Raw genomic sequence first — 72,089 nt, 5'->3', positions numbered from 1 at the left:
TGTACTATAGGCTCCCTGTAGCTGGCCCCAGTCAGTTGTCTGGCTGCAGAGTTTTGCATCAGTTGAAGTTTCTGTACCGTCTTCAAAGGCAGCCCCCCCATAGAGCACATTACAGTAATCCAAACGGGATGCAACTAAAGCATGTGTCACTGTAGCCAGATCTGACATCTCAAGGAACGGGCACAGCTGGCACAACAGCTTTAGCTGTGCAAATGCCCTCCTGGCCACCACCGAGACCTGGATATCCAAGCTTAGGGATGAATCTAGGAGTACACCCAAGATGTGGACCTGGGTTTTCAGGGGGAGTGTAACCCCATCCAGCACAGGTAGTATCCCTATTCCCTCATCTACCTTCTGTCTATTGCTGAAGAAAGTCTCCTATGAATTTACTCTTGTTCATTGTTTATATCAAGAGCAGCCAGGGTGGAATGGCATCTTCTCCTAGCAAGGTTCAATATCCTTAGCAATATATATCTTCACTAATTTTGTTTCCATAGGCGAGAATGAAAGATATTTAAATTTTCTAGCTATTGTTGACCACACACTAGAATTCCATAAATCAGCAAAAGCTATTTTAATTCATTAGATTTACAAGAGCAAAGTAATTTGTAACATTCTCCATGTGTAGGGAAAAAATGGAAAAAGAGGGCTTTACACCACCTTGATTCCCTCGAGGTAAATCACACTGATTTACAGTGGTGCCTCGCTAGACAGTTACCCCGCATGACAGTATTTTCACTAGACATTGGCTTTTTTGATCGCTATAGCGATTCACAAAACAGTGATTCCTACGGGGAGAAGTTCGCTGGACAATGTTTGGTCCCTGCTTCGCAAACCAATTTTCGCTAGACAATGATTTTGACAGCTCCCTCCGCGCTCGCAAAACATTTGTTTGCGGAACCTAAGCTTCGCAAGACAGTGATTTAACAGCTGATTGGCGGTTCGCAAAGAGGCTTTTCTATGGCCGATCTTCGCTAGACAACAATGATTCTTCCCCATTGGAACACATTAAACAGGTTTCAATGCATTCCAATGGGGAAATGCTTTTTGCTAGATGATTTCGCTAAACATTCGCTAAACGATTTCAGTGGAACAGATTATCATTGTCTAGCAAGGCACCACTGTAGTTAGAAATAAAGAGGGCTTTATTTCTTGAATTCCGATGAATCAGTCCCAGTCATGCTGAAGGACAGGACTGTTGAATATAATACATGCTGCTAGGAAAGTGGGAAGGCAAAAGGAGAAGGGGACGACAGAGGACGAGATGGCTGGATAGTGTCATCGAAGCAACCAACATGAATTTGACACAACTCCGGGAGGCAGTGGAAGATAGGAGGGCCTGGCGTGCTCCAGCCCATGGGGTCACGAAGAGTCGGACATGACTAAATGACTAAACGATGACGACGCTGGGTGAGGTTCTTAAGCCCTTCTGAAATACCGTCAGAAACTAAGACGATAAGGAGGACAGCTGGCCTTATCTTGAGAAGAGCATGCTCTTTAGTGGTCAGATACACAAAATGACTTAGTGAAGGAAGCCCACACAATTTGCAGTTCAAAGGGACCCAAGCGTCTTCAAGACATGAAGTACAGAGAACAGGAAGACCAGATTCAGTTCAGGGCTGAGTGGAACACGCCTGTTGAAATCAAATTCCATTCGTACTTGTCTGTCACGGATGTCTTTTTCATTTTCTTAGGCACCTTCGGAACTGGACGCATGCAGAGGTGTTTAAGGAAAGGAGGAGTGTGCATTCCAGGACGATACTGTTTATTTCCTTATACTCATGGGATTGGCACATGTCATGCTACAAGTTACTGTTGCCGTATATGATGAAAAATTGCTCATTGAGGAAATTCACAAAGAGGCATTGCATAATAAAATGACATTTTTGTGTGGGCCTGCACAACTAAGTGCTATAAAAGAGATAGCATACTGTATTTATTTACATCTTCTGACTAGAGATGGGACTTTTGGGTTACTCAGAATGAGGAAAAACACGAAAGAAGACCTTCCATTTCTGGACTCTTTTGTTACTTTCTGATCGAGAGCCTCCAGAATTCTGACACAGAGGTTACCGAAGCCTACAGATTTCTTTCGCATCTTGGACCACCCTCCCTGTTTTTTGCCTTTTGTTTTATTGATTTTGAAGGGATTTTCTACATTTCCTTCATGGTGCCCTGGGCTGCCTTCTGCCTGCCCTTTACCTGTTGGGGTACTGCCTGTGCCGCTGGAGGAAACTATGGAAGTGGTAGGAGGGACAGGTATTACCTCAATCTCCCATAGTTTTGAGGTTTTGGGTTGGGGAGATTGATCATATTGCCTTCACTGAGGATGTGTGCTTTATTTTAAATAAGATCATGATTTCTCTCACACATCTGTACTGTTTTCTTCTGACAGATTGACACAAATGATGAAGATGGCAATGTGATGATAAATGAAAGCTTTCCTCACTTTCGGGGTTGATGGTTTTCTGTTGGCTTGTCCCTGCTTTCTTGGACAAGATGTAGAGATGGGGGATATTCATATTCGTCTATGTCCCATCTACCTTGCATTTAAGATGCCAATCAGGTGGACCTACGCCAAACAGAGAAGCACTGTCCCGAAAGCAGTGGCTGTCAAAGTCAAAACAAAAGAAGTCAGCACTGCCCCTCAACTCCACTTTACATAGTATGGTATATCATCATGTCATTCAGGCCTGACATATTGACATTTTTAAAAAACACACACTATGGCCAAAATCCCATTGAGATTTGCTTATTGCTTCATAAGAGTAGTCAGTTGACTAGATGGGTGGGGTATAAATGCAACCAACCAACCAACCAACCAACCAACCAACCAACCAACCAACCAACCAACCAACCAACCAACCAACCAACCAACCAACCAACCAACCAACCAACCAACCAACCAACCAACCAACCAATAAGGGGGCATGAGCCGCACATGCACACACAAAACACAGAAACTGTTGTGCCAACATATATCCTTGCCAGCAAAGCCTCTTTCCATGGGAAAGGCATTCTCTTCAGTTTTTACACCTTCATAGCCAAGACTTCTCCTTTTGATTTTTACAGCTTAGAAGCAGAGAACATAACTCCTCTCCATGGACAAGAGTGTCCTTAAAAGATAAGATGAGGAAATGATTGTTTATCCTTATTTACAACTTATTACGTAGTTGCTTTGTAATGGCGCCACCTAGAAGCCTATAAATAGAACTGCAAACAAGCAGTAAACAAAGCTTTTCCTCTTTTCTGCTTGTGTGGCCAGTTAGTGCAGAGAGACCTGGGCAAACCTTAATTCTCCAGTGCAACATCACAGTGAGTGATCCCAAGTGAATTCACATTTCCCTCATTGTGTTGTCACACCCTCACTCATGTGAGATCAGATAGATAATGAGAATAGCTGCCACACTAGATTTAACTGTGAAAATGCATTCCAGATCACACAGAAGACCTAGACACTCAGGTTCAGGGATGAATTCAGAAGCATTGCAAAGCTGTGAACATGAGTGTCACTCAATCGGATAGGTAGAATACTTATACCAGATCTGCTTTTTGACTGGCCAGGAGGACCTCTGTCCTGTGTGGATACAACTTCATTTGGTTGCTCTCATCCAGTCCATTAGTGACAGCAGGTTAAATAGACCCGAATGCCATCCACATACTGATGGCACTGAGCCTCAAAACTCTGGACCAACCTTTCCAGTGGTTCCATGTGTATGTTAAATAGCAGAAGAGACAGATGAGAATCCTGGGTGATCCTGCAGGCCAACAGCCAGGACATTATATAGAGGTTCCCCAGCTTGTCCCTCGAGGAGGAAGTGAGGCCATTGAAAAACAGTGCCTCCAAGTCCGATCCCAGGGAGGTGACCCAGAAGGATATCATGGTCAACAGTACCCAAAACAACTGAGAGGTCCAGCAGAACTGACAGAGGGACACATTCTCCCTTCTAGTTCCCAGCTGAGATGGTCCATCAAGTCAACCAAAGTTGTCTCCGTTCCATAACAAGGCAGAAAGCCAGATCGTAATGGGCCTATATAACCCATCTCATCCATGTAATGAGGACCAAAGTGATGGGTTTTTAAAGGACTTCTCTTTACCTCAAATGCTTAACTCTCTGGTAGGACTTTTGCTTGTTTGGACTTTGACACTTTTCTCAGACTCCGGATGTTCCTTCTCTTTTCTGCCTGCTGGTTACGTGTGGCTTTGCTGATTTGTATGTTGGTTAGTGAGGTGTTGCTGCTGGGAGTTGCTCCACCAGGAAAAAGGGCAGTGAGACCCAAGCCCAGGTCTGTTCTTAGAGCCTTTTTCCAAGTTTACTAACACGAAAAGCTTCACATGGTTGATGGGGAGCAAACTTTTGATTTCATTTGGCCCCCTGGCGCTGCACCCATCCTCAGCACATGGAGAGAAGGACTGGAAGGAGATCTATCAGTGACCCATGGCTTCTCACGAAGGAGCTTTGTCTGCCACTATGGAATGCATTTCTTCTCTGCTCCACAGGGCACCCTGGGTTGACATGGACTTGTCAAAGTTCCTCTACACAACCAAAATAAGATTGACACCTTTTCTGCATTTCTCTTGGGTGGGCCTGATTTATTTCTTTAAAGAACAAGCTCAACAGTTTTATAGAATGAAATATGATTCATGGTGCAAAACTGAGGTGTACTACATAGGAAAATGTCCGCCAGCAGATGCAATGTTGGGATTCTTGATATCTGTTGTAGACCTGTAGGCAGCAAAGGCCATTAAGTAAGAGTGACTGAATGGAATTCAGATCTTTGAGCCTGGAAGAACAAGGAGAGTGTTTTTAATGAACACATTAGACGAGGCCCGTTCAGCAGGTTATGGGAAAAGCAGATGCAAAGGTGGGCCGTTCCTCCTCTTCCCATTATAAATAGCTCAAAGAGAAGGACAGAGTAACCATATGACTTGAGGTCTGAAGTCAAGCATAACGAAGGAAATCTAACCAGAAGCTGGGGAAACTTCTCATTTCTTTGACAAATAACTGCAGACAACTGCTTAATTTATACTCTTTGAAGCATAGTAGGTCTGGAGTATTTTTCTCTTCTTTTTCTTCAAATCAGGAAGATGTGGAGCTAAAAAAATAATTTTAGGGTGTGGATTAACTTTGATCATCTTGGCGCAACGTCTACCAATATGCCATGGTTCTATCTCACATGGCCGCATAGCTTAAGTTTTCCATTTGTGGAACGTGTTCGGTTTACAACCCAGCAGTTCAGACTCCTGGCAATCACCAGAGACAAAAGTGTTCAGGTTGCATGGCAATTAATACTGTTGGTGCCTCGCAAAATGATTGCTTCGCATAACGACGAATTTGCTTTACGATGAGGTTTTCGGAGTGATCTTGCGCTTCGTTTAACGATGTTTCCTATGGGCGATTTTCGCTTTACGATGTTAGGGACCTTGCCTGGCAAGACGGTTAAATTTTAGGTCCCTGTTTTTCACTTTACTATGTTTTTGACAGCTTGGTCTTGCTTCGCTATACAAGTCTTTTAATGGTCTCTGTTTCGTTAGACGGCTGTCTTCGCTTTAAAACCGCATTTCACTTAATGATGTTTCCTATGATAATTTTCGCTTTACAATGACAATCCATTCCCATTGGAACGGATTATCAGGTTTTCAATGCATTTCAATGGGAAAACGTGTTTCGCAAGACGATGTTTCGCTTAAAAGTGATTTTCGTGGAACGAATTCACATCGTCTTACGAGGCACCACTGTATATTGAAAATGGCTGGATAGCTCAGTGGCTTAGGGATCTGGCAATAGAGGCAGAGGCCAGGAGTTTGATTTCCCACTCTGTCTCCTGGGAGAAGAATCAGCTTGTGCAGCCTTGGACAAGTTGTAAAATCCTACGGCATTGTGCAGAAGAAGAGAAGGGTAAAATCCTTCTGTGGATTCTCTGTCTAGAAAACCCCAGAAAGGGTTGCCATAACTGGGACTCAACCTGTCTACACTCTTATCATTCTTATTTATTGTGCTGTAAATAATATAGTGACAAAACATGGGCTAGTATGTATTCACACATTCACCTCTGTTTTCAGTTTGAGACCTTACAGCTCATTTATTATCTCTGGACCTTTTTCTGATTCCGTGATTACCGGGACACCATCTGATTTGGAACTATGAAGACCTATTTTCTCTTAGCCATCGTTTTCATTTCGTTGTTCCATCGTTCAGGTGAGTTACGTTCTTCTTCATGAAATAAAAAACGATGGTATTTGTAAAGAAGCAAAAATGAATTACATGACTACAGAAAACAAAGGGGAAAAAAACAGGTGGGACTGGATGGCCTTAACGGCCCCTTCCAACTTCATTGCTCTATGCTTGTTTCGTTATACAATAAAACAAAGAATGGGATGACATGACTCAACGGAGAGGCATGGAATCATATCAGTCAGTCTTTCAGTTAATAGATTGTCACATCTTTCTTTGAATATAGGATTGTAAATTAGCTTACTATTTAAAAAAAAGAATTAGATGCAAAACCAAACTAAATTCTCATCTTACTATTATTGAATTAAAGCAGTTTACATCATTTCAGAGCACACTGCCCAGTAACGGAATAGGCTTTGCACATAGAATCCAACGAATGTGTACAAAACCTAAGCTAACAATTTGCCACAGAAAAATGTTAGTAACAATCTTGAAGCCTTAAAAAGGAAGGCAATAATACTGGTGATTTACACAGGTGTAAGAGAACATGCGTACGCTGGAGAAAACTTCATTGTGTTTAATAAGCTTCCTTCAGACTGAAACAATGAGTTAGTATGAGTAGGCATCCTTCAGTGTCAAGAGACTATGGTAACATGCTCTGAACAGAGGTCTTGGCACAGTGTCTAGTGTGGGCTGAGAAGGCCAATTTGGGACACATTGAAGACAAATGCAATCTGTCCCCTGTCCAGCTCCCTGATTTTGCTGCTTTCAGGACTTCCTCTTTACTTCGGCATGCTGGACAAGGGTCTCTTCAAATTGGGAGAGGCCGTGATGCACCGCCTGCCTCCAGGCTGAACGCTCAGATGTCAGGGTTTCCCATCTGTAGAGGTCCATTCCAAAGGCCTTCAGAATCCACTTGCAGATCTCCTCGTATCGCAGTTGTGGTCTGCCTCTCGGGTGCTTTCCCTGCACTCATTCTCCACACAGGAGATCTTTTGGAATCCAACCGTCGGCCATTCTCACGATATATCCAAGCCAACGTAGACGTCACTGTTTCAGGAAGGTATTCATGCTAACAATTCCAGTTCCTTCCAGGACTCCTCTGTTTGGAACATGGTCCTGCTAGGTGATACAAAAATGAGTTAGTATGAAGATTCATACATAATCTGTAGGCCCCTGGACATTTGTTACTCTATGAGCTTGGGATGTTCTTCATGCAAATATATGGTGCCCAGGATTATGCCATCCCATGAAAACAATATAGCACTGTCTCCAAATGTTTTGGTCCCACCATGTTATTCATCAATGAAGAACTTGTGGTTGGAGGGGGATTCTTCCTCTCTTCAGATATATCGCCATCCATGTAAAACAAGGGACAACTGAGAAGGGCAGGCTACATATTAGATGAGACACAAGTATTCCCCTTCAAACATGAAGCACAGAAAACCAGAAGTCAGATTCAGTACAGTAGGACCCCATTATTTGCAGGATCAGTATCCACTGTTTCACTTATCCACGGTCTGAAAATATTAAAAGAAAAACCATATACAGTACACTCCAAAAACACACACCCTTCTTCACTCCTCACTCCCTCTCTCTCTCTCTCTCTCTCTCACACACACACACACACACACACACACACACACACACACACAGAGAGAGAGAGAGAGAGAGAGAGAGAGAGAGAGAGAGAGAGAATCAAATTACCAGAAGGCAGAGATGATGTTATGGATAGCATTCACTATTAAAATAGCACTCCATGTTTTTCAGCATCTGCAGGAAGGCGGGCTTGGAACCGATCCTGCATAGATACAGGGGATCTACTGTACAGGCTGATCGGAACATGCTGTTGAAATCAAGTTCCATTTCTGCTTTCTTGTCACTGATTTCTTTTCTCTTTTTACAGATGGTGTTAAAAAAACTACCAGCAAGAAGGAGTGTGTAAGGAAGGGAGGACTGTGTGTTGTAGGATTAAGCTGCTCGTGGCCTTTTAATTCCAGACTTGGCTACTGCAACCCTATAACTTCTTGTTGCCGATTCTGAAGTCAGAATGCTCACAAACAGACATTCACAATTGTCCACTGCGTTAGACTTCATGGAAGTGGTGTCGGTGGGCTGGCGCACATAAATACCACTTTGTGCTGTAGAGGACCTGGTGTTTTGTGTTTATTTATTTTGAAGACTATTTACTTCCCATTTTTTTTCCAGAAAAGTGCCCTGAGGCTTGCAAAAATCAATACAATCAAGTAATATATAAAGTTGTAATTAGGCAAAATGAAAAAGAGACGCCAAGAGAAGGAATGGGGAAAAGTACAGATCAAAAGGTGGATAGCATGAAGCCATTGCTTACAGCCCAAGGCCTTGGTAACTTGAAAAGGATCTTCACCATGCCCATTAGAGGACACCAGCCAGAGCATTCTAAGAGCAGAATTCTAGGCCATAGCATTGACAGGTTAACGGCATCCTATTTCTTGATACCCCAAAACCCAAGGGCAGGCATTGTTCCCCTGGAGAAAGACCTGCATGACAATCATAGGGTGAATTATTTGCTTGACTTTGGCTACGATGAAAGGTTAGAACCTGAGTTTCTAAACTTGAAATTCATTGGAGAATTAATTAATTAATTAATTGATTGATTGATTGATTGATTGATTGATTGATTGATTGATTGATGTTTGAAGAAGAGGAAATATTTCAGATCTATGCATTTCCTGCAGACATGAGCTCCGGTACGGAAGGGAATCCTGCATGATCCTGGAGGCCAACAGCCAGGACATTATTTATTTATTTATTTATTTATTTATTTATTTATTTATTTATTTATTTATTTATTTATTTATTTATTTATTGCATTTATACGTCGCCCATCTAGAGATAGTCTACTCTGGGCGGCTCACAACAGGTTCCCTAGTTTGTCCCTCCAGGAAGATCTGAGGCTATTGAAAAACAGAGCCTTCTTCCAAGTTTACTAACACGAAAAGCTTCACATGGTTGATTGGGAGCAAACTTTTGATTTCATTTGGCCTTCTGGCTCTGCACCCATCCTCAGCAGATGGAGAGAAGGACTGGAAGGAGATCTATCAGTGACCCATGGCTTCTCACGAAGGAGCTTTGTCTGCCACTATGGAATGCATTTCTTCTCTGCTCCACAGGGCACCCTGGGTTGACATGGACTTGTCAAAGTTCCACTACACAACCAAAATAAGATTGACACCTTTTCTGCATTTCTCTTGGGTGGGCCTTATTTATTTCTTTAAAGAACAAGCTCAACAGTTTTGTAGAATGAAATATGATTCATGGTGCAAAACTGAGGTGTACTACGTAGGAAATGTCGCCAGCAGATGCGAAGTTGGGATTCTTGATATCTGTTGTAGACCTGTAGGCAGCAAAGGCCATTAAGCAAGAGTGACTGAGTGGAATTCAGATCTTTGAGCCTGGAAGAACAAGGAGAGTGTTTTTAATGTACACATTAGATGAGGCCCGTTCAGCAGGTCATGGGAAAAGCAGATACAAAGGTGGGCCGTTCCTCCCCTTCCCATTATAAATAGCTCAAAGAGAAGGACAGAATAACCATATGACTTGTTGTCTGAAGTCAAACATACGAAGGAAATCTAACCAGAAGCTGGGGAAACTTCTCACTTCTTTGAGAAATAACCGCCGACAACTGCTTAATTTGTACTCTTTGAAGCATAGTAGGTCTGGGGTATTTTTCTCTTCCTTTTCTTCAACTCAGGAAGATGTGGAGCTAAAAGATAATTTTAGGATATGGATTAACTTTGATCAGCTTGGCGCAACGTCTAGTAATCTGCCATGGTTCTGTTCCACATGGCTGCATGGTTTAAGCTTTCCATTTGTGGAATGTGTTGGGTTTACAACCTAGCAGCTCAGACTCCTGGCAATCGCCAGAGACAAAAGTGTTCAGGTCACATGGCAATTAATACTGTTTATATTGGAAGTGGCTGGATAGCTCAGTGGCTTAGGGATCTGGCTATAGAGGCAGAGGCCAGGAGTTTGATTTCCCACTCTGTCTCCTGGGAGAAGAATCAGCTTGTGCCGCCTTGGACAAGTTGTACAATCCTACGGCATTGTGCAGAAGAAGAGAAGGGTAAAATCCTCCTGTGGATTCTCTGTCTAGAAAACCCTGGAAAGGGTTGCCATAACTGGGACTCGACCTTTCTACACTCTTATCATTCTTATTTACTGTGTTGTAAATAATATAGTGACAAAACATGGGCTAGTAAGTATTCACACATTCACCTCTGTTTTCAGTTTGAGACCTTATAGCTCATTTATTATCTCTGGACCTTTTCTGATTCCATGATTGATGGGACACCATCTGATTTGGAACTATGAAGACCTATTTTCTCTTCGCCATCATTTTCGTTTCATTGTTCCATCGTTCAGGTGAGTTATGTTCTTCTTCATGAAATTAAAAACAAAGGTATTTGTAAACAAGGAAAAACAAATTACATGACCACAGAAAACAAAGTACGTAATTACAGCAACTTGCTGCTAGCTACCAAAGCACTGGTTATGTGCCAAGGCATACTAAAATACTCTGGGTGGGAAAAGTGTGAGGATTCATGATGTGTTTGAATAGTAGCAAATGCTAAAATTTGTTACTGGACACCACATCTTTAATCATCCCACTGTTCCCACTCAGATATTTCTTCTGTGGCACCTCATAAGCATTAATGAAATGAGAATTCAAGTTTCCTATTCTGGATTTGGAACAGCTAAACAGGAGAATATATGTTCGTTCACTATCTCACTGAGATTGCTTTCATCAAGAATGTTGGCATGGATTGAGGGGGCTTTTGGGCCAACACCTCTAGAACGCAGCAAGTAAGTCATCAGTTCCACAGATACAACACAATTTGCTGGACGAAGAACGTTTTAGAAGCACTCCTTGTGCCAAACCTCTGCCACATCCTTGGAACAACTGTGCTTTTGATTTGCCTCTTTTGGACTAATCTCTGTGTTTTTCAATCAGAAGGATACCCACCCAAGTTTAGCTCACGTATGATAGGCACCAATGATTGGGATTTCCATTATATTACTGTGATTAAAATGCTGTTTTGCCTGTGGAAGACTGGTGACCAGCAGGATACAATTTTTGCTAATTAAAAAGTTTCTATTTTTGTTCCTCAAATTCTATGCCCCAGCTTTCCAGGTGGGGCTGTGAAGACTGAACACTTGTTCATCTGATTTTGTTGTTGTTTAGTCATTTAGTCATGTCCTGCCTTTCGTGACCCCATGGACCAGAGCACGCCAGGCCCTCCTGTTTTCTACTGCCTCCTGGAGTTGAATCAAATTCATGTTGGTAGCTTCGGTGACACTGTCCAACTATCTCATCCTCGGTCGTCCCCTTCTCCTCTTTCCTTCACACTTTCCTAACATCAGGGGCTTTTCCAGGGAGTCTTCTCATGAGATGGACAAAGTATTGGAACCTCAGCTTTGTCTGATAAACAAACCCAATTCAGTGTTTTGTGTCCATCTCTACTTATTACTTACTTGGTTCCTGACAACAGTCTCAGCCTTTCTCCCATTGGATGGAGAAGATAAACAGTTTGAAAACAGAAGCCTTATTCTGTCATTACATGTGGTTCTTGATGACATTCTTAGTGAGGAGTGGAGAAGGATGTGTCCAAAGAAGAATCGGTCCTCCCTAAAGGGAGGCTCTCCATATGAGCCGAAAACCCAATAATTCAGCCTCCATTGCTTCCAGGTGTTATCCATACCCTATCCTGAGGACACCTCCGTTAATATCAGGAACACAAAGGGGGGGAAAGCCAGGAAAAGGCCCAAATGAGGTTCAGATACAGGTCTGGCTCCCATGTTGGGCAGAAGACTCCAACTTACTAGAGAACAGGATGCTGGAGAAAACTTCATTGTGTTTACTAAGCTTCCTTCAGACCAAAACACTGAGTTAGTATGAGTAGGCATCCTTCAGTGTCAAGAGACTATGGTAATGTGCTCTGAATAGAGGCATGGAACAGCATCTAGTGTGGCTAAGAAGGCCAATTTGAGAGTGACAATCCCTTCTACACTGAAGACAAATTCAATCTGTCTCCTGTCCAGCTCCCTGGTTTGGCTGGATTCGGGACTGCCTCTTTGCCTTGGCCTGCTGGACAAGGGTCTCTTCAAATTGGGAGAGGCCGTAATGCAATGCCTGCCTCCACGCTGAAGGCTCAGATGTCAGGGTTTCCCATCTGTTGAGGTCCATTCCTAAGGCCTTCAGATCCCGCTTGCAGATCTCCTTTATGGCAGCTGTGGTCACCCTCTTGGGCGATTTCCCTGCACTAATTCTCCACACAGGAGATCTTTAGGAATCCAACCATCAGCCATTCTCACGACATACCCAAGCCAATGTAGACGTCGCTATTTCAGGAAGGTATTCATGCTAACAATTCCAGTTCCTTCCAGGACTCCTCTGTTTGGAAGGTGGTCCTGCTAGGTCATACAAAAATGAGTTTGTACACTCATTTTTGTATCACCAAAAAAATATCCATATACAGTACACTCCAAAACACACCATCCTTCACTCCTCCCTCTCTCTCCCCCCCTCTCTCTCTTTCTCTCTCTCTCTCTCTCTCACACACACACACACACAAATCACTCACTCACACACACGCGGGGCACACACACACACACACACACACACACACAGAGAGAGAGAGAGAGAGAGAGAGAGAGAGAGAGAGAGAGAGAATCAAACTACCAGAATGCCCACTGGAGGGAGGCAGAGATGATGTTATGGATAGCATTCAGTATTAAAATAGCATTCCATGTTTTTCAGCATCTGCAGGAAGGGGGGCTTGGAACCGATCCTGCATAGATACAGTGGATCTAGTGTGCAGGATGATCGGAACATGCTGTTGAAATCAAGTTCCATTGCTGCTTCTTTGTCACTGATTTCTTTTCTCTTTTTACAGAAGGTGTCAGAAAAACTACCAGGAAGAGGGAGTGTTTAAGGAGGATTGGAGTGTGTGTTCTAGGATTCAGCTGCCCATGGCCTTTTAATTACAGAATCGGGAGGTGCGACATTATAACTTCTTCTTGCCGGTTCTGAAGTCGGAATGCTCACAAGCAAACATTCACAATTGTCCACTCCGTTAGACTTCATGAAAATGGTGTCGGTGGGCTGGCGCACATAAAGACCACTGTGTGCTGTAGAAGACCTGGTGTTTTGTGTTTATTTGTTTTGAAGACTATTTACGTCCCCCTTTTTTTTCAGAAAAGGGCCCTGAGGCTTGCAAAAGCAATACAATCAAGCAATATATAAAGTTGTAATTAGGCAAAATGAAAAAGAGACACCAAGAGAAGGAATGGGGAAAAGTACAGATCAAAAGGTGGTGAGCATGAAGCCATTGCTTACAGCCCAAGGCCTTGGTAACTTGAAAAGGATCTTCACCATGCCCATTAGAGGACACCAGCCAGAGCATTCTAAGAGCAGAATTCTAGGCCAGAGCATTGTCAGGTTAACGGCATCCTATTTCTTGATACCCCAGGGTCCAAACTTGAGGGCAGTTCCCCTGGAGAAAGACCTGCATGACATTCATAGGGTGAATTATTTGCTTGACTTTGGCTACAATGAAAGGTTAGAACCTGAGTTTCTAAACTTGAAAGTCATTGGAGAATGAATGAATGAATTAGTTAATTGATGTTTGAAGAAGAGGAAATATTTCAGATCTATGCATTTCCTGCAGACATGAGCTCCAGTAGGTTCTTTGGGAAAAATTCAGTGAGGTTCAATTTTATTTCCAAGCTTTAGAAAATGTCTGCATTTTGTATCCTGCTTTGAGTCACGTCTGCGCTTTGCCTCACAAAGAGCTTATTTGGAATCGTTATGGTATACTGTATAACCTCTTATTTTAATAAGCTTAGGAGCAATTAAAAAAAAAGATCTGTCAGGAATTGTCCTGAAAACTTTCCCCAAAGAGTTACATTGAACTTCATGAGTTGTAGTTTTCAACCTTTCGTCCTTCACCTTTTTTTGGACCTCATTTCCCATCATCCTTTAATATTGGACACGCGAACGGGGAGTTCTGGAGTTCAAAGGCGTTAGAGGACCAAAGAAGCTGAGATGCAGGTGAGGCTCTAGGGGGTATCTACAGATCAGCAGCTTAATTACAAGACTGAAGTACCTCATGTGGAACAAAACATGAGAAACAACCTTTGGGAAGCCTAGACGAAGCACGATTGACTTGGAAAGGAAGCCACACAGCTTTGCTTTCGTCAAAATATATCTGTGTCTCAGGCTTTACCAAAAAGGACGTGACATTCAAGTAGCTTTCCCTTTCAAGAAGCTCTCCAACCCTCATTTCTGATGGGAGGATGACCAGTTCTGGAGGATGGGATTACCTCATGGATAGAGATGGGCACGAAACGAAGGGGCCCCCCAATGAAATGGGCCATTTTGAGATGCTTCTGGGAATTGTCCCTGCCTAGAACGAAATATAACGCTGAACCATGATCAACTTGGGTGACTGTATGCTTGGTTCTGGGCATGTTGATCCTAGCCAGACAACTTGGCACCACTCCGTCAATTCCCTAGGAAACACGAGGTGATCTAGAAAAAAAAGGGGTGTAGGAATGATTGCTGGGCCAGGCAGCCGACCACTGAGCTCTGAGTCCATTCTCCGGGAGTAGCTGGTTATAGGAGTCACATGCTGGGGAGTTCAACTGGTACAGCAGCCAGCATGAAAAAGAACATGCTTAGCTGGCTAGTCCATTTAGTTTGATCCCTTTCTGATCCTTCCTCAGTCCCCTTCATGAAACCGTTGATTATAGGGAAGTCTTCTGTTACTCTTATTTCTTCTGCTTAGGCTGAATGAAACCTCCTTCACACCCTTTAGTGTTCCTTAAGAAAACTAGACAAAACAATATGTAGTTTCTAGATGCCAAGGATCTCAGTGGGTCAATCATATCAAAAAAATTCCCTCCCACACCACCTAGAGGTCAGAAGGTGACTTTCTGTGCAATTTTTCACAGCAAAATATGTGATGAGCTTGGGCATCTCGGAATGTATACAGCCTGCTTTTGGCTTTTGGGGACCAAACTTTGTCCAGCTCTGACAATAAGTGATGGAAAGTCTGAAATATATTGTTAGTAAACTAAGGCAACAATTAATGTACTTTACTGGCTGCAATTCCTCAAAGAGAGGATTCGCCATGCTAGGTTGTCGTAATGCATGACATTATATGGGACCAAAAAAAGAGTGTCCCTATGACAACCAGGAGTAAATCAGTTGGAACCACTTTGGATTCCGTTTTTTATTTATTTTGCAAAATAGAATACGAGGGAAGCGGTTAAAATATGGGGATTTTGTTTACTACTCTTCCAGCGACCGTGGTAAATAAATGGTCTACACCGGAGGTCTAGCTGTGTCTGGATTCTACGACAACATGTGACTTGGGGTAAATTAAAATGTGCATCCTGCTTCACAAGGTTTAAGCCACACACCTACTTGAACACATTCATCTTTGAGTGGTTCCAAGTGGGATCGGCATGTGAAGCGAATCAAAGACTCCTACAGATCACCACCTTGGCCCTCCTCTGAGTTTCACAATGTACTAAGCTGAAAGCCCTGCCTAATCCTCCTTCTCTCTTGCACAGACAAACTCTTTTCAAGAGGTCATTTGATTCAAGAACTACCACCTCCACATTTCCGCCCAATATAAAACTGCATCTTTTATCGCACCTCTGGTCAAAAGACCCAACGTTTCAACTTCTGTTGTCATTCGAGATTGGGATCCTTCTTTTTCAACACTGGTTGACTTTCCATCAAACGATGGTCATGAAGATGCCTTACCTTTGTGTGGCTGTTATGTTATGGATGCTGTTGTCTGATCCTGGTAAATATAACATTTGTAAATGAAGGGGAACAAGGATCTAGGATGTCTGCCTTATATATGTGATAAAAGAACAGCATCTGTGGTCTAAAATAAGTGAACTAACCTACTAGGGTTGGAGTATAAACCAGAGGGAGCCAACTATCTTCTTTGACTTTTCCAGTTGAAGAGAGAGATAAAAATGTTATTAAATTGTATTTTATGAGTGGAGTGTTTTGTGAATGCCTGCTTTGGAGAGATTTACCTGGATGCAGACTTACCTTGGTCCCCCGAAGTTTTTAATGCGTAGTTTCATTGTGTCTTCTGGTCTTCAAAGGAGGAATTTCTGGAGGGTCACAGATCTAGACTTCCGTATCATGAATGGCTGCTCACCGTAGAGTCTGAGAATAAATTTTCCAGACTCTGAGGGGACTAAAAGATTGTTCTCTGAACAGGAGGTAAACAAGGAATCTAATTTTATGTTATTATTTATTGATGGAAAAGGTTGTCAACCGTAAGGACATATCACTGGAGACCAAGATCATCCACACTTTTTTGATTCCTGATTACTATGTATTGATCTGCTGGTGCTTCATTTGGCTTAGTGGGGACTTGAGTTCTGTTACTTGATGAGTCAATTATATTGTGCACCAACTAATTACAATGGAGACGGTCTGGAACAATGAATCTGTACTGCAGGACTTAACACAGAAGTAATCAAAACAGAGAATGTTTATTCCAGATTCCAGATTCCAAACCCTCTTTCTTTCTTTCTTTCTTTCTTTCTTTCTTTCTTTCTTTCTTTCTTTCTTTCTTTCTTTCTTTCTTTCTTTCTTTCTTTCTTTCTTTCTTTCTTTCTTTCTTTCTTTCTTTCTTTCTTTCTTTCTTTCTTCCTTCCTTCCTTCCTTCCTTCCTTCCTTCCTTCCTTCCTTCCTTCCTTCCTTTCTGCTTGTCTGCTTCCTTCCTTCTTCTTCTCCCTTTCTTTCTTTCTTTCTTTCTTTCTTTCTTTCTTTCTTTCTTCCTTCCTTCCTTCCTTCCTTCCTTCCTTCCTTCCTTCCTTCCTTCCTTCCTGCTTGTCTGCTTCCTTCCTTCTTCTCCTCCCTTTCTTTCTTTCTTTCTTTCTTTCTTTCTTTCTTTCTTTCTTTCTTTCTTTCTTTCTTTCTTTCTTTCTTTCTTTCTTTCTTTCTTCCTTCCTTCCTTCCTTCCTTCCTTCCTTCCTTCCTTCCTTCCTTCCTTCCTTCCTTCCTTCCTTCCTTCCTGCTTGTCTGCTTCCTTCCTTCCTTCTTCTTCTCCCTTTCTTTCTTTCTTTCTTTCTTTCTTTCTTTCTTTCTTCCTTCCTTCCTTCCTTCCTTCCTTCCTTCCTTCCTTCCTTCCTTCCTTCCTTCCTTCCTTCCTTCCTTCCTTCCTTCCTTCCTTCCTTCCTGCTTGTCTGCTTCCTTCCTTCTTCTCCTCCCTTTCTTTCTTTCTTTCTTTCTTTCTTTCTTTCTTTCTTCCTTCCTTCCTTCCTTCCTTCCTTCCTTCCTTCCTTCCTTCCTTCCTTCCTTCCTTCCTTCCTTCCTTCCTTCCTTCCTTTTTCCTGAGAACAAATTCAAGATTGAAGTATTCCGGGGCATCAGAAATTTGAGTATTAACATTTTAATATTTAATTTATAAAAATATTCATAAATATTTTATTTTAATTTTTTTAAATATTTCCTCTCTTGTTTCAAAGTGCAGCTGTACAATGTTCAATTTAGCATGGAGTTGATAGTCATGTGGGGAAAGTAGATCCAACCAGTGCATAGAATTTGAGCCAATCTGAAGGCTGGATCTCAACTTGGATAATGCAGAATACAGGTTTACACTGCAAAAAGTGTTGGTCTTTGCATGTGCCTTTGGTGTGTGTGTTCAAGACAAAGAGCTTCTGTGGGAATCAACGGTGAACCTAATTCAGCATTAACATGATTGAATATGACTGAGAGGTGCCTCCATAGTTGTCCCTTATTAGCTCACACAAGCTGACAACTGCTTACTAATTGCAGATTTAACTCACTGCAGTTGAAAGGGATTCAGGGGTGTTACATAGACCAACATGGTACAGGCAGACATTTCCCACCAGGATGTTCTAAAATGGAAAACATGGTACATTTTTCTAACAGTACACCCTCTGCATACAGATTTGATAGATCAATATCTTAAACTCCTAACAACCAGGATCAAGAACAGTTCCCCATTATGCAAAGTTTTATTTCTGCCCACTGGCACAGATTCATGTATATCTTATGGGACTGCCAAATTTGTGATTGATCCATGGAATGATGGAACTCACTGCCTGCTTCGCAAGCTCTTCAAGTGAAGTTCTCAACTTGACACATAGGAGAATGCTTATTTTATGACTTGGTTCTTCTTGTTTTATTATCTTATGCTGTTCTGAATGTTTAGATGCACTCACATTAGATACCAAAATCTAGGGGTGTTTTGAGATTGCTCGTGTATACAGCCTGATTTACTATGAAGAAAATACAGCATTTGTATTTGCATTTCTTGGGAAGAAAGCAATGACAAACCTAGACAGCATCTTAAAAAGCAGAGACATCACCTTGCCAACAAAGGTCCACATAGTCAGAGCTATGGTTTTTCCAGTAGCGATGTATGGGAGTGAGTGCTGGACCATAAAGAAGGCTGACCACTGAAGAATGGATGCCTTTGAATTGTGATGCTGGAGGAGACTCTTGAGAGTCCCTTGGACTGCAAGGAGAACAAATCTATCCATCTTGAAGGAAATCAACCCTGAGTGCTCACTGGAAGGACAGATCTTGAAGCTGAGGCTCCAAGACTTTGGCCATCTCATGAGAAGAGAAGACTCCCTGGAAAGTGTGAAGGCAAGAGGAGAAGGGGACGACAGAGTTCGAGATGGCTGGACAGTGTCATCAAAGCGACCAGCATGAATTTGGCCCAACTCCGGGAGGCAGTGAAAGGCAGGAGAGCCTGGTGTACTCTGGTCCATGGGGTCACGAAGAGTCGGACATGACCTAACAACTAAACAACAACAGATGTGTATTAGGTTGAGTATGGAAGCATTGAGATCTAGCCTTTTAAGGGCCAAATCATAGAATCATAAAATAATGGAGTTGAAAGGAGCCTATAAGGTCATTGAGTCCAACCCCTGTATCAAGAGGTTTTTCTTGAGATTCAGCCTAAATCTGGTTTCCCTGTAGCTTGAGCCCATGATTACATGTCCTGCACTCTGGGATGACCGAAAACAGATCCTGCCCCTCCTATGAATGACAGCCTTTCAAGTATTTGAAAAGGGTTATCATAGCCTTCTTTTCTCAAGTCTAAACAGGCTCAATTCTTTCAGCCTTTCCTCAGAAGGCTTGGTTTCCAGCCCCCTGATCCTCCTCGTCACCCTCCTCTGAACTTTTTCCAGTTTTTTGGCATCCTTCTTAAAGTGTGGTGTCTAGAACTGGACACAGTACTCTAGATGAGGCTTAACCAGCGCTGAGTAGAGGAGTTGGGAAGCTGCACAACTCATTGCAATACAGTGGACCCTCGACTTACAGACGGCTCGACTTACAGACTTTTCGAGCTACAGACTTTTCTGGCCGCGCGTATAACTGTCATGAGACTCCGTTCGTCCAGGTAGGTTTTCAATGCATTGTAGGTCAATGGAGACTCAGCCTACAAACTTTTCGACCTGCAGCCACCGTTCCAATACAGATTAATTCTGTAAGAAGAGGGTCCATTGTATGTGCACCAAGCCAGAAGACATATTCTGAGAGTGGTTCCATGGGCACAATTCTGCAGTCAATGGTATGTTCAACTGCTCAGTCAGTGGGCAGTCAGAGCACACTCAGTTGTGTGGCCAAATTGTGCAGTGGTTGCACAGTTACTTGAGCAAGTGGTTGTACAATCAAACTTGTGGACTTCCTCCATGTGACTCCCCATAAACTATGCAGGCATATCTTTCAGCCAGTACCTACGAACACCCAAAGAGAGATGGGACATTCTTTCCCAAAATCATTTTCAGAAGAGTGACCCAAGGCCAAAAGTAGACTCACTTTGCCCAAGGACTAGAAAACTGAATTGTTGGTAAAATTCACTTTTTTCTACACAGTAGAAGTACAGAGATCCACAGAGAAGAATAGCTACAAGTTCCTCAGAGTTCACCCCTTTTCATTAACTGCCACCCAAAATCTCAATAACTCACCCTGAGAGATTTGTAAGAGAAAGAATAAAAAAAGTTTCTTTACTTACAATTGCTACAAATTACTGACTTTACTGCACACAGAGTAGCAACCAACTGAATAGATCAACAACAAACAACTGCAGCCAATCAACAAAAGAGAGGGATAGCACACTCAGCAGAGAGGCAGTGCTCTCTTTGAATTTCAAAAACTGGAAGAAAGAATTGGTTAGTTTTGGACAGACGATTATCCCAGCTAGGAAAAGTCCCCCACTCAACAATCAAAATACAGACACAATGAACGGTTGTAAATAAAAGGTCAACAATATCTACAATCAGGGAAAAAGTGGAAGAGAGGAAAACAAAGGGGAAAACACTTAAAAAAACTTTTTAAAATGTTGCTGATTTATGATATGAACTGTGGTTGAAAAATACAAAAGTTTGATTCCAGTAGCAAATGTTGAGGTTTTGTCGTTTGTAATATTCCTGTTGCTTACTGATCGATGGCCTTTTCCCATCCACAGGAGACGCCGGTTACGTGACAAGCCCTACTCAGTGTCAAGGTGCCAAAGGGTTTTGTACTGCCAGAGAGTGTGGGGAGGCCTTCCATGTTCTTGGACAATGTGCTGCTGGACAGCCTTGCTGTAAGAGGTAAAATACAGTGCTATATATGCCAGAGAAGGAGAAACAGTGATCTTCCACTTGTGATCAGTTTGCAGTTCGCTTCAATGAAAAGAGAGAATGGGAGTCATTGCTGCAGTTTTGAATTTTTAGTTAAATTTCTCTAGTTGCACAGGAGAAGGGCAAGGATTCACAGAACAGAATAGCTTCAAGTTCTCCAGAGTTTTCCACTCCTTAACTAGCTGACTGTGTCCAGAGAGTGGTGCTGGGGAACAGTTGCTCTGTCCACGGCGTTTATGCCATGGTGTTCCCCAGGGCTCAATACTGTCCCCCATGCTGTTTAACATCTACATGAAACCGCTGGGAGAGGTCATCAGGAGGTTTGGGCTGAGGAGCCAGCAATATGCTGATGACACTCAGCTCTACCTCTTGTTTTCCACCAATCCAGGTGAGGCGGTTTCTGTGCTGAACTTGTGTCTGGACCTGATAATGGACTGGATGAGGGTTAATAAATTGAAACTTAATCCAGACAAGACAGAAGTGCTGTTAGTGAGTGCTTCGCCGGACAGGTTGGAGGGCCATCTCCCTGCCCTGAATGGTGTAACACCCCCCTAAGGGACAGGGCCCGCAGCCTGGGGGTGCTCCAGGACCGCAGTCTAACACTGGAAGCCCAGGTGGACTCGGTGGCCAGGGGCGCCTTCCTTCAGCTGCGGAAATTGTACCAGCTACGGCCCTACCTGGACGAGCAGAGTCTCATGACAGTTATACGCGCACTGGCAACATCTCACATAGATTACTGGAATGCTCCATGTAGGGCTGCCTTTGAAGATGGTCTGGCGACTGCAGCTGGCCCAGAATCGAGCTGTGCAGCTGGTGAGTGGTGGGGCCGCTAGAGAACACATCAAGCCGATTCTGTTTAATTTACATTGGTTACCAGTTGCTGCCTGGGCCCAGTTCAAAGTGCTTGTTTTGACATATAAACCTCTAAACGGCTTGGGCCCTGGATACCTCTTTCCATATGAACCTACCCGGCAGTTAAGATCTAGCCAGGGGGCCCTTTTGAAAGAGCCATCCCTCAAGGAGGTAAGAGGAATGGCTTGTAGACAAAGGGCCTTTTCGGCAGCTGCCCCCAGACTATGGAACGCCCTCCCAACTGAGATTCGTCTGGCGCCAACATTGATGACATTTCAGCGCCAGGTCAAAACCTTCCTCTTCCAGAAGGCTTTTAATTGAAATAATATCAACTGTGGGTCCTTATGGCAATTTTTAGAGTACTGTATATATTTTAATTGTATTTTAATTGTTTTATCTTTTTTATTTTATTTTAATTGTTGTAAGCTGCCCAGAGACCTTTGGGTAGTGTGGTCGGCATATAAGTTAAATAAAATAAAATAAAATAAAATAAAATAAAATAAAATAAATACATAAATACATAAATACATAAATACATAAATACATAAATAAATACATAAATAAATATGTGCTATTTTGTTCTCTCCTCAGCTTACTTCCATGTATAAGACAACCCTCAATTCTTAGTCTAAAGATTTTAGACAAAAATATCATCTTATACATGGAAAAATGCGGTAGCTATATGTATTTCCAGGGCACATTTATCAGAACTAGCCACTAGAGGGAGCCAAAGACCTTGCACTATATACCCTGTTTCCCCATAAATAAGACCTAACCTGAAAATAAGCCCTAGTCTGATTTTTCAGGATGCTTGAAATATAAGCCCTACCCCCAAAATAAACCTTAGCTAAGTGAAACCCCGCCCTTCACCCTTGTGCAGCAACCAGAAGGTGATATGAGTGTAAAATGAAACATCCCCTGAAAATAAGCCCTAATGCGTTTTTTGGAGCAAAAATTAATATAAGACCCTGTCTCATTTTCGGGGTAACACAGTAGCATTCAATATTGGCATCCGGCTGATCCTACTATTACACTTTTCTGAACAGGGAAATGGAGCAAAACACCTGAATGTTTTAAAAATTGCCAAGATCAACTCAGGGAACGGCTGCTCTTAGCCACTAGGGCATATTATCTTTCAACGGCCAAAACCCTGTTGTTTGATGTAAAAAATTACACTAGAGTAATGACTTGGTGGGAATGTCTCAGTGGAGATTTGCTGATTTCATAAGAGAGAAGCTGTCTGAAAAGGCGACGGCCTGATAGACACAGATTGGGAAATATGGCTTTCCAGGATTTTCAGTTTCATGGAGGCACTGTATTTAATAATAGTGCAGTGGTGCCTCGCTAGGCAGTTACCCCGCATGACAGTTTTTTCGCTAGACATTGACTTTCTGCAATCACTATAGTGATTCGCAAAACAGTGATTCCTATGGGGGAATTTCACCGGACAATGTTTGGTCCCTGCTTCACAAACCAATTTTCGCTAGACAACAATTTTGACAGCTCCCTCCACACTCGCAAAACGGGTGTTTTCGGGATCTAAGCTTCGCAAGACAGCTATTTAAACAGCTGATCGGGGGTTCGCAAAGCGGCTCTCCTATAGCCGATCTTCGCTAGACAATGACAATTCTTCCCCATTGGAACGCGTTTAACAGGTTTCAATGCATTACAATGGGGAAATGCTTTTCGCTAGACAATGATTTCGTTGGAACGGATTATCATCGTCTAGCGAGGCACCACTGTATAACAAACTGCAACCAATTGACAATGAAACAAATTGTGTCATGATCAGAGATGGGGGTGTTCATATTCGTAGATGAATGCAAATATCTCCCAGCATCTGGACCATCCACTCGCCGTTTGGCCACTGCTGTGGGTGCAGCAGAATCTTCTTATTGCACTGTGCTCCACAGTGGATAAGCCACAGTGCAACCTGGCAGAGAGACTTGTCATCCCGCCTCCAGCCAGGAGTGGCTAATCTTCAAATATGAATACTCTCATCTCTAGTCATGATGCTAGAGTACTAGGAAATGAGATATGGGAGATAGATTTTGTTTGGTTTACATTTTAACATAAAATGATCAAGTTCATTTCCCCCCAAATCAATACACAAACTTGAACCTTGCTTATCCCTCCGTTATCACATTTCCTCACAATTTGTGAAGCGATGTTTCTGTAAAAAATATGTGCAAAAATTCATATAGGTATTTTGGAAAAATTAAAAAATGGGTTTGCATTTCCACCCAGACCTTAAATAAAAACAAAACTGATGTGGACATAAGTCAGAACACACTCATTTTTAAACATTGTGAACACAGTTGGATCCCTGTATCCACAGGAGATCCAGTCTAAGTCCTTCACCCACAGATGCTGAAAAATGCAGATTATAGCAATTACTATTTTAATAGTGAACACTATACACCAGTGGTCCACCTTGGGCCTCCAGATGTTCTTGGACTTCAACTCCCAGAAATCCTGGCCAGAAGAGGTGGTGGTGTAGGCTTCTGGGAGTTGTAGTCCAAGAACATCTGGAGGCCCAAGGTTGGGGACCACTGCTATACACAGCAAAATCTCTGGCTCCCCCTAGTGGCCAGTCCTGTTAACGATATCACAGAGATATATTTCTCCCAAGAACGCTATATGTAGCATGGTCTCTGACTCCCTCTAGTGGCTAATTCTAGAAACTTCATCTTAAGAAATATATATTTCTCAGAGTTTTCTTTTAACATTTTTAATATTTTCAGACTGGAAAAATGAATAAGTGGATACAGATCCTGTGGATATAGGGGTCCCACTGTATTGTAGAAACAGAATGAAAACTCATCTACAGCCAGAGGTATTCTTTTAGTCTAGGCAACTAATGTCTTTCTAAACAATTCTGCTTTCTTTCAGCAAATACATGAACAATTAGGAAAATGGAGACATAGAAAGAGCCATTCCTTGCTTCATCACCTATCCATTCCTCAAGAGTCTTACCGTTTGGCTTCTAAAATATTTTGGCAGTACAGAAGAAAGACTGCATGGAAACAATGAAAAGATGTTGCAATTTTAAAAGATAAATAAAAGATTGAGCTCTTAAACACATTTTCATGCTCTGTACAAAGTGTTGTGTTATATAAAAATGTATGTGACTCTGTTTCTTTAAAAAGCATCGAAAATGGAAAATAAAATTAAAAAATACAATGCAGAAAAACTTTTGTACTCACACTCAAAAGGGAGAAAACTTTCAAACTTCCCTGCTCTCACTGCAAGAATGAAATCAGGAATTGTAACAATTCTGTGCGTATTTGTGTTTCCTTCCTGACCATGGGGAATCCTTCAAGATTTCCTGTAAGATTTCTCAGAGGAAAAGAACAATGCGAACAAACTGGAGGAAATTCAGAGGAGGGCAACAAGGATACTCAGGGGACTGGAAACCAAGCTTTAGGAGGAAAGATTGAAAGAAGTGAGCATGTTTCACCTTGAGAAAAGAAGACTGAGGGAAGATAGGAAGAGTCATGGCAACAGGATTTCTCTCTTATTAGGGTGAAATGTTTTGCTACTGATTCAAGTAGCGTCTTCAGTCTGAGGAGAGTTGATAGAGAACCGTGATATATTGGCTTCACTTCCAAGGAGGAGTGTTTGGAGCTCTACGTGGGAGAGACCAAACAGCCACTAAACAGGAGAATGGGCCAGCATAGAAGGAGCAAGGGCTCAGGACCACAATCTGCAGTGTTCCTTCATTTGAAGGACAAAGGAACTCATTTGATGACCAAGAGGTACTCATTTTGGACTGACAGGATAGGTGATTTGAGAGAGGGGTCGGTAAAGGTAAAGGTTCCCCTTGACAATTTTTGTCCAGTTGTGTTCGACTCTAGGGGGCGGTGCTCATCCCCGTTTCTAAGCCATAGAGCCAGCGTTTGTCGAAGACAATCTTCCGTTGTCACATGGCCAGTGCGACTTAGACACGGAACGCTGTTACCTTCCCACCGAAGTGGTCCCTATTTATCTACTTGCATTTGCATGCTTTCGAACTGCTAGGTTAGCAGGAGCTGGGACGAGCGACGGGAGCTCACTCCGTTGCGTGGATTCGATCTTACGACTGCTTGGTCTTCTGACCCTGCAGCACAGGCTTCTGCGGTTTAGCCTGCAGCGCCACCACGTCCCTGAGAGAGGGGTCAGGGAGGCCATAAATGTGCATGTAGAAGATCCTTCACTCAACAGGGGTGGAGGCCTCAGATGCAATCCACCTCCTATTTATCATGCTGCCCTTTCATCCACCCCCAGAAAGATCAGGACCGCACCCACCAGAAAGACCACTGTTTATGACTGTTAATGACCCATGACAATGGGTGGAGAAGGACTGCAGAAGTGGCATTTTTCACTCCCCTCCCCGTCTTTTGTTCATCTAATGAGCCTATTCAGACCAGGAGAAACTGAAACCAAGGAAGGATGATGTGGCGATATCCTCTGAAGCCCTTATCCCCCCAGGTCTTCATGAGGTTCTCGCTCTTCTTCTTTCTTCGCTGCCACCAGGTATTACTGCTTTAATACCAGTTAATCATTGAGACATGTGGGCTTTTAAAACTTCAGGCATTTGTTAGATCAGGGAAGTTAATATATGATTAAATAGTCAATATGTAAATCACAGGTTGATAATCACTAGTATTTGAATCAAAACTACTGTAACTCTAAACCTCTTTTAGATCTCTATTCCATTCATCGTTCTCACAAATCTCTAACTCACTCTTAGTTCACTTTTAAGTTTCACACTGTTTCTCACTACCAGAATCTCTCCCTCAGACTCCATACACCAGCCGTTATATCTAGCCCCCTCCACCCTTGGCTCCGCCTTCCATCCTCTCATTGGCTCCTTCTCCACTGTTCAGCTGTGATGGACAGGTGAGGGTGGGGCTGTTTGCTACAGATGGCTTCATGAAGGATATATGATATATGAAGCAACGATAATCCGTTCCAGAAAAATCGTCGCTATACGGATTCATCGCTATGCGGGACAAAGAAGCCCATAGGAATGCATTAAAACATGTTTAATGTATTCCTATGGGCTGTAAACTCACCGTTCTGTGAAATCCTCCATGCAGCCACCATTTTTGCTGCCCGGTAAGCGAGGAATCCGGGCAAAAACACAGTGGGCGGCCATTTTATTTACCTGGCGGCCATTTTGGAACTGCCTATCAGCTGTTCTTAAAACATCACTATGCGAAAATAGGTAAGCGAAACGCTTACCAATCATCGCAAAGTGATGTTTTACCATCTGAAAAACACATCGCTATGCGGACCTTATAGACCCCTTCCAATGATTCATTCTAAGATTTTGAATCTGTTTATGAATCATAAACAGAGAAAAATCTTAAATTAGAGAAATCTCACTGCCAGAACATAATGATCCTCTCTCACTGGGAATGAGATGATGCGACAGTCATATGCTTTATGTATTGAGACTAGAGATGGGGACAAATATTAAAAACGGACCGGCTTTTTCGATGAAAATAGCCAATTCGTTAAATATTCGTCAATCCGTATTCATCCAGTTTTAAGTCTCAACAAATATGGATCGATGAATATTTTCCCATTTCTATTCATCTTTCATTTTTTTAAAAAAAACACTCTGTCTACTGGTCACTGTCCAGTTGATCAGTGGTCCAATAGGTAGCCACTCACCCCCACATCCACCCGGTGGGGGGTAGCAGTGGGGTGGTGGTGGTAGCGGGGAGGTCGTGGCAGCTGAGAGGGTGTGGGCTGTTTTTTAAATACACCCCCCCCATGAATAGACAAATATGTTATTCGTCACTTCATGGGGGCAACTTTGTGCTTTGTGAGTTGTCAACTTTTGTTGACTCTCAAAGCGGGATGACTCGCCAAAATCCCCATCTCTAATTGAGACATCAAGGTTTTGTGGACTGATTCACCCTTCATTAAGGAAAGAAAGGAGAAAATAGGGTTGTCAAAGAAGTGAAAAACTTTTATTTTCAAGGAGCAGAGGCAGATAGGCAGGCAGAATGACACAGAAAGGAAGGAAGGAAACAAAAATGGAAGATCAAAATAGCATTTGTTATTTATTTAAGGTCATTTCCTAAGAAGTAGCTTTAATATGTTGACAGAAGAAAAGCAGGCTGGGCGGGGCAGGGGGTAAAACACAGTAGAACTTCAAAGACTTAATCGTTCAATATGAGCGAAACATTAGGAAGAACAACCTTCAGAACATGGCCAAAGAGCCCGAAAAACCCACAACAATTATGAGCTTTTTTGCCCTCCCAGGTCCCAAAATGAAGATGCAAGACAGTGATATGGATTAAATACGGGCCACACTTTATTAACTCAATTCTGATTATAGATAAATTGAGGGGGCCTGCGGTAGTGCAGAGAAAGAAATGCAGGCATCCATGATACCCTTATCAGTCAATGGGCGCGTCCCAGGCCCCAGGTTCCAGCTGTCTTGACAACATCAGCAACCCGGCCGGCCTCTATTAAATACTCCAGACCTTGAACCATCTTTATTTGATGACTGTCGGTCCAAAAGTGGCCCAGCGCATCTTCCCGGCGTCAGCCCTGTAATCGCACAATCTGAAGAGCCGGGAGGTTGGATGCGCTGTTGGCTTACTATAATTATCAAAGGGACACACCAAGACAACCAGTTTTTTCCCGCATTACCCACCAGTGTGACCAAGAATAACCACCAAACAAATGCCAACAACCCTTCTCTAGTGTGGGATAGGCGGAAAATCCCTCCATCCATAGCCAATCAGGATAGAGGTCAAAAATTCCTATCCGGCCCCATAAAGGCAACCATAAATTACACTAGGAAGACGGCGGGTGGGTGGGTGCCTGAACGAGAAGGAGGACACTTTGGGGGCTAGAGTTCTTTTAAGACAACACTAGCCTCCTCCTTTTTGTCATGTGGCCAGAGCTGGCTTACGTCCTCCCGAACCGAATAAAGGGCAAAGCCGGTTTCACAATTCAAGGATGTTGCAACATCCTTCCTGTGGCCGGAACTGTAGATCAAAATCTACTTCCTTAGACTTGAAGCGTGCAAATACATGTCTTTGATATTTATACATGCTGGCTGGATAGCTCAGTGGTTTAGGTATCTGGCTGCAGAGCCAGAAATTGGGACTTTGATTATCCTGGAAAAAGAGGAAGGGAAGGGTAAACCACTTCTGAGTATTCCCAGAGAGCAGGACACACAACAATGGGCTCAAGTTACAGGAAGTCTGATTTTGATTGAATGTCAGGAAAAGCTTTCTAACTCTTACAGCAGTACGACAGTGGAACCAGTTACCTCAGGAGGTGGCGAGGGCTCCAACACTGGAATCATTGAGGAGAAACATAGACAACCACCTGGCAGATATCCTTTAATTTGTATCCCTTCATCAAGCAGGGAGTTGGACTTGATGGCCTTTATACATCCTTTCCAACTTCACTATTCCACGATTCTATGATTTTATGATTCTATTCCCTATCTAAAAACCCTGGAAAGGGTCACTGCTGAACCCTAAAAACATATATCAGTTTCTCTTTCCAGCACACCATATCCGTTTGACAATTTATGCTCCAAAGATTTCTATCCTGGAAGGAAGGAAGGAAGGAAGGAAGGAAGGAAGGAAGGAAGGAAGGAAGGAAGGAAGGAAGGAAGGAAGGAAGGAAGGAAGGAAGGAAGGAAGGAAGGAAGGAAGGAAGGAAGTTACAGAGACTTCTGCTCACTTCATAAAACTGGACTTTAATGGAAAGTTGGGAATAAAATATCAATAACAAGAAAACCCTTAAAACAATTTTAAATGGGACACATTTCCAGTCCACTGAACCCTAAAAACATATTTAGCAAAGTGGTACATAATGGTTTTGCTTTCCAGCATGCCACGTCCCATTGAGAATGCATGCACCAAAGACTTCTACCATTAGTCCCCTTGGGGCAGAAGTATTAATGAGCAGGGAGGGCTTTTGTGTCAGCCAATCATAAGTGTTGTCAATTGCTACGCTGCTTGTTTTCAAGGACTTCCTGAACTGGTATTCTTTTTCTGTTCTTGTTATTAACTTCATCACATTTCAAACATGCCACCTGCTGTTGTTTTCATGTGTTTCACTGCGTTTTCATGGGTGCTTCTGAGCTGTCCAGGTAAGATGCATGCCAACATCGATAATATTCAGAGATGTGTTATGGAATTACATCCGTGAAAGGGGGCTCAGGGCTGTCTAGGTGGCCAGCTGGTGATGGATATTCCCTGGATCAAACTAAAAGGGCTTAGCTGGATCGCTGCAGACCATTAAAAGACATGCAGGAAAAGTTATTGATCATACTGGGTTCCATCAATGCAACATTCATTACAAGAATCTGTCCAGTTATGTTTGGATACAATATGCCTCAAGGGATGTTGGGTAAGTGTTGATTCCCTTTTGGGGTTTTTAGTCAGACCTTTAGAGGATAATTAGTTTATTCTGAAGATAAGGGATGCAACTCTCACAGCCTCTTGCTGCCTGTGGAAAGTTTTTGGAAACTTCAGTAGGTCCAAAATACAGCATCCAGATAGCTGATTGTCACGGGGATCACACAACCCCCTTGCTACAGCAGCTCCACTCCACTGCCGATCCATTTCTGGGCTGAATTCAAGGTCTTGGTTCCAACCAATAAAGCCCTTATTGGCTTGATCCCAAGCGTCTCCCCTTACGAGCCTGTTTGACTGTTAAGATCATCAGGAGAAGCTTCTCTCTTGGTCCCGCCATCTTCACAGGTACATTTGGTGGATACATACATGGGAGAAGGTCTTCTCTGTGGTTGCTCCCAGACTTTGGAACTTCCTCCCATAGGAGGCCTGCTTGGCCCCATCTTTGCTGTCCTTCTTCAAGCAGGTGAAGATCTTGCTTTCTCTGTTACATGTTACTTCTCTAGGCATTGTGGGGAGAATAGGCATTTGACCCGCGTGTCTATGGAACTGCTGGATAGCTTGATGGTTTAAGTCCAGAGGTGGAGAGTTTGGTTCCCCTTGGTGCTTTCTTGACAGGGCCTGGACTCAATGAACCATAGGGTCCCTTCCAGCTCTGTGGCTTGATGGTGGTGGTGATGAATGCAATAATGAAATTAATGTAATTCCTTCTCTCCCTGCCCCCCAGGTTATGACTGTTCTGTGCCAATCATGACTGAAAGGGAATGTCTGACTCACAAAGTATGGGGTTTTTGCACTGACGAGGAATGTGATATGACCAACGAAGGGCATTCACTGCTAGGTTACTGCAAGGGAGGAAAAAACTGCTGTGCCAAATGGTATGACATTTACATATTCCTCTTTTGAGATCTCAACAGAACTTCATTTTCAATGACTAGATATATAATCATAAACATGATGTGCCATTAAATCTATTCTGACTAGAGATGAGGGCGAACAAAAAAATGAATCACAATATTTGTTAAAAATTGGTTTAATATCCATCCCTTCGTATTTGTCAATTCCAGAGACCCCAATTAATATGAAAGGATGAATATTTCTCCATTTCATTTGTCCCCCGTAGGCATAGAGGGAAGGCTAGCTCTCTCTGCCTATGGCCTTCCCACTCGGCTGATCAGCCCGCCAAACAGCCTTCCCTATGGAAATCCAGGCCGCCCTTTCCAAAGATGGCACCGGTGGGGTGGCTTCCCTGCCCTAAGGGAAGCCGTAGCCACCATCTTTGCAAAGGGCAGCCCGGCTTTTCAGACAGCAGGCTGTGCTTCACTCAGATAGCAGGGGAGGCAGCAATAAAGGCCACGGCAGGCAGTGTGTATTGGCGGTGTGGATGATGGGCGCAGACGGCAGCGACCAAGGTAGGGAAGTGACAGGGCAGTGGGAAGGAATGGGGGAAGGGGGTGGGGTGGAGTGGGGCGGGTCTGAGCGTTTATTTTTTAAAGATGGCCTTGGGCTGTCTAATTAAAAAAAAAACTGGCCAACTGGCCAACCAATGGTTTGTTGGTTCACAGGCGGGAAATACGTGGTTTGCGGTTCGTCAACCATTTTGGCAGTTTGTCCCCATCTTAAATTTTGACCTATGTCAACCCTTTTCAGGGTTTTCAAGGTAGAGCAGTGATCCCCAACTTTGGGCCTCCAGATGTTCTTGAACTACAATTCCCAGAAGCCTTCACCTCCACCTCTGCTGGCCAGGATTTCTGGGAGTTGAAGTCCAAGAACATCTGGAGGCCCAAGGTTGGGGACCACTGAGTAGAGGATACACAGATGTGTTTTCCCACTTAAAGATGCATTGTGCTGATTACTTTTACCGTTGGGGCCTCTATACGAAAGGAAGTCATGAATGAAATATATACACTTTTCTTTTTGGCAGAAATGAGATGTCAGGTCGGAAACTGGAGAGAGCAGCTTTCCTCAGTTCGAGAATATTGATGGTTTTCTCAAGAATCACCATCACTTGGGCAGCAGGAAATGTTATCAGCTCAAGACAACGGCTGTTCTACTGTGGAAAAAAAATGGATAGAATTTTGAATAAACACCCATTCCATTCTTGAATAGAGACTGTGTGCATAAGGGGTGTCCACATATGCCACTTCTAAAATTTATTTTACCTTGCAAAGTTCTGAATAATTGGATGCTCCTCATTGTTTCAGTGTTTATTCCTGATTTGTGAAACCGTTTTCTGCCCAGATGTACAACTTCTGACAGATCAGAAATTAGCTCTCTGTGATTAGGAAAACCATTAATCTCTAGTGTTTGAGAAATAGCTAGATTTCACTTTGACTCCCCCCCCCCCAAAAAAAACCAAACTTACCAATACAGAACTGATCTGGCTGCCCCACTTCCCAATGCCCTGATGACTGTGGATTTGTACACGTATGTAGGTTATGTATATATTATATATTATATATAGATATACACAAGGGTGTTTGGAAATAGGCCAAGCTAAACTTTGATTAAGAAAATCAACCCTGAGTGCTCCCTGGAAGGACAGATCCTGAAGCTGAGGCTCCAGTACTTTGGCCATCTCATGAGAAGAGAAGACTCCTTGGAAAAGACCCTGATGTTGGGAAAGTGTGAAGGCAGGAGGAGAAGGGGACGACAGAGGACGAGATGGTTGGACAGTGTCATCGAAGCTACCAACATGAATTTGACCCAACTCCGGGAGGCAGTGGGAGACAGGAGGGCCTGGCGTGCTCTGGTCCATGGGGTCACGAAGAGTCAGACACGGCTAAACGACTAAACGACAAAACTTTGATTATCTATTGAATGATAGATCCAATTTTCTGTTCAGAAAGAAAGCTCCCAGTTAGCCCTGGGGCAGGAACAGGAAGCTTGAGTGGAGTTAGCCCTAGCTAAACCTCACAGCTTTCCAGTCGAGACTTTTCTCCAAGGTGAGCCTCATTGAGGGGCCTGCCTGTCATGGAGAACTTCCAGAATGGAACGTGCCGGGAAATCCAAATGGCCCACCCCTAAAAAAAATTCTGTTTCTTTTCTTTATCTAGTCCATTATCAACTTGGGACAAGAAAAAGAAATGTTCTGAACCCAACCAGAGAAGACATTCAGAACCAATGAGATTTACCTAAACTTTGACTCCCTGGTCAGCAGCTGATACACTGGATCTAGTGAGCACTAGCAATTAGGCTGAGGTCCATGATGAAGAAGGACAAGAGATAAGCGTTGGGTTGATCTCCGCTAGATACTAAATGTATGCATTAAATTTGGCAGACCAGAGAGAACTTGGAGGGATATCTCAGATCAATGTTCACAGCATTTAAACGGATTCAATTAATAACAAAGTCTTAATTCACGTCTCATGGAATGGCTATAAACATCATGAAAGATGGCTTCCATTCCAGTTAGCAGAGGCAAAATACATGGTTAACTGCCTCGTGGTGCAGTGGTTAAAACACTGTACTGCAGCTAAAACTGTGCTCACGACCTGGGGTTCAAATCCCAGGTAGCCGGCTCAAGGTTGACTCAGCCTTCCATCCTTCCGAGGTCGGTAAAATGAGTACCCAGCTTGCTGGGGGGGGCAAGGTGTAGCCTGTATAATTAAAAAATTGTAAACTGCCTGGAGAGTGCTTGTAGCGCTATGGGGTGGTATATAAGTCCAATAAATAAATAAATAAATAAATATTACCAGAAACATCCAGCAGAACCTGCAGAGGTATCCCCACTTTGTCCAATTCCCAGAATAAATCATCCACCATGCCAAAAGAAATCAGTCTCTGACCCAGGCTTGAAGCTAGACTGACACTGTACCCATGAAACACAAGGCGTCCAGATGCCACGACTGTTGTAAATATGAAATAAAATTTAATTTAGCCCCCTTGTTCCTCTGTCAAGGTCCGGAAAGAGAAACAAACCCACACAATGAATTTGCAAGGACGAAGATAAGTTCCTTAAAAGAGAGCATTAGTCTTGCAAGATCGAATACTTTGGTCAGAGACCAGAAAGAAAAGCCACTCAATTTGACACAGAAGAGCATACCTACTCTATCGGGCTCTTCTCAAAACAAAGCTGATCATGTAATCCTGGTGCAATGTTGGTGAATGCAGAACAACACATCCTAATTTTCTGTAAGCTATTCTGCCCTAAAGATATATGTGTGTTCTGATGTTGTTACTTTGCGAGGCACCGGGAGTATGACCTTGTAACTCCTCTTGCCTTACTCTGGACAATGGCCATCTTTAACAAAGGACAAAGACATACTGTGGATGTGATCGCCCCATATTCACATGATTCATTTGGTGTTGTGAGCTGTCCTTGATGGATCAGGAAAGAAATCTAGGTGTGCTAGTGGACAGCTTGAGGAAAGTGTCAACCCAGGTGTGGTGGAAGTGTGTGGACAATTCCATGCTAGGTATCATTTAATTGAAAATAAAACAGCCAACTTGCAATGCCATTGTACAAAATGATGGTAAGGCCGCACCTCGAGTATTGTGTACAGTTCTGGTCTCCGCACCTCAAAAAAAGACATCGTGGAACTGGAAAAGGTAAAAGGTGCAGAAGAGAGTGACTAAAATGATGACTGGGCCGGGGCACCTCCCTTCTGAGGAAAGGCTACAGTGTTTGGGGCTCTTTAGTCTAGAGAAAAGGGCAACTGAGGGGGGACATGATTGAGATGTATAAAATTACACAGGAGATGTATAAAGTGGATAGAGGAAAGTTTTTTTCCCTCTCATGCAATACCAGAACCAGGGGACATCCACTCAAATTGAGTGTTGGGAGAGTGAGAAGAGACATGACCCAGCATGTTGTTAGTCTGTGGAACTTCTTGCCACGGGATGTGGTGATGGCACCTGGCCTGGATGCCTTTAAAAGGGGATTGGACAGATTTCTGGAGGTGACAAGCCATGATTGGGATGTACAAACTCCAGGCTTTGAAGAACGGCACCTCCAAATGCCAGATGCAAGGGGGGGGGTATCAGGAGACCGGTTTCTCGTTGTCTGGTGAGCTCTCATAAGCATCTCTCTGGTGGGGCCACTGTGAGATACAGGAAGCAGGACTAGAGGGGCCCTTGGCCTGATCCAGCAGGGCTCTTTTGATGTTCTTATGTCTTGGAATGCTGACACAGCCCTTATCTTACCATTGTTACTTCCCTTGCCAGCCTCTAGGCTCCAAGCCTCAGGTTGGGTCTTTCTTGCGTCCTTGCTCACTGTGTGATCTCCCTTCATGTGGACGAGGGAGACAACTTTCCCAGGTGTGATGCTCAATGTTTTGGGAGGCATTCCTTTCAAAGAATGTTGATTCTGAGTTTCTGGAGCTACGAAGGCCTTCTAGAGGAACACAGTATTGGAAAAGAAAATGGGGATCAATATATTTCCTAATTTCCACACCTTACACCAGATTCAAAGTAGATCACTTCTGTTCTTCTGATAGAACCATCAAACAAATGCAAGCCCACATAACTGTAGAGTTGTCTAGCCTACAGGTAGAAGCAACAACAACAGAAAGTCAAAATAGGCAGCTTTGACTTCAGACTCTTAATTTTTCTTAAGTGCATTGAGGAAGAACCACAGAAGATAAGGCATATCCAATATTGTTGGTGTGCCATTGTGTTCACTTATCAAAATGCTCCTTTATCTCTGCCCCTTGTAGCATCTCACTGGCTGTGTGGAATGTTGACCAACACTGTGGAATAGATTTGCCTGAGGCAGGAAAAAAATGACCCTTCTCCTTTCTTCTGATCTAAGCCTTCCATTGGCATATCAGCCTGGATTTCACTCAAGTTTAGCCCGACTGGCATGCTGTGCTCTTGAAAAAACTTGTGCTAGCTCTTTATGATCACAGATGGCTTCTTTTGAAAGGGTTAACTGCCTTATCTTTTGTCCTAAAATCTTTACAAATTCCATCATCAGGTTGTCTGGGCAAGAGTTCTTCACTTCGGGAAGACGGGATGAATAATTGTGTGAAGTAGAATAAAGACATACAGGGTGCTTCCTCGCTTTTCCAATACTGTGGTACCTCGCTTGACAAGGATAATTCGTTCCGTTGAAATCGCTGTTAAGCGAAATCCTCGTCAAGCGAAACGAAAAAGCCCATTGAAATGCATTGAAACCGGTTCAATGCATTCCAATGGACTAAATAACTCAGCGTCCAGTGAAGATCCTCCATAGGGGTGGCCATTTTTGGTGCCTGTAAAACGAGGAATCCATCCTAAATCACAGTGAGGAGCTATTTTGCACAGGAGGCGGCTCTTTTGGAGCCGCCGATCAGCTGTTTTAAAATCATCGTTCAGTGAAAAATTGGTTCCTGAAGCAGGGAACCGATCATCATTAAGCGATTTTTCCCTATTAGAACATCGTTTTGCGATCGCAAAAGCGATTGCAAAAACTTCATTGTCAAGCAGTTTCATCATTTAACGAGGTAATCGTTAAGCGAAGCACCAATGTACTTTTTAAAAATTATAAGCAGAGGCTGTGGGAGGTTCTTGGCATATTCCTCTAGCATACTAGGGTGCAGTTTGTCCAACCTTGAAGACTTCAATGTATCGTTAGCATTGTAGCATCACACCTCTTTACTTTCTTTGGTCTGCAGCCTCCCTTCATCATCACCATTTGCTCTGTTTTTGACAGGCCTTCAAGAACCACTTTGCTTTGTGTAAGAAGGCTAAGAGTCCAACAAGATGGAGTGTTCATCCCGATGGTTGAAGAGGTCATCTCTACAGGACAAGCAATGTTTGTTTGTCATATAGCCTGTGATTTTACTCATTTGTAATCTTGCAATCAGCGTGCTGTGTTCTGCTACAGACTGTTGAGAGGCATAAAGGGGCTTAATATGTCTGATTTCTGAGGACATCACTTTGTGGGAGGGGAAATGTTTTAACTGTAGGGAATACCAATGTTTCTTTAAATCTATTACACTCTTGGGTAAGGTAAGTTCAGCAGATCTATCTTTTCTCTGTTAGTATGTCACATTTTTACCTCTTCTCCACAAAGTAGACCTCTATTACTCCACAAAGTAGACTTTACTTCCCCACAAAGTAGACCTCTGTCCTTTTGCTGTTCCTCTTCCTGTTTCAACCTAGTAAAATTATTTTTATTGTTGCTATCTTTGCATTGTATCTCAAAAATTTCCCTACAGGATGAAAGGACCTGAACAACTGCATTTCTAAAGCAGCTGATGTCCCTTCTGTACTTATCTGCATGTACTCTACAGTTGAGTTCATTTACCTGATTAAGCTGTGTAATGTAACAACAGATAATGGGGAGGGGGATTAGAAACCTTAATAATAATAATTTAAAAAACAATGTTTCTTATACAGTGAACCCTGAATATCTTCTGTCTCATGTCCTATATTTTAGTCTTCCTAGTACAGTGGTGCCTCAACTTATGAATGTCCTGACATACAACAATTTCGAGTTACGACCAGCTCCAGCCGCAAAATTTTGCTTCGACTTGCGGCCGGAACTTCCAGTTACGAACACAAAAAGGCAGGGAAAAAGGTGGGAAATTCAAATTGCTGTTGGTGGCAAAGAGGCTGCTTCTTTGTAGCTCTTTCGCCCCAGCAGTTAGAGAGTGTGCAATCAGAGGTGGCTTCAGACTGCCTGGTAAGGTAAGGTGCTGCTTTCTGCTTTTTAAAAAACTGTTCTGGGTGGGTTTTGCAGTGTAGTTTTGGGCTGGGGGGTTATCTTTCTGTGCTGTGATGGGTCTTGGGGGTTTTGTTTGCTTTTTGGTTTTCCCCCCATTTCCAATGGCTCTTGGGGGTTTGGTTGCTTTTTGGAGTTTTCACCCCCATTTCCAATTGGTCTTGGGGGGTTGCTTTTGGGGTTTTTATTCCCCATTTCCGATGGGTCTTGGGGGTTTTGGTTTCTTTTTAGAGTCCCCCCCCCCCAAAATTCCGATGGATCTTGCATTTGCTTGCTTTTTGGGCTTTTCCCTCAATTTCTGATGGCTCTTGGGAGTTTGGTTGCTTTTTGGATCTCCCCCCATTTCCGATGGGTCTTGCGGGGTTTGGTTGCTTGTATGCTTCCCTTGCTTTTTGTTTTGTTTTCTTTGCATTTCCGATGTGCTGTGCTTGCTTTTTTGCTTTGCTTTCTTTGCATTTCCGATGGATCTTGCATGCTTGATTGCTTTTCTTTCCCCCTCTCCTTTGGCCAGAAAGGATTAATCACGTTTCCAATGGGTCTTGCAGTGATTTTTATTTTTATTTTTTGTTATTTTTTTCTTCGCCCAGAATGGATTAATTGCATTTCAGTCCATTTCAGTGGGAAATGGTGCTTCGACTTATGCAGTTCCAGAACTAATTAAGTTCATAAGTCAAGGGACCACTGTATATCATGATTTCTTGAGAAGCAATGAAAGTGGAATGTCTTCCATCGGGAACATAAATGCACAAAGCTTATGGACAAGTGTGTCACAAAGATCTATAAATAGCTAAGTGTTCTGCTTTTCAGATATCTCAATCATCATGAAGACTACCAGGATTTCAATTGTTATCCTTCCATGGATTCTCTTGGCTTCTACTGGTAAGACATGCATAAGAAGTATAGAATGACAGCACTGAAAAGGAACTTTTGATCTTGAAAACCCAAGTTTGCTGTCTAACTATCTAATTGTATGTTCTGCCTACTAAGAGGCATATTTTCAGTCTTTACTTACTTCCAGCTTTACTTTGTTCTTTCCAGCTGTACAAAACATGCATATGGACACGGTACAAGTAACCCCATAATGTTGTGATTAACGATTACCTAGTTTTATAACTATTCAGTTTATGATTACACATTTGTCATAGAATAGGAAATTGGTCAGCTTGTCACCAGTTGGCTGATTTCATCAATGATCAATCCACTGTTTCCACTTTTTCATCTGCCACCAATGAGGCCAGCAACATGACTTCAGATCTTTGATCTACAACAACACAAGCAGTCCTCCGGACATCAACTCTCCTGCAAGGAGGGAGACACAAAAATAAACTCTGCTGCAGTGGATGCACAAAAAGCTCCATGCAGTTTTCTGAGGTGGATCCGCTCTATGTGAAGGTTTTTTTTTCCCATCCCGGGGTTTCGTAATGTCCTTTTGTGCCCCTCCCCAGCCCATCTTTGAAATCCTTTGCCTTCTCTTCCCCACATTTAATCTCCTCTGGCCTCTCCCTTCCCCGGTTTTGAACCGATGACGGCAGATGCAGTGTCAGGAGCTGCCGAGACTGACAGCCAAGAATGACATGAGGTTGCATCTGATAAATATTGAGCTGCACATTTGATGGCTGGTTGCCTAGAGGCAAGTCCAACCCTCACATCAAATCTTCGGTTGGCATTCTATTCTGAAAAAATGTATTTTAATGTGTAAAATTTCAAGAAGAAGAAGAATACTTTATTACGATCAACAGATCAGATGTGAATAACACAGAACAACCGCACAAGAATAAACAGAATCAATACAACTATAATATACATTATGCGCAGAAGACTCTTAGGGGAACAAAATCCGTAAATAAATCTTAGGAGCATACCCCTAACCTCAGTTCATACATATTCATATATGAATACATACATGTATATATCTACAGGATTAAGGCACCATTTCTCGCCTGCAGACTAGTGCCGCTGCACAGAAGCTAGGCACTTTAATCGTTACTGATGGACACTGGTCTGCCAGCAGATAACATGTATAGTACTCATCATCTCTACCGGGGATGCATTGCAAAAATTGGACGAATAAAAGTGTCACGGATACCAGTATAGAAGAAGCAATACAACAGAACATGGCCAACCGTCTCCACCATTCCAGCCTCACAAGGACATAAGCGCTCTTCAGAGGGAATGTTCTTGTATCTGCCTTCCAGCAGGACTGAAGGAAGTACATTAAACTTTGCCAGTGTAAAAGCTTTTCTATATTTTGGAAGGGTCAGAATATTCAAATAGCTAGCAGGTAAAAATGCCTGACCATAATCTCTAAAGCCAGGTTGGGTCGTACCTATGCTGACATGGTGTTGCAGCTCATTGTCTGTGATGCACTGGTGCAGTTCCTGTTTTGCTTTTGTATAGCCCATGAACAAAATAGCACTTCTCGAGAAGCCCAAATTATTTAATTTCTCATTCATAGATCTTTGCCATCTGGACTGAAACTTATCAGTTAGCACTAGGGGAGCCAACCCCACAGGGGTGAAAAACATTTTTAGCCAAAAATTCAGCTTAAGTATCCATGCCCGAGACTCTATCAACATCTGGCCTGTTTCTAGTCGTAAAAGTGCATTTGGCACACAACTTGGGAGTCCAAGAATAGTTCTCAGAAATTTCATTTGAGTGGACTCCATTGCAATACAATTTCTGTAACTACACCATTGTGCACCATATAACATCTGTGCTAACACCTTGGCATTGAAGGCCTGTATGGCTGATGGTATATGCTGACCTCTTTTTGCAAAGAAAAAAATGTATGAGTGACTTAAAACTTCTCTGAGCATTTGCAATAGTGCTGGATATTTGAACCTTCCAAGATCCTGAGGACTGGAAGATCACACCCAGGTATTTATAAGATTTAACTTGCTCAATTGGATGGTCATTTATTTGCCATTTATGTGTGATCCGTTTCCTAGTAAACACTAAGACTTTTGATTTATCATAATTAATTACTAACTCCTCAGTTTTACAATAATTGCCCAGGGCTCTTAATAACAGCCATAAGCCAACACAGGTTAATGAGAGAAGTACAACATCATCTGCATATAAAAGAGTAGTATTTTTTTCCCAGAAAATAACCCCCCACATTTTCCCCACTTTTTTCTGGAAAAAAATGGAGATTTTTCTGAAATTTTACCTCTCTATTCACTGACAAATGACTTGACTTGGACTGGATGTGGATTTTTGTTTTTCATTCGCTCTGACTCAACTTAGAACCCACCCATCTCTTCCTTTATTTTCTGGGGAAAATGCTTATTTTTTAAATAGAGAATCGAACTTGGGGCTCGGGGTTCAGGACTTTGTACCAAAGACTGGGACTTGAATTTGGGACATGGACGCCAAGGCTTGCCAACATCCTTAGTTTTGACTTGAAAAAGATTGGGATCCACCGGTCTAGACAGATTCCAGCTGTATTATTGGAAGTGAAGCAGAAAGGTTCCCCTTGACATTTAGTCCAGTTGTGTCCGACGCTAGGGCACAGTGCTCAGCCCCATTTCCAAGCCGTAGAGCCAGCGTTCGTCCATAGACAATTTCCATGGTCACGTGGCCAGCGCGACTAGACCTTCCCACCAAGGTGCTACCTATTTATCTACTTGCATTTGCATGCTTTCAAACTGCTACATTGGCAGGAGCTGGGACAAGCGACGGGAGCTCACTCCATCACATGGATTCGATCTTACGACTGCTGGTCTTCTGACTTTGCAGCACAGAGGCTTCTGCAGTTTAACCCGCAGCGCCACCATGTCCCTAGGGGTGTGAAGCAGATGGATATTTAAAAACCTCATAGTGCTGTGGATTGCTGCCATCAGCAGATGAGGGGGGTAGACTGCCCCTCTGAGTGTACCTCTGAATGCATAGCCACATTCTGTTGTGGAGAACAAGGCTGGTGAGGTCTGACTTGCCATTAACAATGAAGCATCTTTCCAAAGTGCATAGTGTTCTCTCAACAACTACGTGCTCACTGACTTCTGAACCCTCCCTCAAAAATTATATGGTTCTTTTTTTTCCCTGCCCTTCTTCCTGTCCATGTCCTTTTCTTCTTGTCCATGTCATACTCATTTTCCACCTCTACATCCCAGCTTTAGAAACATGTGGAGGAATACTAGTATTAGAAAGTATTAGACAGATAGGAGAAGCAGAAATGAAAGATCATTGGTATATCTGGACTAGATGCGGCAAGATGCTGGAATATCTTAAGGTTTTCCCTTCTCTCTCTCTCTCTCTCTCTCCCTCTCTCTCTCTCCTTCAAGGATACGCCTGTGTTTTGGAAGCGATAACGACAGCAGAAGTCTGCAAAGAGATAGGTGCCGTTTGTGTCCCTGGAGATGATTGCAAGTCACTTTTCGCCCCCCAGGGAACGTGTGGTGAAGGCATCTTATGTTGTTTTCTGTAAGAGTCTCCCTCCCTTTTAAAAAAAGTCCACAGGACCAGAAATTACGAAGCTATTCATTACTGACTCATCAAAAAGTCTCCACAAAAAACCAGTTGCTGCCAGAAACCTTTATTACTCAGGAGGCAAAGCAAACTTTGGGATGAGAAAGAGAAGGACATAAAACTGGGCAGAAAAATCCATTCAAGTGACTTCTAAAAATACGTGAAAAGAACATTAAAAATAAGAGGGGAAATGCAGTGACTGGAATCTTGTTGTGGAATTGCACCACACAGCTAGGATAATGTCATCTGCTAAGGCCATGCTGGGGCACTTTTCAGGGAACTAAAAGTTTCTTGGGGAGCTTCTTGGTCTTAGGTAAGCCTTTAAGAGCTCCAGAATGGACTACAGAATTATGTAAAGTTGGGAAATCATAACTGTCATTGGGGATTTTATTTTTATTTTTTTGCATTTATATCATTCTCTGTCCAACTCTGTGGCTCCTGAAGGCTGACCCACGATCAAGGAAATCCTCAGAAGGTGGGAGAGGGAAATAGGAAGCTTTTCATTCACACACACACGCACACGCACACACACAAACACACACACAAGGCTGTGGCTGACAATGTCATCCATGATGCATGGCATAGTTCCATCCACATGATTCCATACAATATGAAAACATTGTTTCTTACAGCACAAAACCATGTGATTCTTACTCATTCTGTTGCTTCTGAAATGCAACATCATGGTGGCCTTGTTGCATGACAATGACAACAACACCAACAACAACCATGACAAAAGATAGACATGTTATTTCCTGGTTCTGGAAGGAATGCAAACAGAACGTGAAGTCAGATTTATGTACAGTGGTGCCTTGCTAGACAGTTACCCCGCATGACAGGGTTTTTTTGCTAGACATTTACTTTTTGCAATCGCTATAGCGATTCGCAAAACAGTGATTCCTATGGGGGAATTTCACTGGACAATGTTTGGTCCCTGCTTCGCAAACTGATTTTCACTAGACGACGATTTTGACAGCTTCCTCCGCGCTCGCAAAACAGGTGTTTTTGGGACCTAAGCTTCGCAAGACAATTATTTAAACAGCTGATCGACGGTTCGCAAAATGGCTTTCCTATGGCCGATCTTCACTAGACAATGACGATTCTTCCCCATTGGAACTCATTAAACTGGTTTCAATGCATTCCAATGGGGAAATGCTTTTTGCTAGACAATGATTTCACTAAACAGCGATTTCAGTGGAACGGATTATCATCGTCTAGTGAGGCACCACTGTATTCCCTTTTCCTTTCTATTATTTGAGGAAAATATTCCCAATAATGAACAAAATCGTCAATGAATTACTTTGATTCATAGGCTGAAATCCTAGTGCTTAGAGTAGTAAATCAAACTAGAGTACGATACGTGAATCATGTTTCTCTCCATCTTGAGACCTCTCACATACTTCCCTCTCTGACTTCATCAGTCTCAAGGTCTCAAAACTCTGAAAGCTACAACCCTTCAAAACATTCCTGTTTCAAATAATCTCTTGTCAGTAGCTCCCATTTATAGTTTATTATACAAAGGCTGAAATCTTATTGCTTTGCATAGTAAATTGCACTAGGGTAGGTACTGAATCAGTGGGGATCTGATGAGTCAATTCCTCTGTAAGTTGCAGGGATTCAAATGGGTGTACCATAGCTGCAACGTGATTCAGTATAGTAAATCACAACTAGAGTTGGCCCATTTGAATAATCAGAATCCCCAAATCCTCACTGATCCAATAGGGCTACTTTGGTGTGACTTAGCAGGATTCAACAGGATTCTAGCCACTATGTTGCATATGTGCTCCTTGGAGTTTATTACATTCTTGTCCTGCTAGGTCTCTCCTTCTTTTTTGAATAGTCTCATTTGAAAGATGTTCTTTCAGATAAGGTTGTCATGCTCTGCTGCTTTTAAATGTGTTTTTAGAGTCGGGTTTTATTTATTTATTTATTTATTTATTTATTTATTTATTTATTTATTTATTTATTTATTTATTTATTTATTTATTTATTTATTTATTTATTTATTTATTTATTTATTTATTTATTTATTAAATTCATACCCCGCCCCTCTAGACCATGTCTACTCAGGGCGGCTAAATTGTTTTATTACCGTTTTTAATGTAATACGTGTTTAATTCTTGTTAAATATTTGTATGTTTGTTGCTTTTAACTTTTAAATATTGTCTTCGTAATGATATAAGCCACCTTGGATTCTTTTGAGGAGAAAGGTGGGGTAAATACATTTTAAATGAATGAACGAATGAACAATTTAACAAAGGAATGAATGAACGAACGAATGAACAAACAAATAAATAAACAAATAACATTTGCACAGAAAAAATTCACATATGTAATATACTGTGTTTTTTGCAGGTTTGATGAGAATAGCCAGCTGTGGATCAATGATGGATTCTTTTCTTCAAAGAAATAAAAATGGTTTAATGCATTTGTAATCCATTATGTAACCCCATGCAAAAATGTGTGTGAGAGATAAACTCCATTTGTTTTTCGTTTGTCATTAGTGTCATCATCCTTTTGTAGTTTTCGACACGTGTATCCTCCTTGTATTATAAATTTTCTGCAATCAGTGATTTACCAGTGATAGCAAAGTGAAGTTACTCTCCATGCAAGCCACAGCGTCAGCATTGATCTCTGAAGGCATGTCAAACTGAGGGTCAAATTAGACATTAAAGAGAATGCATGTTCCTTGCATCTCCCATCCTCAATTGCAGGGGCTCCAAAACTCATTTGACTCGTGGCTCTCTTTACTTACTGGCCTCTGGCACTGTTTCTCAGTACAGTAGGACTGCTGTATCCACAGGATCAGTACCCATGGTTTCACTTATCCACTGCTTGAAAAAAGAAAAGAAAAAGAAATTTAAATGCACATGACTACACTTTCACAGAAGAAAGCTGACCGCGAAGAATTGATGCTTTTGAACTGTGGTGGTGGAGGAGGCTCTTGAGAGTCCCCTGGACTGCAAGGAGAACAAACCATCCAGAATAGTGCTTTTTGCACTAATGGGGCCATGGAGTAGACATGGTCTAGAGGGGCGGGGTATAAATTTAATAAATAAATAAATAAAATAAATAGAAAAACAAATAAAATAAAATATGTTGACCATGCTAGCAGAGATATCATGGGAAGTGGGGGAAACTTATTTTCCAAGTTCTGCCTGTGCCATTTGTTCAGGCATGTCCTTCTACAGCTTCTCCTTCAGGAAGCAAGCTCTTTGTGTCCTGGTTGACAAGCAGAGAGGAAGAGATAAAACTACTCAGCTGTACAGTGAGTAACATTTTTCCCCATGATGGATTCAGAGCATGCTGGCAGAAATGATGTATTCTTGACTCTCTTGTGCTCTAGATTTATTCATACAATGTGGTCTTGAAAAATTGCCTTTCCAAGCAAACTAGTGCTAAAAACGCTTTGGGATTCTCCTTTCTCCCAAATTTCCCAACTGCTTTCACCTCAGAACACAATATTTTCTTCCCTGTCTCATATAGAATCATAGAATAATGGACTTGGAGGGAGGCCTATAAGGCCATCGAGTCCAACCCCTTGCTCAAGGCAGGAATCCAAGTCAAAGCAGATCTTTCAAACGGTTGTCCAATATTCTCTTCAATACCTCCAGTGCTGGAGCACTCACCACCTCCCAAGATCCACTGTCGTACTGCTCTAACAGTTAAGAAGGTTTTTTTCATGATATTCAGCCTAAATCTGGCTTCCTGTAGCTTGAGCCCATTACCATGAGTCCTGCACTCTGGAATGATTGAGAAGCTACCCTGCCCCTCCTCTGTATGACTACCTTTTGATGGCAAATAATAGTGAAGTCTTCTGAAGGAAGGGAACAGAAGTTGCAGCAAAACATGGCGTTCCAACACCTGTTCAGTTTAATGAATTTGCTACCAAACACCTGTGAAGGTGGGGAATGAGAGAAAGGCCTCTCCTTATAAGATTGGTGATGTTGAAGGTTAGCCTGCCCTTTCATATATGTAGATCTGAGATAGACCACATGGGTAATGCATGGGAAGCACATTGCACTTGGTCAATGTTCTTTTACAGATCTTTGCCTGTCCAAACAGTATTACAGTCATGCCTTGCTTGACGATTACCCCGTTTAATGACAAATCCGCTTCATGAGGATGTTTTTGTGATCGCTTTTGCGATCACTTTACGATCTTCCTATGGGCTTTTTTTTAATTGCTTCCTGATGATCGATTCCCTGCTTCGGGAACCGATTCTTCCCAAAACGATGTTATTTTCAACAGCTGATAGGCGGCTCCCAAAATGGCCACCGGCTGTCAAAATGGCCCCCTGCTGTTTTTAGGGCTGTTTTTTTTCGCAAGACAGGCACCGGAAAACAGGCGGCCTATGGAGGTTCTTTGCTGGACACTGAGGTATTTTGCCCATTAGAATGCATTAGCCGGTTTCTAATGCATTCTAATGGGCTTTTTAATTTTGCTCGATGAGGATTTCGCTTTACAGCAATTTCAACGGAATGGATTATCCTCGTCAAGCGAGGCACCCGTGTACATTATTTGGTGCAGAGGGGTTGGCCAGAGGTACCTCTTCTATCATCATGAGGGCCTCCTTTTTTCACAACTACTAATTCTGGAAAATTATGGACAGGGCTCTGCAGCATGTGGGCTGGCAGGGTTCGCACTCAGTACCAAGTATACAGAAGCAACTGTGTCGGAGTTCAGGGTTGAAGACATGAAGAAGTTAGTGAGATAGTCATCACAGCGCTCTTGTACGTATGCCCTATGCACCAGTTTTAGGCCTTATTCTGCCCATGTTTACAGTGGTGCCTCGCATAGCGAGGTTAATTCGTTCTAAAAAAAACATCGCTATGGGAAAACATCGTTAAGTGAAACGAGTTTTCCCATAGAGATGCATTGAAAACCGGATAATCCGTTCTAATAGGAAGGGGATTATCCAGTTTTCTCCCTCCCCCCGCGGCTTGGATCTGACCTGCGGCGGCTACCTCAGCCATGGCTGGACTCCCTAGAGTCTGGCCATGGCTGGGATAGCCGCTGCGGCTTGGATCCAAGCCGCGGGGGGAGAGTGGGGGGTCTGGATGCCTTTCAGGCATCCCGGGCTTGGATCCCACCCCCTGCCGGTTACCCAAACCATGGGTAACTGGCGGCGGGTGGGATCCAAGCCCGGGATGCCTGAAAGGCATCTGGATCCCACCACCCTCCCCCCGCGGCTCGGATCCAAGCTGTGGGGGGAGGGTTGGAAGCATAGCCGGACTTCAGCCGGCTAAGAGGCCGGCGATCAGGCAGGAGGAGGTGGGAAGCTTCCCCCACCTCCTCCCGAGCGAACGCCGGGTTTTCAGCCGGCTGACAGGCCGGCGATCGGGCAGGAGGAGGTGGGAAGCTTCCCCCACCTCCTCCCGAGCGAACGCCGGGTTTTCAGCCGGCTGACAGGCCGGCGATCGGGCAGGAGGAGGTGGGAAGCTTCCCCCACCTCCTCCCGAGCGAACGCCGGGTTTTCAGCCGGCTGACAGGCCGGCGATCGGGCAGGAGGAGGTGGGAAGCTTCCCCACCTCCTCCCGAGCGAGCGCCGGGTTTTCAGCCGGCTGACAGGCTGGCGTTCGCTCGGGAGGAGGTGGGAAGCACCCCCACCTCCTCCCGAGCGAACGCCGGGTTTTCAGCCAGCTGACAGGCCGGCGATCGGGCAGGAGGAGGTGGGAAGATTCCCCCACCTCCTCCCGAGCGAACGCCGGGTTTTCAGCCAGCTGACAGGCCGGCGATCGGGCAGGAGGAGGTGGGAAGATTCCCCCACCTCCTTCCGAGCGAACGTCCGCTTGCTCAGCCAGCAAATGGTGCCTATGGGGAAAACATCGCAAAGCGATTTTTCCCCATAGGCAACATCAGTATGCGATCGCAAAAGCGATCGCAAAAAAGCCATCGTTACGTGGATTCCTCGTTATACGAGGCACCACTGTATTTATTTTTTTTAGGTATGGGGTAGTTCCTAGGAGTCAGATTCAGATACACCTGATCAAATGCAGCTTAGTTATTGGGCAGCCAGGTCTATGACTGATTCTTCATGGAGACAGAACCTGGGTCCTGGCCCCTGTTAGAATAGGGGGAGGAAACAGAGAGGCATGCTCTGGCATCCCAGGGTACTCTGTGTTCCTCCCCCTCCGATGTTGTGATTGTCCACTGTGCTGGAAATGACTAGGCCGGACGGGCAGATGAGTCTTCAATACTGAATATTCTGGGGATCTACAAACTTTGTAGTCTAGGCCACTGGTTCTTAACCTTGGGTTACTCAGGAGTTTTGGACTGCAACTCCCGGAAGCCTTCACCATGAACTGTGCTGGCTGGGGTTTCTGGGAGTTGCAGTTCAAAAACATCTGAGTAACAAAGGTTAAGAACCACTGGTCTAGGCATCCTGTGTCTTAAATTGTGCACACAATGTCTAGTGGGTGGACTGAGACCCTTATTGTAATAATCGCATCTGGCAGGATGCTAAGAGGGAAGCTGGTAGGGCTGTCTCACTGGTTCAGGTTCAGGAGCGGGCCACCCGGACACTGGGTTGATCAGGCCAGAGGTGTACAGAGGCGATTTGGTCCATTTATCTGAATGGTGATACAAAATTACTTTTCATCTTTCTCCTTTTTCACATTCTCTTTTAAGATATATCAAATGCTTCAAATTATCTTTACTGCATTATGGGCCAGTACAGAGCTGCTCATTCATTCATTCATTCATTCATTCATTCATTCATTCATTCATTCATTCATTAAAAGCCTTGCGTCAACATTATTTCCTACCTGAATAGCGCTTTAGCAATATTCTCACAATATCATAAGGTCATTTGTTCCTTCCCTCCCTGGAGAGACAGAGAGATGCAAAGGGAATAAGTGAAGAAATGTTCAATGGACAGGGAATGAAACTTATTCCATTTTGGTTCTTTATTCTCAAAAGATGAACAAGCTTTTCATTGTAACCATGAAAATATATAATCAGCACCTCTCTATATGTTAATATGAAAATGTCACAGCTCCTCACAGAGTTGCAGACAGACAGTCAAGGCTGCCATTGAGCAGTTTATGGGATGGACTCTCCGACTGTCTGGGACATTTAGTTTTATGATCTCATCTTTATTGTGAGGCAATATCTCTATTAATGTACAGTGGTGCCCCACATAGCGATGATAATCCATTCTGGATAAATCATCGCTATCCAGAATCGTCGCTATACGGAACAGAAAACCCCATAGGAATGCATTAAATCCCGTTTAATGCATTCCTATGGGGGATAAACTCACCGCTATGCGGTAAGCAAGGAAACCGTGCGAAAACGCTGCGGGTAGCCATTTTTTCTTCCGCCGGCCATTTAGGAACCGCCAATCAGCTGTTGGGGAAACATCGCAATGCGAAAATCGGTAAGCGAGATGCTTAATGATCATCGCAATGCGATGTTTTGCCATATAAAACATCACAATGCGATCGTAAAAACACCACTGTATCTTTATTCTTTTATCCCATTGAGATGAATTGATCTGGACAGCAATCCCATTTCATCTCCATTCTGCAGAATTTCTGTGCTTTTCATAAACCAAACCCTGTACAGTGGTACCTCGACTTACGAACTTAATCCATATTGGAACGGCGTTTGTACATCAAAAGTACATAAGTCAAGGAAAACTATTCCATAGGAATACATTGAAAACCATTTAATCTGTACATGCTGTTTTTCGTTCATATGTCAAGTTGCTGTTCATAGGTAGAGGCATTAGTGCCCATAGAAACTAATGCACAGCCAGTTAATCCGTACTCTACCACTAGGGGGACTATTTTTAATTTTTTTTCTTCTTTTGACCTGAGATGAACTTAGTTCAACAAAGGGCAGGAAAGGTGTTTTTTTCCCAGGTTTTTTATTGGTTCGTAAGTCAAGGCTCTGTTCGCAAGTTGGAGCAACTTTTTGCGAATGGAGCCGTTCGTAACTCGAATCGTTCGCAAGCGGAGACATTCGTAAGTTGAGGTACCACTGTATTTCAAAAGACAAGTTTGCATGCCCAGTAGTAAATTTCCTTTCTAACAGGTACCCTAAAAAGTCGGTCCAGCTAGAGGAACCGAACCAGAATTTTTATTTTAATGGGATTATTTATTTATTTATTTATTTATTCATTCATTCATTCATTCATTCATTCATTCATTCATTCATTCATTCATTCATTCATTCATTCAATTTATACCCCGCCCCTCTAGACCATGTTTACTCGGGGCGGCTTACAACATAAAATAGGACAATATAAAATATAAATAATCATAAAATACAATTAATATATTAGTTAATGCAATTAGATTAAAATTAGCAGAATGGAATGAGATGAGAGAAAGAAAATAAAAAACTTAGCTGACTAAGGCCTGCGTAAATAGCCAAGTTTTTAATTGCTTTTTAGACATTTCTTGAGCAATTCCAGAGGGACCTGCATGATGAAGATGTTGGTTTGGGGGGGGGCATGGGGCATAGCTAGCTAGCCCCATGACTGTGGTGGGTAGTGCAGAAAGACCAAGTTCCAGACCAAATTTCGGTGAACTTGCAAACTTCTCTTTGACTGCATCACTCTGGGGTTTCTGATGGGGTGGCAATAATCAGGATAGTTGGAGCTGCAATTAAAGAAATGATTCCAATCCAGTGAACCCTGGAAATTATCAAGCTCCGATGAGGTGCTTTGTTTCTTCTCTCTAGAACACCACGACCTGTTGAGCAGCAAAGAACCAATGATTTCTGCCAGCAAATGGACTGAATCGGGAATAGGAAGGAACTCGGTTGAATAGAAAATAAATCACTGAGACTAATAAATAGGTGCACTCCTAGATTTGGAGTGGACACCAGAATTGCACAGCGGCCTGTTTGTTTTCTCCGTCTCCTGCTTGAGATCCCAACCAAGCTTAAGACATGCAGTCTGGCAGCATCTTCATTGCTGTATTTTTATTAATGATCTTGGCTTCCCCAGGTAAGGCATACATATATTCCTTGAGAAAAGTGGAATCTATTAATCATTTTCATAAGTGGAAATCCCTCTTGTTTTCCATGGGCTGATCTTCAGTTTCTGTAATTATGGAACACAGATCACCAGAGAACATGATGCGCTCTCGTGGTGTTGCTCTGGTGCTCTGTGTTTGCTAACAGGATTTTGGTGAATAGCATTCTAGCTTTGGACAAGAACTGGTGGTTATCTTGGATAGCAAGATACCATGTAGGTGAAATCCAGCCTGGAAAGTGAATTTTCTGTCTCTCATAAATGAGACTGAGGATGTAGAAAAATCAAATTCCACAAAATCTCTACTTTGGCACATAGGTTTGTATTACATGAAATACAGATTATTTCTTGTAAAGATATTCTCTAAACAGAGACAGATGAATGCAAAGCAGAGTATATTAACAGGGGATTTATTGCTGCACAGAAATTAAATGGATGTAGAGGAATCTATCAAGTTTTAACAGTGCTACACATGATTTGATTATATATTTCTGTAAGTTTTACAACTACATTGTCAGGACATGGGTATTATAACCCTTATAGAGTTAATAAGAGTATTATATTTAAGATGTTGATAAAGAAAACTCTCCATATAGTAGTGAATATCATTGCTTGTTGGCTGAAATCCTGTTGTTGTAACTTACATTGTGTCAGATTGATGTTCCCATGAGCAGGAGCAAGGTTTAGAAAATAAACATTTCTGACTACTGCCCTATGGCTCCAGGCTCCTGCATAGTCCCTTTCATTGTGGGAGAGTTGTGGGAGCTATGATAGAGGAGAAAGAAGTCTTTAATTACTGAAATTCACGACTGCCAGAATACCTTTCATAGAGGCAGCGATCTTGATACAGTGGACCCTCTACTTAAGGAATTAATCTGTATCGGAATGGTGGCTGCAAGTTGAAAAGTCTGTAGGTCGAATCTCCATTGACCTACAAGGCATTGAAAACCGATTAATCCCATAACCAGCGGTTTTTATTCTCTTTTTGTTCCATTTTGGGTTTTTTCTGGTCTGTAGGTCGATTCTCCGGCTGTAAGTCGAATCTAAATTTTGCAGCCAGAGAAGTCTGTAACTCGAAAAGTCTGTAGGTCGAGCCGTCTGTAAGTCGAGGGTCCACTGTAGTTAAAAACTTCCTGCTCCCATCCCCTGGCTCCCACAACTTCCTGATGATGACAGGGATAACACGAGAGTTTGGGGATTTTAAGGAGAGAGGCAGAAATATTTAATTTCTGAAAAGTCATGACTACTATTGATATAATCAGCCTTACATGAAGTAGGTTACAGCACTAGGATCTGAGCTGTTCAATGATTAATGGTATTTCATCTGATGTAAGCAATGGGCCAACATGAAATAATGCATCAAAATGAAACAATACGTTAATTGAAATCTTTGCACTACCTAAGGCATGCCGGCCTGTAAATATTTGCTAAATGACATGTTAATTGAAAGGAGATTTAAGGAACACACAACAAATGAGCCAGCAAGAAGGAACAACTTCATTAATTCCTTGACTTTATCTAGAGGATGCGTACATCGGGATAGACGCGACAAATTCTGAAATGTGCAATAGCATGAAGGGCACCTGTACAACGAATCCTCAGTGCAATCGTCAATTTCTAGGAAAATGTGCGGAAGGAATCTGGTGTTGCTTACAGTAAGATGTTATCCTTTTCTCACCTCTCTGAAATGCAAACCAAGAATGTCTTCCTGTTTCCATAACTCCATTCCCCATGTTTGCAGGTGTCCAGCCACTGATGTCCAACATTTCAAAAGTTTGAAGTATTTCCATGGCTCAATAGTTGTTCAATGAATGCAAATCAGCCACAGTTAACCCCTTTTGTCATTATCGTCACCTTCATGATGATCAGCCGTGAAGTCAATTCTGGCTGGCTCTACTCACAGCAGGCACTGAGGGGAATGGCGCTCTCGGCTTCTGGCTCCTCAGTCAGCTCTCTGAGCCATGAAGCCCTCTAGTTAAGGCTCACTATATTCCCAGATATTCAGCAGTCTTTGGCCTGAAGAACAATAAAGACATACAATGGTGCCCCACTTAACGATTGCCCTGCTTTACAACAAATGCGCTTTCCGACAATGTTTTTGCGATCACAATTGCGATTGGAAAACGATGGTCTAAATGGGGGAATTTTGCTTAGCGACGATCGGTTCCCTGCTTCGGGATCCAAATTTCGCTTTACGACAATCAAAAACAGCTGATCGTTGGCTGCCGGGTGCTTAAAATGGCTCCCTGCTGTGCTTAGGGATGGATTCCTCACTATACAGGCACCGAAAATGGCTGCCGTATGGAGGGTGAGTTTTTAGCCCATTGGAATGCACTGAATGGTTTTCAATTCGTTTCAATGGGTTTTTTACATTTTGCTTTACGACATTTTCGCTTAACAGCTATTTTCCTGGAACGGACTGTTATCGTTAAGCGAAGCACCACTGTATAGCTGCCGATTCCAGGAATCCAAATCCTAAACACTCGGGGGAAATGGGCAGGAAAATGAAAGCACGAAAATTCGGATGGGAGAAACAGCAGGAACCATGTAAAATTCTCCCACTGGGGCAAATTAAGGACCTCAGTTTCCCTTTTGTGTTCCGATTAACCTTTTCCTGAATGTCTCAGTAGACATTTTGTGCAGGAATGACAATCATGATGATGATGATTTTGCAAGAGAGCCCTTTTCTTTTCGACGGTTTCCAGGAAAGTATTCTTTTTTCCCTTTATTTTCCTGGCTGGCCAGTATTTGTTCTGAAAATGAAAGACAGTCCAGAGTTGACCTCAGGGCCAAACAAAATCTTATAGAATTTCAAACTGGGTGGGGAATAAGGGCAGGTGCTGCTGTTTATACAAGAAAGGGATTCTCTATAATTTTTTATGGGGGAGATTGACCATCTCCCTCTTCCTTACAGTATTTTGAGGAACTAGTATGGACACAGGCCACGTCACAGAGACTTCACCAGCCAAGAAGGCTGCAAAGGTTCATGAGAAGAGGTGCATAGATGAGGGAACTGCACTCTCTGCAAACCAGCTTTAATGTCTATAATCAGTAAACATTGTGTCGTCCGAAAGACCATAGCCTTGTCCCACAACAAGACAAAGTATTTTTTAAATTTTTAATTATTTTTAAAACATACCTACAAACAAACAAACAAACAAAAACCTATAAGACAAAACAAAAAAATATATAAGACAGACACAACAAATGGATGGGGAGGTATTTTCCATACATACTTATGCATTACAGTGGTGCCTGGCTTTACGATTGCCCTGCATTACAACGAAACTGCATTACGACGATTGTTTTGCGATCGCAATTGCAAGAGCAAAATGATGGCCTGAATAGGGATTTTTCGCTTTGCGATGATCGCTTCCCTGCTTTGGGAACCGATTCTTCACAAAATGACGATTTTCCTCCAGCTGATAGGTGGTTTCAAATTGGCCACTGGGTAAATAAAATGGCTCCCCGCTGTTTTCTGGCATGTATTCCTTGCTGCACAGGCACAGAAAATGGCTGCCCTATGGAGGATCTTCGCTGAACAGTGAGTTTCCAGCCCATTGGAACGTATTGAAGGGGTTTCAATGTGTTTCAGTGGGCTTTTTATTTTCTCATGACAACGTTTTCATTCTATAGCAATTTTGCTGGAACGAATTACCGTCATAATGCGAGGCACCACTGTATATACTTCTGACTACGGTAGATCTTATACCCTATTTCCATACTACCTCATGTTACATACAGTACTCATATTATATTTTGTTACTCTATTTCAAAATATCTCAATTAGTATCTAACATTCTAAATTTGTAATAATTTATAAATCCTTTTACCTGCATTACCATCTATCCAATACTCATCATAAACCTTCCCAATTCTATATATAAGATTGCTTGTCCACCAATAAGATCTAAGCCAGGATGATACATTACTCAAAAATCTCCATTTTTTTTGCAAACAAAAAGATATTATAGATCTGATCTTATCTATAAAAACACTCTATTAATCCACACATATTTGATCTCTATGTATGTGCCTTAGAAACAAAAGCATCTAATGTTGTTATTCATCTTCAACATTTCTAAAAATAATAATTACATATATAATTGCCTACCTTTGAGATTCCTACCTGGCCATAATTGCTTATAGTATATTCCTCAAAAACAAGAGAAAGTCTTGTGTTATTTATAGACAGCTCACTTCCCTGTTAAATCTCTTGATGTACATTAGGGAAAAAAACACAAGGAAAACTCTTGGAGTAAAAAAAATATATGTCTTTCTGCAGATGACTTGGAAAAGGAAGGAAAGAGACATATTTCAGTTCAGCAACAACAGTAGCTTCAACACCAAGAATGTGGATTTTCTGTCACTTGGGAATCATATAATGAGATGGAGATCTTATTTCACAGATATTTTATGAAAAACAAGGAAAACTGGAACACTGTCTCAATAAATAATGGAATAATTATTGGTTTCGTTGTGACTCTTTTGCTGTGGTAGAATTGGCTTTATCTCGTATACTAAGTTGTGCATACTTTATGAGCTGTCAAGTTGATTCTGAAGATCAAAACACAATTCTTAAAAAAATCCGGCCCGTTCTGCTCAGTACTCAGGCATGCTCATTCATACTGCTTTTGCCTACAGCATGCGCTCACATGCACGCACTAAAACACCAGCGACGTGGGCATGTCTTTGAGTCTGAGTCCCAAGTAAGAGTTTGAGTCTTTGGTAACAAGTCTCAAGTCTTTCTGAGTCCAGAGTCCCAAGTCCCACAGACAAGTTCCTATTAAAAATTACAGTGGACCCTCGACTTACAGACAGCTCGACTTACAAACTTTTCGAGTTACAAATTTCTCTGCCTGCAAAATTTAGGTTAGACTTGCAGCCGGAGACTTGACCTACAGACCGGAAAAAAACCAAAATGGAACAAAAACGGAAACAAAAACAGCCGGTTACAGATTAATTGGTTTTCAATGCATTGTAGGTCAATAGAGACTCGACCTACAGACTTTTCGATCTCCAGCCACCGTTCCAATATGGATTAATTCCGTACGTAGAGGGTCCGCTGTAACTTTTTTTCCCCAGATAAAAAAAGGAGGAGGTGAGTGGATTCCAAGTCTGAAGTAGGAAATAAAGAATAAACCATAAGAAAAAGAAATGTTTTAAAAAGACATGTCCAGCATCTTGTTGCTAGTCCTGACTCGTCCTGAAGATCAGAACCATCGCATTGACTGGATGTAGCAAAAGCAAAGAGTACTGCATATATACCACTTCATCACACTTGACAAAGTCTTTTGGTGGTTTACAATGTCATCGTGCAGGCTACACATTGACCCCACATACCAGCGGAGTACTCCGTTGATCAGCCTCAAAAGGACGGAAGGCTGAATCACCACAGAGCCGACTACCTGAATCTACTGGGATTGCATGCAAGTCATGAACAGAGTTTTGACTATAGTTGTTGTTTAGTAGTGTCCAACTCTTCATGACCCCATGGACCAGAGCACGCCAGGCCCTCCTGTCTTCCACTCCTTCCCCGGGTTGGGTCAAATTCATGTTGGTCGCTTCGATGACACTGTCCAGCCATCTCATCCTCGGTCATCCCCTTCGCCTCTTGCCTTCACACATTCCCAACATCAGGGTCTTTTCCAGGGAGTCTTCTCTTCTCATGAGAGGGCCAAAGTATCGGATTTGACTCTAGTACTGCAGTGCAACCACAGTATTATGAAGCTCCAGTAAATCCGGACTCTACAACATCATGGCTGATGGTGGTTCATGGCTCCACAATCCACCAAACATCTAAAACCTTTTTAAAAAATGAACCATGAACCAGTTAGTGTTTCTAAAAGTTTATACAGTGGTGCCTCGCTTAACAGGTGCCCCGTTTAATGATGAATCCGCATAGCGATGAAGATTTTGTGATTGCAAAAGTGATCGCATTGCAATGTTCTCTATGGGGAAAAATCACTTTGCGATGATGGCTTCCCCCCCATCATTGCAACCGCCCCATTTCCCGCTGATCAGCTGTGCGAAAACGGGGCATTTGCGATGATGGGGGGGGAAGCGATCATCGCAAACGCCCCATTTCTTATGAGGAATCCGTCTCAGAAAAGAGCCCGGAGTCACCTTCTCCGCTCCAGCCCCTCCCCCTCCCCGCCTCACAGCTGATCGGCGCTGCTCTTAGAAGCTTCCCCAGGCTTGCCCAGCAGGTAAACAGGCAATGGAAATTGACTGGGGAAGCCTCTGAAACCTGCGCTTTGCCGAGGTGGGGGTGGGTGGGGGTGTGGCAGGGGCAGGCCCCCCCAGAGCCCTCCCTCACGCCGCTTTCAGAAGCCTCCTGGGGCTTTTTCAGCAGTGAAAGAAGTGCATTTTTACTGCTGAAAAAGCCCCAGAGGCTTTTGAAAACGGCGCAAGGGGGGGAGGGGGGAAGGGGCGTGGCAGGCATGCCCCTGCCACACCCCCACCCACCACCACCCACCCCCACACCAGCAAAGCGCAAGTTTCAGAGGCTTCCCCAGTCCATTTCCACTGCCTGTTTACCTGCTGGGCAAGCCTGGGGAAGCTTCTAAGAGCAGCGCCGATCAGCTGTGAGGCGGGGAGGGGGAGGGGCTGGAGCGGAGAAGATGGCTCTGGGCTCTTTTCTGAGATGGATTCCTCGCAAGACAGCCACCGAAAATGGCCGCCCTATGGAGGATCTTCACTGGATGGTGAGTTTTAAGCCCATAGGAACGCATTGAAGGGGTTTCAATGCATTCCTATGGGCTTTTTTGTTTCGGATAGCGACGATTCCGGATAGCAACGATTTTTCCAGAACGGATTATCGTCGCTATGCGGGGCACTACTGTACCTTTTTAAAATAAAACTCCAACTCCTTCCCATTGCCTTTGTGGCTCCGCTGTCTTATGGGGCTGCAGCCACCACCTCCACCACCTTCAGAGGGAGCCTGCCCAGGTCCTGCAGGCCAGACAGCCCCCCATCAAAAAAAGAAATGAAAAAAAGGAAAGAAAAGGCTTTTTAATTTTGGGGGGGGAGGGGAACCAGCTCAGCCGGTGCAAGCTGACTGAGCAGCCTCTCATGATGGCGGTGGAGGTCATCGAGGAGGTTGAGGCAGCGAAAGAGGGGGAGCCAACAGGGGCTGAGGAAAGGGGAAGGGGGCAGCAAGAAGGAGACCATGATGGGCTGCAGGGACAGGCGGAAACAAACCCAGACATTTGGGAAAACTCTATCAACATTTGTGGTTCCTCTCATTTCAGGCTCTCCAGGTTCGGTGAACCCGAATCAACCTGAACCGACAATTTTCCACGACCTTCCTGGTTCATTTTTGGGTTCGTGCCCATCTCTGATTGAGACTTTTATATATCACTGCATCTATCATTAAGTCAATTACAGTTGGGTCCACAAGTAAAGAATGGTTTCCAATCCAGTGAACCCTGGATATAATCAAGCTCCGATGAGGTGCTTTGTTTCTTCTTTCTAGAACATCACGACTTGTTGAGCAGCAAGGAACCAAAGATTTCTGCCAGCACATGTACTGAATGGGGAATATGAAGGAACTCGGCTGAACTCCAAATAAATCACTGAGACTGATAAATAGGTGCACTCCTAGATTTGGGCATGATACCAGAACTGCACAGTGGCCTGTTTGTTTTCTCAGTCTCCTGCTCGAGATCCCAACCAAGCTTAAGATATGCAGTCTGGCAGCATCTTCATTGCTATATTTTTATTAATGCTCTTGGCTTCCCCAGGTAAGGCATACATTTAAAAATAAAACTGTTTCCTGGAAAAGGGGGAATCTATTAATCCTTTTCATAAGTGGAAATCCCAGTTCTTTTCCATGGCCTGATCTCCAGTTTCTGTAATTATGGAACGCAGATCGCCGGAGAACATGATGTGCTCTTGTGGTGGAGCTCTGTACAGTGGTGCCTCGAATAGCGAGTGCCTCTATTAACGAAAAAACCGAATAGCGATGTGGTTTTAGGGGCATTTTTTCGCTTTGAATAGTGATTTTTCCTATGGTCGATTATCAAATAGTTTTCTTTTTTTTTCCCCCATTGAGATGCATTGAATAGGTTTCAATGCATTTCAATTGGGGAACTACGGTTCGTGTTTGCTATTTTTAAAGGGTTTAAAGTTAAAGTTTCCTGTTTGAAATGTTTGAGATCACTCAAAGTGCACTGAATAAACCCTGTGTTAACTCAATTTTACCTTGTTCTGACTCTTTTTTTATTTGTTGTTGATTTCCCCCCCCCCCATTGAGATGCATTGAATAGGTTTCAATGCATTTCAGTTTGGGAACCGTGTTTTGAATAGCGAGGTTTCCTATGGAGATTTTAATTCAATTGGAACGGATTAACCTGCTTTCAATGCATTTCAATGGGAAACTGCATTCTGAATAGCGAAGAAATCCAATAGCAATGTTTTTTGCGGAACGCATTAACATCGCTATTCGAGGCACCACTGTATTTGATATCAGGATTTTCGTGAATAGCATTATTGCTTTGAACAAGAACTGGTGGTTCTCTTATTTGGGGGGTCTGCATCTCCTGTCATGAATGCAAAATCCAGCCTAGAAAGCAAATTTGATGTCCCTCATAAATGTGACTGAGATGTGGAAACAATTATGAATGATTCCAAAAAAATCACTGCTTTGGCACATAGATTTGTATTTCATGAAATATAGAGCGAAAGATTAATGTAAAGCAGAGCACAGTGGTGCCTCACTAGACAGTCACCCCGCATGACAGTTTTTTCGCTAGACATTGTTTTTTTTTTTTGCAGTCGCTATAGCGATTTGAAAAACAGTGATTCCTATGGGGGAATTTCGCTGGACAATGTTTGGTCCCTGCTTCGCAAACCGATTTTCACTAGACGATGATTTTGACAGCTCCCTCCATGCTCGCAAAACAGGTGTTTTCGGGACCTAAGATTCGCAAGACAGTGATTTAAACAGCTGGTTGGTGGTTCGCAAAGCAGCTTTCCTATGGCTGATCTTCGCTAGACAATGACGATTCTTCCCCATTGGTATGCATTAAACAGGTTTCAATGCATTCCAATGGGGAAATGCTTTTCGCTAGACGATGATTTCACAAAACAGCGATTTCAGTGGAATGGATTATCATTGTCTAACAAGGCACCACTGTATATTAACTGGGATTTGAATGCTTGAGAGAAAAGAAATGGAAGCAGTGAAGTCTACTAAATTTCAATAGTGTCATGTTTGAGTTACTAGCTCTTCTTTGACTAAAATTCTGTAAGCTTCATGGAGATTTTAACAGTCAACTTTATTCCTGCATTGAGACAAGGAGACTCAATGTACTTATATACCCCAACTCCATTATTCTATGATTGCATGATAATCAAAATGTATTATAACCCTTAAAGAGTTAATAAGAGTATTGTATTTAAGGTGTTTATATATAAAACCCTCCATAGAATAGTGAATATTATTATTGTTTGTTGGCTGAAATCCAGGTGATGCAACTTACATTGTGAAAAAAACTGATTGCCATCAGCTGGCTGGAGTTTTGAAAAATTAACATTTTTTTATGGTTGTCATAGGTTTTTCGAACTGCCTGGCCATGTTCTTGAGGTTTTTCTTTCTAACATTTCGCCAATCTCTCTGTGGCTGGCATCTTCAGAGGACTGGAGTCAGAACTCTGTCTCTGCTCTGGTCTGACTCCTGTCCTCTGAAGATGCTGGCCACAGAGTTAAGAAGAAAAGTTAGGAAGAAAAACCTCAAGAACTTGGCCAGGCAGTTCAAAAAACCTATGACAACCATTGGATTCCGGCCGTGAAAGCCTTTGAGAATACATGAAACATTTTTTACTTCTGTCCTGAGGCTCTTGAGGTTCCCACGTAATCCCTTTCATTTTGGGAGACTTGTGGACTGTTTGGGAGTTGTGTAGTCGCAAAAGCTTAGGGGAGTTGTCTTTAATTACTGAAATTCACCACTGTCAGCACACTTTTAGCAGAGGCAGTGATTTTGGTAGTTAAAGACTTCCTGATCCCGTCCTGTGGCTCCCTTGGCTTCCCGATGATGACTGTGATAACATGAGAGTTTGGGGACCTTCAAGAGAGATATCAGAAATGTTAAATTTCTGAATAATTGCCATGTCTGCTGATACAATCGGCTTTATATATGGTAAGTTTCACCAACAGGATTTGAGCTGTTAAAGCATTAAGAGTAGAGATGGGGACGAATATAAAAACGGATTGATTTTTCTGACAAATATAGCTGATGCGTTAAATACTTGTTGATCTGTATTTGTGGGTTCCAGAGACCCCCACGAATACGAAGGGATGACTATTTACCCGTTTTTATTTGTCCTTCATATATTTTTTTTAAAAAAACACACAATTCTGCCTACCGGCCACCAATCAACTGATAGGCAACAGAAAGGCAGCCACCCCCCACACCCAATACTACAGCCTATCCCTACCCCTTCCTTTCCCTATCTTAGGCCCCATTCCACCCCACACCACCCACACCAACACCTTTTTACCTTAATTGCTGCTGCTGAGGTCTCCTGGCCTTGGAGCCATGCAGGTAAAAATGGAGACTAGCTGCCCTTTGCAAAGATGGCAGCTGTGGCTTCATTTAGGGTAGAGAAGCTGCAGCTGCCATCTTTGCAAAAGGCAACCTGGATTCCCTTAGCCTGCTTTATGGGAATCCAGGCTGCCCTTTGCAAAGATCGCAGCAGCAGCTTCCCTACCCTAAATGAAGCCACAGCTACCACCTTTGCAAAGGGCAGCTAGTCTCCCTTTTTACATGTGTGGTTGCAAAGGCCTGATGGAGAACTCGGCAGCAGCTATTAAGTTAAAGGGGTGTCAGTGGGAGTGGGGTGGGGACTAAGGTAGGGAAAGGAAGGGGTGTTGACGTGGCTGGCTATGTGCATGGGGTCACTACCTATCGGCTTCTTAGCAGCTGATTGGTGGCCAGTAGGCAGAATGGGCTTCTGTCGGCACACTTTTAAACTCTCCTGGGGAAGGCAATTTTGGAGTGAATAATGTGGATGTCTGATATCCAATCTTCACAAAAGTTGGTAGGCATGTTGGAGAAAGACATAGGAAGCTCTGTTGTGATTCTGGAGTCTCTAAGTACCTGGTAGGAGCTTTCCTGGTGGTTCCTTTTTGTGACTATATAACTCGGAGGTCCATGATCCAATGTTCACCAACCTTTCAGAAGTTGTAGAAATGCATCTGAAGAAACTTCCCTGCACATGTGGTGTCTCTAGGTGGTTGGGGGGGGGCAGTGTTATAGCCATTTAAAATGAAGACAAATTGATGGATCGCTTCATCGATTCGTTGAAGAATATTTGCATATTTGTATTTGTTGATCCGTTAACCTTGACAAACAAGGGATCAAAACGAATTGCCATTTTTTGATTTGTCCCCATCTCTAATTAAGAGTATTCCACTTGAAGGAAGTTGTAAGCAATGAGCCACCATGAAATGAAGGAAAACGTTAATTAAAGTATCTGCACTATCTAAGGTATTGCTGCATGTTAATATTTGCTCAATGGCATGTCAATTGAAAGGTGATTTAAGAAACAAGCGACAAATGAACCAGCATGATGGAAGAGATTAATTTATTCCTTTACTCTATCTAGGCGATGCCTACACAGCAGGGAAGCTGATAAAGACTGAAGAGGACTGCAGTCTTGCTAAGGGCTTTTGTACATCTGAACCGGAGTGCAATACACCTTACCCCTCCCTGGGATCCTGTGGGGGAAATAACTTATGTTGCTTGGCGTAAGATGTTCTCCTTTTTTTCAGCTCCCTGAAACTCAAATCAAGAATTCTTCCTATTTTCAGATTACCATTCTCCATGTTTTATAGTGTCCAACCGCTGATGTCCCACATTTCAAATTTTTGAAATTTATTTATTTATTTATTATTTGTTTTATTTGTATGCTGCTTTTCTTTCGATAAGAGGATCCATTCAGTAAATGCAAAATCATCATCACATGCCCTCAAGTCAATTCTGACTTATGCCAACCTCTTTCGGGATTCTCCAGGTATAGACTATAATAGGACCCACAAATCTGAAAGGAATTAGTTCATCATCCCCGTGGCTGATGAAAGCCAAGAATAATAATCAACTCTATCCATAGCATGGTCTCTGTCCTCCCCCTAGTAGCCAGTCATGGTAATTACAACATGGGAATATGTACAGTGGTGCCTCGCATAGCGATCACTCCGCATAGTGATGAGATCGCTTTGCGATGGAATTTTTGCCATCGCAAGAGTGATCACTTTGCGATGGCCACTATGGGGAAATTTCACTTTACGATGATCTCAGGGAAGCGATCATCGCAAAGCCCCCATTTTCGGCCAGCTGATTGGCGGTTTCAAAATAGCTGCCAGAAAAACAAAATGGCCACCCACTGTTTTGCCTCGCTTAAGAGGCAGCGAAAATGGCAGCACTATGGAGGATTTTTGCATAAGGTTAGTTTTTAAGCCCATAGGAATGCATTAAACGCGTTTTAATCCGTTTCTATGGGCTTTTTAAAATCACTTAGCGATGAAATCGCTTAGCAGCGATTTTTGCTGCATGGATTAACATCGCTAAGTGAGCCACCACTGTACTTCTGGGGTTTTTCTTTTAATACTAATGGTTTCAGACCATCTTGGATACTGATCCCAAAGATATGAGGGCTCTACTGTACTCAAAAGTGCTTTACCATCCTCTTATTCTGGGAGTGTCCTCATACTGTGCAGCTTGCCCAAGACTACTCAGGTGAACCTTGCCCATAGCAGACACAGTGGGGAATCACACTTCCAAATTCTGGCTTCCCCAAGACAGCTGCTAAAAGGGGACTTTTCTAGGGGGACCCACTTTATGAGTGTTTAGCTTTAATGTCTGAACCCCAATTAGCACCAAATTTGGAAGGATTGTAGAGGAGAGTCACTAGAATCCTCTACATGATTTTGGTGTCTTTGGGTGCCTGGGAGAAACTTTTCTGGTGGTGCCCTTCTTGTGGGCAAAAAGCTCAGACATCTGAAACCCAAACTTTGACAATCTGGCAGGCCTTGTAGAGGAATGTTAGGGGAAGTGAATCTGCAAATTTGGTGTGTCTAGGTGCTTGGGTGGGCATTTTATAGGGTTTTGAATTTTAAAAATCGACAAATGGATTCACTGACTTGTCAGGAAAAAATGTAAAAGAAGGCTTTTAAGCCGGAGCTGCTTCTGGGGCCCTTTCAGACCAGCATTCCTGCATTCGGGGGAGCCGAATTTCATCTGCCTTCCGCAGCTCACCGAGTGAGAGACGGTGGGTTTGTGGTTGGCCGGCTGCCAGCCTTTTGCGGAGGGAACTGGCTAAATCACCCTTGCTCTGCAGGATTGAGCCCTGTTGCTTCTTGGCTGCCTCCTCCCCTTCCCTACATTCGGTGGGACTATGGCTGGGCTCTCGCTGGCTGCCAGATTCCCTGAAGGAACCGGTTGGGGAACAAGCTGGGAAACAGGGGGGTCTGAGGGGTCTCTGGGGCAACCAATAGAGACAATATACGGCAGGGGAAGATATGGCGGTGGGAGTAGAGCATGCCCGAGTAGGAGAAAGGAGGTTAGATACCTTACACCTATCCCCCTTTCTAGCTCTACTCCTAGCCAAATGGTACCAGGTGACCACATCAGCCACCCCCCGGGCCACATGGTATTGTTGGTAAATGCCAGGTCGGCAAAAAACAAGACTGCCCTCATCCATGACTTAATTTTGGATGAGGGGGCCGACCTGGCATGCATTACTGAGACCTGGGTGGGAGAAGAAGGAGGAGTTCCTCTATCTCAGTTATGTCCCCCTGGGTACTTGGTCCAACACCAGGGTCGCCCGGAGGGGCGGGGAGGAGGTGTGGCAATAGTCTACAAGGATTCCTTCCATTTTTCCAGGCTCCCTGTCCCCTTGGGAAATGGTCTAGAGGGCCTGTATTGTGTGTTGGGCTTGCGAGACAGACTAGGGATTCTGCTGGTGTACCGCCCACCCTGCTGCTTACCAACAGTCTCCCTGCCTGAGCTGACGGAGGTGATCTCGGATCTGGTGTTGAGGACCCCCAGACTTTTGGTACTGGGGGACCTCAATCTCCATGCTGAGGCCACTTTATCAGGGGCGGCTCAGGACTTCATGGCCGCCATGACAACCATGGGGCTGTCTGAACATGTCATCGGCCCGACTCATGAGAAAGGCCATACACTTGACCTAGTATTCTCTGCGGGACAGGGGGATGGTGGTCCGGATGTGGTGGATTTATCTTTGACTCCGTTGTCATGGTCGGACCATTTCCTGGTAAAATTTAGACTCTCAGCCACTACTACCCTCTGCAGGGGTGGGGGATCAATTAAAATGATCCGCCCCCGGAGACTTATGGATCCTGAAGGATTCCTGAATGCTCTAGGGGAGTTTCCAGCTGATATGGTCGGCGCTCCTGTCGAAGCCCAGGTCGCCTTGTGGTACAAGGAGATGGCCCGGGCGGTTGACACGATCGCACCTAGGCGCCCTCTCCCTGCCCGCAGAGCCTATAAGGCTCCATGGTACACAGAGGAGCTTTTGGCCATGAAACGGTTGGGGAGACGGCTTGAGCGCAGATGGAGGAAATATCGCTGCGACTATGACCAAACACAGCTTAGAGCCCATTATCGGGCCTACTCTGTGGCAATACGGCTGGCGAAACGCCAGTATTTCTCCAGCCGTATCGCTTCCTCGGTGTGTCGTCCAGCAGAGCTATTTCGAGTGGTCCGGGACCTTCTTCAACCTAATGGTTCGGTGGAGGTCCTGGACTCCTCAGTGGCTCGCTGTAACGAATTTGTTACGCACTTTGAGGGAAAAATTGCTCAGATTCGCAAAGATTTGGACTCCACTGTTGATGCAGAGCCCATGGTTGTGTCCAGTGCTCCGGACTTATGTCATAATTTATTGGATGAGTTTCAGTTGTTGCGACCTGAGGATGTGGACAGGGTGCTTGGATCGGTTCGTGCCACCACTACACAACTCGACCCTTGCCCATCATGGCTAATAAAGAAATCTGCCAGGGGAGTTTGCACCTGGATCCTGGAGGTCATCAACTCCTCGTTAAGAGAGGGAGTGGTTCCTGCCCCATTAAAGGAGGCAGTGATTCGCCCGCTCCCAAAAAAACCTAATCTGGATCCAGGTCTAGTGAACAACTATCGTCCAATAGCAAACCTCCCTTTTCTGGGCAAGGTGTTGGAACGTGTGGTGGCTGAGCAGCTCCAGGCTCTCCTGGATGAAACGGATTATCTAGATCCATTTCAATCGGGTTTCAGGCCGGGTTATGGGACGGAAACTGCCTTGGTCGCCCTGTATGACGACCTTTGCCGGGAGAAAGACAGGGGTAATGCATCCCTGTTGATTCTCCTGGACCTCTCAGCGGCTTTCGACACCATCGACCATGGTGTCCTTCTGGACAGACTGGCTGGGATGGGAATTGGAGGCACTGTTTTACAGTGGTTCCGTTCCTACCTGGCTGATCGAGTCCAGAAGGTGGTGCTGGGGGACAGTAGCTCTGACCCATGGCGGTTGCGTCATGGGGTTCCTCAGGGCTCTATACTGTCCCCCATGCTGTTCAATATCTACATGAAACCGCTGGGGGAGGTCGTTAGGAGGTTTGGGCTGAGGAGTCAGCAATATGCTGACGACACCCAGCTCTACCTCTCATTTTCTACCAATCCAGGTGTGGCAGTCACTGTTCTGAACTCGTGCCTGGACTCGATAATGGTCTGGATGAGGGTCAATAAACTGAGGCTCAATCCAGACAAGTCTGAAGTGCTGCTGGTAGGTGCCCCGCCAGATAGGTTAAAGGGCCATCTCCCTACCTTAGACGGGATCACACTCCCCCTAAAGGATAGGGTCCGCAGCTTGGGGGTGCTCCTTGACCCCAGTCTGACCTTGGAAGCCCAGGTGGACTCGGTGTCCAGGGGTGCCTTCTTACAGCTGCGGAGAATATATCAACTTCGCCCTTACCTGGATGAGCGGAGCCTGGCAGCAGTCACTCATGCACTGGTAACAACCAGACTGGATTACTGCAATGCGCTATACGTGGGGCAGCCTTTGAAGACGGTCCGACGACTGCAACTGGCACAGAACCGGGCTGCGCGGCTGGTAAGTGGTGCCGCCGCACGGACTCATATCACGCCGGTTCTGAAAAATTTACACTGGCTGCCGGTTGCTGCTCGGGCCCAATTCAAAGTGCTTACTTTGACATATAAAGCCCTAAACGGCTTAGGACCTGGTTACCTAAAGGACCGCCTTCTTCCATATGTGCCTGCCCGTCCTCTAAGATCAGGCCAGGAGGCCCTTCTGAAGGTGCCATCCCTGAAAGAGGTGAAGGGGATGGCATGTCGGAATAGGGCCTTCTCGGTTGTTGCCCCCCAACTTTGGAACACCCTCCCTAGAGAGATCCGCCTGGCTCCGACACTCTTGGCCTTTCGGCGCCAGGCAAAGACCTTTCTGTTCACCCAGCATTTTAATTAATTACTTTTAATGTTTTAATTGTTTTAAGAAATATTTTAATATATGGTATTTTATACTGTTTCTTAAAATGTTTTTAATGTTTTTAGGTTTTGATGTTGTACGCCGCCCAGAAGCCACTGGCAATGGTGCGGCTGAAAAATATTGTAAATAAATAAAAATAAATAAATTCATGATTCAGTGACTTTGAGGAATCCAAATCAAAATGAATCACCATTTTTCTGATTTGTGCCCATCTTTGTTCCTGAGCATGCAGGAGGAATGAAGTGGAAAATGTACCGTATTTGCTGGCGTACAAGATGACTTTTTGGTCCTGAAAAACATGCCTCCAAGTGGGAGAATCGTCTTGTATGCTGGGTGCACGTCCAGCAAACCCTCCCTCTCTCCCAGCGAAGTCACTTACCTGGTAGTAAGACCGAGTAGAGCCCCGCTCCTAGCCTGGGAACAGCTTGACTCTAGCGCCGAACAGCTGATTGTCAGGAACCAGCAGAGAGGAGGCAGCCATTTTGAGATGCGACCACATGGCTGCTGCCTCTCAAAATGGCTGCCACCTCTCCAAAATGGCTGCCGCCTCTCTGCTGGTTCCTGACAGTCAGCTGTTCAGCGCTGATGCTGTCCTTCTTCCAGAAAACCTTCGCTCTCTCCCACTGAAAGGAACCAAAAGTGGCAAAACAAACTCTCCCCATAATGCAGCCAAAGCAGAATCACGCATGCGGAAGAGGGGGTAGTCTTATACAGAAATTATATAGCAAACTCTACATTTTGAGTGGAAATGTTGGGGAGTCGTCTTATACACCCAGTCGCCTTATACGCCGGCAAATACGGTAACCAGGAAAATTCAGATGGAGAAATCAGAAGAAACTATGTGAAATTCACTCACTGGGGCAAATAAAGGACCTCAGTTTCCTTTTTTTGTGTTCTGATTAACTTTTTTTCTGAATGTCTCAGTAGACATTTTGTACAGGAATGATGACGATGATGACAATTTTGCAAGTGCTCCTTTTTCAGTTTGAAGGTATCCAGGAAAATATTCATTTTCCCTTTATTTTCCTGGCTGGCCAGTGTTCTGAAAATGAAAGACAGTCCAGAGTTGACCTAAGGGCCAAACAAAATCTTATAGAGTTTCAGGTTGAGTGGGGAATAAGGGCAGGCACATTTTTTTTATATGGGAAAGAGGTCCTGAATATTTTTATGGGGGAGAGTGACCATCTTCGTCTTCCCTTCTTCACAATATTTTGAAGAACTTGTGCAGCTATATTACACATCACATAGACCTCTCCAGCCAAGAAGGCTGCAAAAATTCACAAGTATGGATGCAGAGGCTGGGGAACTGAAATCTTAGAAAGCCAGTTTAAGTATTCGTATGCCATGAAACATGGCAGCCAAGAAAAAGTGTTTGGAAAGCCACTCGTAACACTTACCTTAGTGTTAGAAGATGGACCTGTCAGTCATTTATCACCTTGGGTTCTTTCAAAGAAATAAAATTGAAAAGATGTTATTCTCCTTCCTGTTCTTGAAGTCTGAAAGACCATACAATGCTTCATCTAGGGTTAGTATTGGTACTGTTAAGCTTTGGAAGGAAGCTAATAAATAAGAGATTATTTGGCATTCAGATGTAAATTAAATAAATACTTGGTTAAGCATTGAGTTATATAGACACCCCCCCTCTCTGTTATATTTCTTTGTGTACATAAAGAGCCAGCAAGAATAAAACTTTTGGAGTTAAAAAAAAGAGAACTATTCTATCTTTCCACAGATTTGGTGGGAAATGATGGAGAGAGACATTCCACGTCCAGCAACAACAATGGCTTCCACTTAAGGAACGTGGATTTACTGTTGCTTGGCCCTTAGAAAGTGCAAAAATGAGACAGAGCTCCTATTGCACAGATATTTTATTTAAAACAATGAAAACTGGACCCTAGTTTCAATAAATAATGGAATATGTGTGTGGAGCTGTTTCTTTGTGACTCTTTTGTGGTGGGAAAAATTGGTTTTCTCTCTCGTTTGCTAAGTTTTGCATATTTTATGTGCCATTGTAAGTCATGGTGAGCCTCGTGGGATTTTCTGAGATATCTGAAATATGTGTGCTATTCCACAATGAGTTTCTATGGCCAAGTGGGGTTTTGAACCCAAAGCTTCTTAGTCTCAGTCCAATTCTCTACCTGCTACACTGCTTTCATTTGTCAGGTTGGATATTGATTGATTGATTGATTGATTGATTGATTGATTGATTGATTGATTGATTGATTGATTGATTGATTGATTGATTGATTTGATTTGATTTGATTTGATTTGATTTGATTTGATTTGATTTGATTTGTATCCCACCCATCTGGTCCATGCGACCACTGTCAGCGGCTTCCAATATAATACAAACAATTAATAAAAACACATAGTTACATAAATCTACAAATGAAAATGTGGAAACCAAGAAAATAGAGTAAAAATAAATTAAAGAGAAATGAGAAGAGAGAATCAAGTATTGACTGGAGGGAAGGCCTGGATGTACAGTGGTGCCTCACATAGCGACATTAATTTGTGCAGCAAAAATCGCTGCTAAGCAATTTTGTCGCTATGTGATTTTAAAAAGCCCATAGAAACTCATTAAAACCTGTTTAATGCATTCCTATGGGCAAAAAACTGACCTTAAAGTGAAGATCCTCCATACGGCAGCCATTTTTGCTGTCTCTAAAGTGAGGAATCCGTGCAAAACACAGCTGGTGGCCATTTTTTTACCCAGTGACCATTTTGGAACCACCGATCAGCTGTTAAAAATCATTGCTTTGCGATGATTGGTAAGTGAAATAGGGAACCGATCATTGCAAAGTGAAAAAAAAAACATAGGAAACATCACAATGCGATCGTTTTTGCGATTGCAAAAAGTTAATTGCTATGCAGTTTCATTGCTAAACAGAGCGCCCGTTAAGCGAGGCACCGCTGTACAGGCAAGTTTTTAATTGGCTTTTAAAAATGCCCAGCGTAGCGGCCGCACAAATCTCCGGAGGAAGTTTGTTCCAGAGGCAAGGAGCCACTGCCAAGAAGGCCCCTCAGCCTCACCTCCTGATTTGCATGGGTGATCTGGGTACAGCTTGGTGGGAGTAGGCGTTCCGCCAAATATCGAGGTCCTAAACCGCTTAGGGCTCTATAAGTAAGCATTGAAACTTTGAAGTCGATGCAGAAACGGATGGGCAGCCAGTGCAGCTTGGCCATAACAGGAGAAATATGTTGGTATTTTCTCACTCCACTAAGGAGTCTGGCCACCGTGTTCTGCACCACCTGAAGTTTCCGCATAGAATAGTAGATAGAGATAATTACATGCCATCAAGTCAATTCTAAATCAAGCTCCTGGTCTCTGGTTGTTCAACAACTCCTCCTGATCATATGTCAAATAGCCGTTGTGATTGGAAGGAGTGATGAAGTTCAGTTTTTTTGTTGGAAGACTTATAGGTATTCCTTATGCAGTTAGCAGAGTATGAGGCAGGAAAAATAAAGACCAGTTCAGAAGCAGGGAAACATGAGACAATAGCTCAGGTCTCTGCACTGCAGTGACTAGCGCTCATGTAATAGTAAATCACTCTAGACACATTTCAAGTAGAAATAAATATGAAATACCCTTACTTAAACTAAGACAGTCTGCAGTGACAGTCAGAAAATAAAAATAAAAAGGAATTGGAGTCTCCACAACATGGAAGAGTCTCCCATGCTCATTGCTCTGTCATCGATAGTCTGATGAGAACTAACACACAAAAAAAATGGAAGCAAGGAAAACAAACAGGAAGAGGGGGAGAGGGCTTGCCTCAACAGGGAAAAATAAATTTGCTAGGTTAGTGGCAAAGGACCATTACCTTAGGCTGTGAATCCTCCTGCTGCTGATATTGCATGCAAGGTTGTTATTATTCCAACAATTTGCACATCACAGCTGTCAGTGAGCAAAAAGCACCTCCCTTCCTTCCCCTTCCAATCACACCACCCTATTATGTTCACTTAATCCTTCTCCACAATGTGGCTTTCCCCCACTCATTTTAGAGATCTGAATGGCCTTGGTTCATTTCTTTTCACCATGGAACCGAATCTGAGTATTTTGCTTCAGCTAGGACTTCATACGGTTTGGTTGAAAACTGGTCAATTTGGTTTCAGGGCTGGGTGAAACTGATGCAAAACCCTATCAGTTTTGCCTATCAACATCCTCATCATCTATTACTACCATCCTGTTGGTTATTAGATAGTGACTTCCCTCAAGCTGCCTGATTAAGACCAGATCTGAAAACCAGAGTTACTAGTTCAAATTTGGGCAAAACAATCCTATTCAAGTTTACTCCAGTGTAACTTCCACCATGTTTAGTAGAGGGTGAGGGGGCTCTGCAGCAGATTATTCAGGAAATCAAGCCCAAATTTCTAAGAGTTACATACTCTCTGCACCCACTT

At 43.2% G+C, this 72,089-nt stretch overlaps 1 long non-coding RNA gene across 1 annotated transcript; it reads left to right on the top strand.

Annotated features, from left to right (window-relative positions):
* The first annotated feature begins 50,005 nt into the window (after nt 1-50,005).
* On the top strand, nt 50,006-55,952 carry LOC144584862 (uncharacterized). The gene is made up of 2 exons (XR_013539333.1): nt 50,006-52,841; nt 55,472-55,952. It is a non-coding gene; the product is annotated as an uncharacterized LOC144584862 (long non-coding RNA).
* The last annotated feature ends 16,137 nt before the right edge of the window (nt 55,953-72,089 follow it).

This window comes from Pogona vitticeps, chromosome 1 (assembly GCF_051106095.1).
Source record: "Pogona vitticeps strain Pit_001003342236 chromosome 1, PviZW2.1, whole genome shotgun sequence".
NCBI classification, from domain to species: domain Eukaryota; kingdom Metazoa; phylum Chordata; class Lepidosauria; order Squamata; family Agamidae; genus Pogona; species Pogona vitticeps.
The sequence above is the reverse complement of the archived record's forward strand: the minus strand, read 5'-3'. Positions and strand labels throughout refer to the sequence as shown.